This window comes from Thermobia domestica, chromosome 5, assembly GCF_964235325.1.
Source record: "Thermobia domestica chromosome 5, izTheDome1.hap1.1, whole genome shotgun sequence".
Lineage (NCBI taxonomy): Eukaryota > Metazoa > Arthropoda > Insecta > Zygentoma > Lepismatidae > Thermobia > Thermobia domestica.
In genome coordinates, this window is record NC_137458.1 from 257681344 (window position 1) to 257753432 (window position 72089).

The window sequence follows — 72089 nt, forward strand, 5'->3', positions numbered from 1 at the left end:
CTCGTGGGAAATACTAGTTCACTCAAGTTTTAGATCTCAACCTCTCTTTTAGTGTTGTATAATGGTTCTCTCCTAACCGAGTCGTATGACTTTCTAAAATCAATAAATAGTTGATGTACCGGGGTATTGTATTCCCACTTTTTTTCGAGTATTTGGCGAATTGTAAATATTTGGTCGATAGTTGGTCGATTTCGTCTAAATTTGCACTGATAATCTCCAATAATTTCATCTGCGTATGCGGCCAATCTTGCTAAGAGAATATTTGAAAGGATTTTATAGGATGTTGAGAGAAGAGAAATGCCTCGATAATTATTACAGTCAGTTTTTTCGCCTTTCTTGTGAATTGTAACAATGATTGATCCTTTCCACTCTCGTGGTAATTCTACATGTACGTCCGAAGAGGATCTTGGGTAGAAGATCGAAACGTCATGTGTAAATGAGGTTTTATATTAAATAAGTGCAATCTTGTTCAGCAGTGTTTTTATTTTTCCGATTTTATTTGCAAGACGTATGACTATGATTGTGTGTCGATGTTAAACAATGCCCACTGTTGTGATGGATTCAGGTCTACTTCTTTGAATATTCTCTGTAACTGTACAGGTGCAGAAAATTCTATTAAGCTTTCTTTGCATTATCTGAGTGCCGTTCGTTTTAGGTTTGTTACGGCATTGACTAGTGTAATCTGGCCAAGCCAAATCAATTTAACAAATACTAGTGTTACAATTTCGTCAATGTATCATTGCCTTCATCAGACCCATTCTGAAATAAAATCTAATTGCTACAGGTTGTTTACACTTCACAAAATATGAATAGGTCATTGGTAAGAACAAACGAGATTCTTCCTTTCATTTTTAAAAACTTTTAAAGGGCACACCTGTGTTAGTCGATAGATACTCTAGAATTTTATTCTATTTTTCTTTTTTTTTCTGATGTATTCAAAATTTTTATTCACAAATTAAGGATATTCATTCCACTCTTCAATTCATCCGTTTTTCTCTCAATTTCCTTCGTATCCATTCCTCTTCTTTCAATTTTCTAATAATCCTTCCTCTTTCATTTTACTGTTGTTCCAAATTTTCCCAATATATTGCATGTCATTTTCCTCACACATAAATCATTATTTTCTTTCTTCAACTATCATTGCCCTTGTAATGTTTAACGCTTTCTTCAAATATCTTCCCTATTTCTCCTGTATAATTCCCTTCGCATTGTTCCGCTTAATTATAAATACCGTCGCTTCGTCACTTTGTTGATACTCCTTTTCTAGTGATTTCTTGGTTTTTAATAAATCGAACATTCTCTTTTCTCTTTCCTGTATATTGTTTCTTCTCTTTTCTTCAGTATCTTCTTCAATACATTGAGTTTTTCTTCCAAACCATGCTTTCTACTCCAAAATATTTCTTCTCTTCTTCTTTTTCTTCTTCTCTCATTCACTTCCCCTTCCTTCTGCCTTTTCTACTGCTCTCATTCTTCAATTTCGTTCTGCTGTATTAACTCTGCACTAGCAAACTATGGCGTTTTTGCTTTGTCTTAGTCTCTATCCTTTTCTTCACTGTCTATTATTTCTATTATTTTTTTCGTGTTTTTAATAATATTCCTTCATCTATGCTACACCTTCTGTGACAATACACGCTTGCCTAAGATTCTTCACTGTGCCACGTTGATTGAAATATCCCTCCTACTTTTCTTATAGTCATATCCAAAAAGTTAGTTCCACTATCTTCTTTTAATTCTCCATCTAGGCTTATTCCTTTCTCTTTACCATCGAACCTTCTCACAAACTGTTCAAACCGTCTCTTTACTACTTTACAAATTCCTAAACAATTGTTCACAATTTTGCAAAACATTATCAACCATTTTTCATCTTCCACTATTTTTTCCTATGTGTTCATTGCAATTTCTAATAATACAGAACTTAATCTCGATCCTATGCTCAATCCGTCCTTTATCTTCATTAATTTTCCCTATTGTATACAAACCAGTTCCAACGCTTATATCACTTGCCCCTTCCTAGACTTCCTTATTACCTAAATCATTTCTTCTTCCACCACCTCCAAAATCTAACCCCTTTTAAGCTGGAAATGTAGTTTTGACATCAACACTAAACACCTTAATCTATTGGCATTTCTTATTCCTGCTTTGTCTATCGTCCTCTTGATTACTTATTGATTGATCGCTCTTACTTGCACTTATTTATTGTCCTGTAATCTTATTTATTTCTTCTTCCAGAAGTTTAAAAATATTTTTTTCTGTAATTTATAGCCAGTATCAACTTCACTTCTTTTCCGTGTATTTTGGAAATCCTTTAGTATCTGAGATAATTGGAACAGTGACTGAATATCCATGATTTGTAGTGAAATATTTTGAATATTGCAGAAAAGAAAAAAAACGATAACAATATGTTGATCTAACTATAGGGTAACAAAGCTGTGCCAAGTTACAAGTTTAGAAATGTGTAAAATGGTGAAAGTTATGTCACTAAAAATTCAGATCTCTATGCAACTAAAAGATGTTGAATTAAAATGACAAATCTCATTGACCATTACAAGTGACCTTATCTCATGGTTTGAGACACATGCATGAACCCCACCCACCAGAATAAAGGTCTCTGCCACTAAGCCATCATGCAGGAATAAATTCAAGATCTTAGTGGATGTCTTAATATGGATTAAATCGTGCATCACTTGAAAGCAAATTCAACAGACATGACACCAATGGAAGACCTACAGAAGAACAAATAATTGTAAGAAGTAAGCTAGGCAGAGGAAACTTTTAGACACTAGATGTTGTTCTACTATCAAAATTGATAAATTTGTAGCGAACATTTCATGACGCTTAGCTGAAGATTAAGGCTTTTTCTTAAAAAAAAAAAAAAAAAAAAAATTAACTGAACTTTTATATTTCTGAAAATGATTAAAATCTGTCAAAGATTTTGCAGAAAGTAACTACTCAAATATGTTAAGCAAAGTTCTTTATTATCTCACTTTAATCTCATATAGATAAACTGATATTATATCAAATTTCAACCAAGATATCCTCCGATAAGACCAGTGGTACCGTATCTCTGGTATCTGAAGCTTCCGTTGGGATCAGCGATGCTGTATTGTCCTGCAACAAGTGGACCGCTTCTGTACTCAATTTGTTGCTTATTATCTCCAGTTAAGTAATCACCTACAGTGTAGCCAAACTGGTATTGAGGGTAGGACTGAAAAAAATAGATAAACATTGTGTTTAGTAAGTATTTGAGAGGTTATATTAGAGTACTGATAATACGGAACCCATTCTATTCAAGTGTCCTCAACACAGTCTCCTCAAACTCCAAATACTGTCATTTCTCACAAGAATCAGTCTGAATTTTAATTTTTGTTAATGGTTGAGGTCTAAGACTACAATCGGTTTTCTTTTCTTAACATTCAGCATTAACTAAAGAGAATTCGTTTCTACTCGTATCTTACAAACTATATATATTTTAAGCAATTGATAGCTGTTGTTTGAATCTCATATTTTGCCTGAAGTTTTACTGTTTCAATAATTTTCGTTGCACTATAGTTTGTGGGTGCCTCTTATATTGCATTGAAGAAATCAGCTTGTAAATAAGGCTATTACTTTAATTATTACATGTTTTCAACAAATTTACTCTTGAGTACCTATGCCTTTCATAAAAAGAATCAAGCCCATTTATATGTTCTTTCAATTAAGAGATTTTACAAAAGTCTAGTTAACATTCCTTAGATCTTCAAAATTAATTTGGATTACAAAATAATTTAATATTACTTAAATTTAGTCTGGTTATTAAATATTTATTTTAAAAAATCATTATCACGGTGTAACCTACAGACTTACATATAAAATTATTGCATACAAACAATTAAAATTACCCTTTTTGTGTGTTGTATCCATTCTAGTAATTTCCAACGCACTTCTTTAAAAAATAAAGAGTAAAACCCACACTTAATGAAACCCAATCTAATAATCCATATTTATAAATAAAATTATTTTTTAACTCGAGTGTCTCATAATAATGGTAACAAGTATATGAAAATTGAAATTCTCTAACATTCATGAATAGTACAGAATTTTCATACATTTGAAAATAGATTAAATTATCTTATAAGAGATGTTGTGGCTTCGTGTTAGAACGTCTTGTTTTTAGTGTGAGTACTTAGTTCGTTCCGAGACCATGTGAGTTTGTGGTAGATACTACTGTATCATTAGGCTTTCTCCATATTCTCCAATTTTCTTCCACATTCTCATACTATCTACTCCATTCGTATTCATTGATTTTCATTAGTCATCTGTATTATCGAGCTAACAGAAGAAAAATATGATGTGTAAAGCTAAAAATGTTTTATTTCGTTTTTTATCTTAGAGGTAATAACTTTTTAGTATATTAAATTGAACTCAATACTAATTCTGAGTTTTCCTTATTAACCTTAAATTAATTTAGAGGATTCGCGTAGTAATAAAGAATGTTTTTCTCGAACTTATCCGAAATATATAAAGACCACGAAAATTTGGAGACACCACACGGTTTCCTGTTATAACTTAGATCAGTGCATCAAATAGTCGTTCGGAGACATTACTTGTTCTTGTATCTTCTGCGTTTGTGCCTAAAGAACCATTGCAACTTAGAGTTTTCAGGCCTTATGCAGAGTCCTTTTGACGTAAGATTAGCGTCATACTAAAAACCTGACTACTGCAGGAAACATATGTTAGTTAAACCCTTTGCTATGGCACTAATCACGCCTCAGAACGACTCTGCATAAGGCGCTCCATGTTTAAATCTGCTGAATCTTTTCTCTCTCTCCCTTTTTTTTTTTTTTTTTTTTTGTCATTGTACTGCTTCTGTTGAAGCAAATATTAACAACTAATCAATTTCGCCTGAACAATAATACGAATTCTCCTCTTCTGGTTAACACAAATAATTTCATAAGAGTTATATTATTATTATTATTATTATTATTAGTAGTAGTAGTAGTAGTAGTAGTAGTAGTAGTATTGTTCCTATTACTAATACTAATATAGTAGCAATAATTGTGTGGCGATGGTAATTTTTTCCTAAATATGAATAACATCTCGTTTAATCAGTGACGAGGCGAAGTGGTATAATCCGAAAAATCGTGATTAGAGTTAACATCCAGCCAGCCTTTTTTAACCTACTCTATAAATCATAAAACATTCATAGTTGAATTCCTTACATTAACGGGTACATTCACTTTCAAGAAATGGAGTATCTTAAAATAATGAGCACGCTATACAGTACAGTTAAACGTGAAAATTTAAACCAACCTTTGTGGTGGACAAACACCGTGTGCGTGGGTTTTCTCGGGGTTCTCCCGTTTCCTCCCACTTTCTTCATTCCACCATTTCATTCATCACTCATCATCACCGTCTCCTTTAGCTTAACCGGCATAACCGTGGGACGTAAAACTCAAAGATTTCATTTAATTTTTAAACCAACCTTCTCTAAAATTATAAAACTTAAGATACAACACTTAGCGCCTTCACCGACGAGTAACAATCTAGATGAGAATAGATACGCTGTTTATTGCGAGATACAAAATTTTAAGTTCTGGAAAAGATGTCGCAAATGTTACTATTCTCACATGATGTAAGTAAATTAAGTATTCATCTCTAAATTATCAAAATTTATAACATGAAGTTAAAATATTGTATAATACAAGCAATTTAAAGACGAATTACTTACGTAGTAGTTGTAAGCACCAAGTCCGTATCTACCTAGACCATATCCACCAAGACCGTATCCTCCCAAGAAACCAACGGCAGAAGTGGCAGCCACGAAAGCAGCGAGCAAAACGATAACCTGTTAATGTGGAGAAAATAAAATGATACACAATAAGCCCTTTGACGCTAAAAATCTACTTAACTTGCAACAAGCATGGTGGATATTATTCATATGAAATTAAATCTTCTAAATATGTGTAATAAAATCCTGCACTATCTTCAGTAAGTTGAATAACATATTATAATGCAAATAAAGAAATAGGAAAAAAGTTAAAATCCCACACATTCCAATATTAAATATAATTTTTGGAAATATATGACAACTGTCAAGAAGGGAAAAATAAATATGTGATGCAATTTATCATTTGAAGTGTTTGATTCTCTTTCCGAAAATGAAAGGTGTTTCTTTTCTGTAATCTTGACCGAATAAACTCGAATATTTCAACTGTTTGTTTTGAAAACTTCGTTGAAACTTTACGTTATAGATAATAATTTCCGACTATTTTCTTGAATGTCGTTAATACTTGCGACTAAGATTTACACATTCCAGTTAATCTTGGTACGTGCGTATTCTCTAGAAATCTTAAATATAATGTAATACACTTTGATTATAAATAAAACTATTTGACGAAAATGAGCATTGAAAAACATCTGGGGAAGTGATTTGCCCTTATAACTGACTAACTGTATGCCCTATGGAACAAGGAGACAAAATGTTGCGTTCATAAAAGATATGCACTGACTTCTATCCTTAGGGAACTGGATCCAGTTTCTAGTTTGTATTCGTATTTCTGTGGGATTTATCTTAATATTGTCCTCTCATATACGACTTGGTCTTCTTAATGGTCGTTTCCCGATTGGATTTCCAGTTAAAACCTTAAAAGCGTTTCTACTTTCTTCCTTTCTACATACATGACCTGCCCACCTGAATCTCATAGATTAGATGACCCTAATAATGTTTGGTAAATGATGTAAATTTTGCAGTTTCTCGTTATGAAGCTTCTGACATTCCCCATTCCCGTTGCTCTTGGATCTGAATATGCGTCTTCGGATCTTGTTCTTAAATGCGTGAAGTCTATGGTCTTTCCTACAGTAAGCGTCCACGTTTCGCAACCGTACAGAACAACAGGTATGATTATCATTTTACATATTTTTAACTTCAAATTTCTCTACAGAATAAGCGACGACAAAAGATTTTGATCTGAATAATAACACGAATTCCCTACTTTTAGTCGACAATTAATTTGTTCGTGAATATGGTTTGGTCTACTATAATTGATCCTAGATATTTAAAAGTATAAAGTTTATCGAAAATATTATTTGATATTTTAAACACATCCACAATTTGCAGTATTACGATCTCAACAAACATCCATGTATTAGGTTTTATCTGCATTTACTTCTAAACCCAAGTCTCGGCAAGTGCTTAATAAGACTTCTGCCCTTGCTCATATGGAAGGAACTATTTTATTAGCAATTGTCATATTTTTCACACCGGGCATACATCTTAGATACGATTTTGTGTTCAATTACGTTAAAAAATATTTTAAATTGTCCTTTTATATGTTTTTCTGGAAGTATTTCAGTACCAAATGAGTTATATTTTGATTATGCAATTCATCTTCTTTCGTTTATATATATCTAAATTTTCTTTTCAAACATCCAAGAGAATTAATAAATTGTTCCAAATTGAAGAACTAAAAAATTCCTGTTTACTTCTGCTATTTTATCATGCTATATTTCTAAAGCTTGGTGGTTTTTCTGCATTGGGTGTGATTCTCTCAATATGTGTACAGAACTCCTTCTTGGCTATATAGATACCGTACGGGCATTTGGCGTAGGAGATCCGGGCTCTATGTGTGGTGGGAACTCATGTGGATCATATTCAAATTTAAACTGCAGGTCCAGGTCTCATATAACCTTGATGCTGAAATGCTCGCTAAACTTAAATCCACTCCAATTCGTGCACACTCCATCTTGTTTCAGAAACCCTATGAAGAAATTCTCCATTAGTGTATTATTAAAATATTTGTAATAATCTCTGTGAGGTTGAAAATACCCGAATAACAATGCAAAAACACTAATATCTTGTATTATTAATTAACTAGATTTCATTCGTCACTAAAGATGTTAACGAGATTGCTAAATGTATAATGGAATATTAAAAGAAACAAATATCATGCTACACCCCTCCAGACGTTCCGTTCTATGACATTTATCGGAACTGCTACCACGATCTCTTCTATGTGGTAATAACGATATGTCTATATTCAACATTCGCAGCACGTTCAAATACATACAACATGGTCAGTAATTGTTCAGTGGTAGAGCGTTTACCTTTGGTCCGTGGGGTTCCTGCTTCGATCCCAACTCTCACTTAGTAAACCTTGTGGTGAACAAATACCGTGTACGTGGGGTTTCTCGGAGTTTTCCCATTTCCTCCCACGTTATTCATTTTCTGATTGCATTCATTCTCACAATAACTCGCTCCTTCAGCCTAGACAGCATATATGTGAGACGTAAAACTGAAAGCTTTTAATAATACCTACATATTGCACATCACATAAATTTTGAAACGCATTTAATTGCTCTCTAAGCACATACATGATTACCTCAAATGCAGGTATTAAACTTGAATAAATATAACTATCCCATTAAGAGTCGACAACGTAGTAATCCAATAATATACTTTGGATATAATGGATTGGATTTTTAAAATATAGTTGTCTCGCAACCATTAGCTTATGAGTCGATTTTCTGTAAATCTTCATAATTATGATGTAAGATAAATCAGCAAAAACATTATTGTGGCAAGCAACATCAAAATCATAATAAATTAAAGATAATCTACGTATATGTTAACCAAATTCTTTGTAAAAAAAAGTTGGTAATACAACAAAGAGGTTTCGTTTTAGAATTATTTTATAAAATTTCGTCTCTGTTTTTCGTTATTGTCGAAACTTCCAGCTTAAATTTCACGCACTTATATTCTAGTTACAGCTCTGCAATGCTTACAAGTACTTCAATAACAATAAAATGCCGGTTAAAAGAATACATATTAAATAAACGTAATTTATCACTTCCAATTTTAGCGCAAACCATTCATTTAGTTCTTAATTCTACTTACGGCAATAGTTTTCATTCTGATGTATTCTTTTGTAGTCTATTATACAACTATACTTAACCATGTTGTTTCTTCTCCTTATATACAAGTGTGTGATCTGGAAACATCCTCCATTTTTTAATTTTCTTCCGTTTAAATCCAATCTCATTTCCTCTTCTTCTACCAATACTAATGGTAATTTTTAAAAGAAAAATGTAGAAACCTATTTATGACAAGAAATTCAGGAAAGAAATCGTAATACGTAAGCGAAGTTTCTCAGAAATTATTTAATAAAGTATATCATTCATTTATCGATATTTTTCACGCTGAAAGTGGCGTTAATTATTTCAACTGCGACAAAATGTCACAGTTTTCGCTAAGGATTTACAACAACGGTATACGATACGAATTCCTGCTAAACACTTAGACTTTATTCGAATGAAATGATATATTATCATCAATACAAGTGTCATGCAATCATTGGTCACCTTCCAAGATTTGGAAGTGTTTTTGTATATTTTTCTCTGAGTTTTTTTTTTTTTTCATTTTTAACATACGTTTTCTTATAAGCCAAGAGAATGATTATCAGTCATTATTCTCCATTTATATCTGCTGTTCGATTCGCTTCCCGAGATAACCGCTGAGATACTAATCCAATAAGACACCCCTTTGAACAATATGGTTGATTTCATTTTCATATTAATCATTAGTACATTATTTATTTTGTAAATTATTTCAAAGAAAGCTGTATGTGTTTATTTTCACACCTATGATTGTTTACTATAAGTATGCTATGAGATTCAAGAGGGTCTATTCTCTTCGACAATATTATAATTGTAAGTTTATTTCATATTTCGTCTTTGTAATTTTTACTTCAAGATATTTTGTTTGTCTAACAGAATTGTATTGATCTATACTTTAAAACTTAATTTTATCCTCTGAGTACCATTTGTGTTGCATATCTCCTTTCTCAGTATAATACCTACGATTTCTCACTTATATTAGTATGTAATTCTTCATTTTATTTGAACCTCCTTAATGGTCTAGTAGATAACGGCGCGAGCCTATAGTTCAAGGGGTCCCATATTTAATTCCAGTTTGCAGGACATCGAACACATTCCAATTGTCTATACTACGCTTTCAGCTGTAGACCATGTCTTATACATAGTCGCTGATAACACTAGCTAAAAAAATAATCAATTTGTTATTGGATTTCACATGATTTACACTTTTTCACCTTCGAATATTTTGTTTTATCTGTTGATTATTGACTTATATGTGTTTTCTGATATTTTAAAAAAAAGTATTACAACGATATGTTGTATATTTTTACTTGTAACAATTATTAAATTGTAATTTTGGGCTATAATGTTTTCTTAAATGTTTTAAATATATACTTGGCAGGTTCTGCTAATAGAAGAAGAGAAAGAAAAAAGAAATAACATAGTTATGATGTTAATATATTAAAAGATTATTCAAATGTTTTATGTAATATAAATCTCAATGTCGTCGTCATGATAACAAAAATAAATAGAATTATTATGTGAGTTAAGCAGACATCTTAAAAATTTGTGTAGAAGTAAAATGTACACTTCTCTATCACATTTATTAAACAAAGTGTGCAAAAGGTAATTGATGTGTTTTAATGGCTCAACATTAAGGTGATTAAGAACCAATATCGTTATAAATTGGTGCCGAAACACCGAGAGAGAAAGTTGTATCGTTTAGAAGAATAGTAAAGAGATCATTGATCCCAACATCAATCTTACTATTTTGAGAAGTGGCAAGATAATAAATAGCAATCTAATGAGTGCTACGAATAGAGAAGTGGACGATAATCAAACTATACATACCGAAATGAATTCTCCAGAGAACATGATTGACATATTAAGGGACATATCACAACAAATTAAGGATCATGCCCAACGCAGTGATGAAATATCACAACAAATTAAGGATCAAGCTCAAGGAAGTGATGAAATATCCCAACAAATTAGGGATCAAACTCGGAATCAAGCACAATATCTTGACGAAAAATTAGAGCAATTGCAGCAACGTAACGATGATAAATGGGAGCAATTACAACAACAACTAAGTCAAATGAATCAGCAAATTGCAGTTAAGTTTGAGCATTATGATGAAGAAATGGGCAAGATAGCACAGATATTCACCGACGTTCAAGACTCTGTAGAGATTATAGAGACAGCTGTAAATGAACAAGCCAATCAAATTAAGCAGTTACAAGATGAAGTCAACTTCATTAAAGAAAAGTGTATTCACGAAAGTGCGGAGCAAGATGGTGGGCACATGAATGCTGTACACTCCACATCCATCGGTTGGGAATGTACACGTCATCCCAGAGCAACTCTTGAAGATAATCAATCCTCGAGCTGTAATGAAGACAGTACCGAAGGAGAAAGAAGAGTGAGGCGATCATCCCATCAGAAGCGTAACCACCACAGGTATTTGAAGGCTAGTACAGGTAAACTGTTACGGTTCAGTGATGTAAAGTCTCTTACTAAATTTAGTGGTGTAACGAGGGGATTCCTCGAAAAATTTGAGAACGAATGCGAACTAATGGGCGTAGATGAGTCTCAATTTTAAAGTTGCTACCACATATATTATTGCCACCTTATCTAACATGGTTCAAGGCCATTAGGAGTAGTCTCCGTACTTATTCCGACTTTAAGAACGCCTCACTTTCCAATTTTCTTAAATATTTTAAATATAAACTAGGCAGGTTCTGCTAATAGAAGAAAAAGAAAAAAGAAATAATATAGTTATGATGTTAACATACAAAAAGATTATTCAAATGTTTTTATGTAATCTAAATCTCGATGTCGTCGTCATGACAAGAAAAATAAATAGAATTATTGTGTGAGTTAAGCAGACATCTTAAAAGTTTGTGTAGAAGTAAAATGTACACTTCTCCATCACATTTATTAAACAAAGTGTGCAAAAGGTAATTGATGTGTTTTAATGGCTCAAAATTAAGGTGATTAAGAACCATTATCGTTATAGTATTATATTTCTTTGTTAGCCTTGTTGTACGGTATCTTAATTAGATGTATTTTATTTGGTTCTCTTATCTCTTTCTGCAAATTGCAGTGATGTGAGTTCAGTTGTTGATTATTGACTTGGATGTGCTTTAGTTTTTGTATACGTGTTACGCGTGTTTTGATTAATTTACTTTCCCCTTTCACTTCTTATGATGTGCTTTCAGTTTCTAGGTTGGATGAGGTTTGAATGAGATTTTTGATATTTTAGTTATATGTGATTTACTACTTTCTTTCATTCGGTTCCCAGTTTAACTTGTGGTGATTGATTTGTTGTGCTTTTTGTTATGTTGTTCATACTTGTTCTGTTGCTTTGTTTCAATTGGTTATCGTTCCTACTTTTTGTTTGTTTTCTCTTGCTTAATATTATTTTTAATGTGTTTCTGATATTTTAGTTAGGTGTGTAACATTTCTTTAATTCATCCATTAAGTTGTGATTCAGTTGTTCATTATTAGCCTGGATGTACTTTACTTTTGGAATATTCAGTATATGTATTTCCTTTATTTATATCATTTGGTTCGCCTCTGTCTGGTTTGGTGACCCATCATTTATTTATTGTTGACTTGAACGAGTTTTCTAATATTTAATTCAATGTGTTTTTTCTTTGTATTTAATGTTTCCCTTTTCTACTTACTTAATGCGGTGTCAGTTGATAATTATTGACTTGGATGTGCTTTCTAATATTTTGATTAGTTGTTTCCGTTTCTTTGTTTTATTCTGTTCTCCTTTTGTTCTTTTGACAGAAAAAAGACAGAAAAAGACTAAAGAATTGAATTCGAAATTTAAACGGTGTCCAAAAATCACAACAACTAAGTGCTGAAAATCGATTTTTGGATCCTTCTTAATCCTCTTATGTTTCGTCTATCCCCAGGCATGAAGACGCTTCTCTTGAGACTGAAAATTCAAACATACGATCTCCTCCAAAACTGATCTACAGAGAATTGATCCAGGTTGCTATGAATGAAACGTTTTCTATCACTAAATTTTGTGAAGTAAAAGTAATAGTTGAAACATGGAAACCTATTTTACGGCTTTCCTTCTGTATTTCAAACTTTTGAGCTAGAATTAACTTATTTCTAACTACTGCGAGCACCTCAAGCAACACAACATAGTTCCACTAAAGTCAAGCGTCTAACATCACAGACACACTCAGTAAACATAATATCTCCAGACAGTTGGAGGTAGTGTGAAATTCAACAAGGTTGTTTGAAAGAGCATCATGGAGAACGCACAATTGCAATGATTATTTTCTTTAGCATTTCAAACTTTTCTTTGGGACTTTCTGTGAAGAAACCCTCGAAAAACCTTAACAGTAATTTTTACATTTGAATGTACCAATTTTCGCCGTTGAATTCTCTAATTTTCTTCCTGTGATACATCGCGAAATGATCCTCGTGTGAACAGACAAACATCATATTTGCATGTGATGTTCAGGAACATCAAAGTGGATTCATGGAAAAGTATTATCCGTTAAAGCAATCAAAGACGAGCTAGATATATATATCATTCCACTTTGGTGGGACTGCTCCGTACAATCGGTAAGCTGAAAGAGTTAGACCCTTGGGTGCCACATGCGTTCACACCGTTGAACAAGAACTGCCTTTGGAAAGTGTGCAGTTCTTTTACTCTGAAGAATAACCGGAGAATTGTACTAAATATAGTGCTTCAAATAGAACTATCTAGGTCAAATCTATAGACAGAATAGATGATAAAATAGTCAATTGTTATTATGTAGTGTAAAAATCTCAACATGCCACTCAGGTTTAATCAGGACAAATTATTCTTCAAAATGGGATAATATTTATAATTGAACTAAGTAAGAAAGAAGCTTATTTCTGCAAATAAAGAGTGCGTTATGAAAGTGAATACACAATTTACTCATGGTATTTAAATATTGTTTTCGAAGTGTAATTGATTTATTATCACAATATGTAGTATAGTGCTTGCTCAATAGGTGTCAGTACGCTTGTGACTTAAATATTTGTGTGGCAAACTTCAGCGATATGTTTGGGGTGTTTGACATTTTAGGAATTGAAGTTTACATATAGTAGTATTTAAGTCTGAAAATATCGCTGAAGTTGAATGTCAGTCGAGGCATGCGTTTGATACAGAACACTGGCAAATACAATGATTCGTGGTAAGTATAGAAATTACAGTGTTATATAGAGCAAATTAAACGAAAATAGTGACTTATGTCTCTGGCCTCTAACGTCAACTTCTTTAAACACCCTTAAACTAGGCAGAGAAAACGCTTTATACTCTAGACATTGTTATCAAAAGAGTTAAAATAATTGAAATTTAGCATTTTAAGAAAGCAATAAAATTATCAAAGGTATTGTGAAAAGTAACTAATCAAATATGTTACTCAAATTTCTTTATTGTCTCACTTCAATGTCGTACAAACTGACATTGTATGAAATTTTAACCAAGATATCCTCCGATGAGACTAGTGGTTCCGTATCTCTGGTACCTGAAACTGCCATTGGGATCAGCGATGCTGTACTGTCCTGCAACAAGTGGACCACTTCGAACTTCAGTCTGTTGTTTACGATCTCCAGTCAAGTAATCAGCGACAGTGTAACCAAATTGGTAATGAGGATAGGACTGTAAAATAAATAAACATATTATGTAATAAGTATTTTAAAGAATATATTAGTGTACTGATAACATCTGACCCATTCTAATTAAGAGTCCTCGTCTTAGTTTCCTCAAAAACCAATTACAGTTATTTTTCAGAAGAATTAGTTTCAAATTTTATCTTTCTCCATGGTTGATATCTAAAAGTGCAGTCGATTTCCCTGTCGCAGTGTACAGCATTAGCTAACTGAGATGTTTTATTCCTGTCGTACTAATTATACATAATCTATGCAATTTTCAGCTGGTATTCTAAATATATTGTCTGCTCTCCTCGGACCTTTACAGTTTCAATGATGCATTTCGTTGCACTGTAGTTTGTGGGTACCTCCTATTAATGATTTCTTTCTTTGAATTATATTGAAGCAATGAGCTTATACAGGGTGGTGCAGTTAAAAGTAGTCCGCATCACCTTTGACTGCGAATGCAATATTTCGACTTCTGAAATTGAGTAAACAACTACAACAATGGACAGTTTATGCAATTATAGATTGTTATTTCTTCACCAATCGATAATACACAAAAATCAACATACAAGAGTTGTTGATTGTTAACATCCTTCGGTCAGCATTTCCGTTTTCTTCATCTGTGAAGTTAGACATTTCTCTTTGCGGTCTGCAAAATGTCTTTCTCAATAGAAGAAAGAATTGAAATTGTGGAAGCATAACCTATGAGAAAACCGGTTCGACTAAGAAAACTCGCGAACTTGTCATGGTCAAGTATCCGCATAGAGGACTACCAGCAAAGAGAACGATACAGAGGTTGTATAAAAATTGACGAAGTTATGGATCTGTGCAAATTGTAAAACGACAAAGAATTCCTTCTGTTCGCAAACCAGAAGTTATTGCAGGCATTCTCCGAACAATTATTCAGAGCCCAAAGAAGTCAGCACGTAAATTGGCCAAACAGGAGTATTAAGTACTAGGAGGTGCCAGACGGTATTGAAAAGTCTTAATTATAAGTTATATGATGTGATGATTTAGCAGCAATCACGGGAGAATAACAGTAGAAACATGTATGGTACTGCATGTGGCTTTAAAAAAACATCAAGGGTGGTTTGTCAAACCCTTTCCATTACATAATGAGTGATGAAGTATGATTTCATCTTTCCGGTCATGTGAATTCACAGAAGACGAGGTACTGGGCAACGGGAGCCCTGACATTGTTAGTCAGCTACCACACCCTGATGAAAAAATTGGCATTTGGTACGGTGTAACAGGAATGGTCATCATTGGACCGCTATTTTTGACACTTCCCTCAACTGCATATATACAATATATAGAAATTTTGCATATATAGACATTTTTAATGCATTTGGTATTCAACTCAATTATAATATATCAGAGACAATACTGCTTTCTTCAGCAAGATGGGGCAGCACGCCGCACTTCTAAGGTATACCTGGAACGAATTCCATGATGTCTTCTCTGAGGAACGAACTGTCAGCTAAGATTAGTGGCTACCACGTTCGTCGGATCTAACAACATGTGATTTCTTATTCTGGGGACACCTCAAGAGCAAAGTGTATGAAACTATGAAATATGCTTACACGTGCAAAGGTGTGTATTGGTGTCACAGGGAATAACTTTCAATATCTGTAAATGAACCTTTCACTGTATTTTTCTCTATATTTTTTATTGTAAATAAACGGAAAATCCATTTAAGCTCTTCGTTTGTGTAATTGCACTAAATTTCCTTTATTCTTGCATGGGCTACTTTTATCTTGCGCCACCCGGTATTTAAGGCCATGGTTCTAACCATTAGATATCTTCAGCAAATTTACCCTTACTGTTATTTGTATCTACTCTCTTTTTATTTTCAAGCCCATTTGTATGTTTTTTTTTAATGAAGTGATTTTACAGAAGTCTAGTTATACAACTCTTACTTGTTCAAAATAAATTTTGATTAGAAGTAAAGTTAACGTTAATCAAATTTAATTCGTTTATTATTAAATATTAAAATTATAAGCAAATAATTTTCATGGAGTAAGGGACAGATTTGCATAAGAAATTATTCAAGTCATAGATTTAAAACATCAAATTTTTGTGTGTACTTCATCATTGTAATTTTCAACGTATTTCTTTGAAATAAATAAAACGTAAAATTCCAAAAGCTTAAAAACACCACAAGCGACTTTTCCCCCTTGAAACTCAACAGGAAGGTGAGGACATCACCTGAGAACAGTCACTTTTTAATTTGAAATTATTTTATGTTTCTTGTGTGCTTGTGTGTAGAAAACCATAGTAACTTAATGTTCTCAAGTTTTAATTTATTTTTTTTCTTTCTTTTTGGGATTTACTTTATTTGCTCAAATTTTACTAACAACTAATAAATTTGGCCATAATTATAACATAGCTTTCCTGTTTCCAGTTTAACTTTAATTTTTAGACATTATTATTATTATTATTATTATTATTATTATTATTATTATTAGTACTAGTACTAGTAGTAGTAGTAGTAGTAGTAGTAGTAGTAATAGTAGTAATAGTAGTAGTAGTAATAGTACGATAATTTGTTTCAGTAGAATAGGAATGAAGTTTAATTTCAACAACAAACCAGATGAAAATTGTTCCGCTGTTTTTTATGAGATACATATTTTATGTTCTTGAAACAGATATCGCAAAAGTTAGTATTTTCACATGATGCAAGCAAACTAGCTTTTCAACTCTCCGTGAGAGTTATTAGACCAACACTAGTACTGCACTCGTTAAAATTTAAAATATCAAGTAAAAATGTTATTCAATGAAAATAATTTGAATACGAATTACTTACGTAGTAGTTGTAAGCACCTAGACCATATCCACCTAGACCATATCCACCAAGACCATATCCTCCCAACAAACCAACGGCAGAAGTGGCAGCCACGAAAGCAGCTAGCAAAGCGATAACCTGTTAATGTGGTAAACATACTATAGTATAGAATATACATTTTAAGGGTAAACATCTTTTTAAAGTGCAACCATAGAGTGGATATTCTTCATATGGAAACAAAATATAAAAATGTCTATTATAACCCTGCAACATCACTAGAAATTTGAGTAACATAATACGCATAAAGAAATATAAAACACTAAATTAAAACTCGTTGAACTTTTTATTTTGAAAATGTCACTAAAAATATACTTTGCAACTTATAATTTGCCACTATTTTATTGAACATCTTTAATATTTGCGGCTAATATTTACACATTCTAGTCACCTTTCATATGTGATTAGTCTTTAGAAGGCTTTAAATATAATATATAGCACATCGAACTTTAATAAAAGCTGTTTGACCGAAACTACTATTAAGAAAGAACTGGAGAAGTATCTTGTCCTTGTGTTAGAGATAAACTTGAACGATTTCACGAGGAAAATTGAATACTCTTAAAGTTCCCAAGAAACATTAATCCATAGTGAAGTGAAAGAAATAGTAGTTTGGTTGGATCAGTCAATAAATATTTTAACTAGTTTAGGGTGTCAAATTATAACAGAGTCGGAGTTAGATGGATAATTGTTCATATAGTGCTATTTTCCAGTGCGAATTATACAAATTAAATTTTTACTTTTCTTTATGAATACAGCCCATTATTACACAACAAAAACATAAAATTTAAAAGTAAGTTTAAAGGAAATATTTCCTAGTCCCGCAATCTTTCAAATTTAGATTGATATGAAGATGAATTCTTTTCCAATTCTAGTATTATGAATGAGTACTTTGTCAATGCTATTCAACAGGAGGTACTCGTACCCTTGAGGGTACGTGAAGATGCTTCTGGGGTTACGTCGTCCTAAAATATACATATTTCCCATATTTATTGAATGATCATAGTTGTAAAAACACATGTAATAAGTTCTAAAGTTACTTTTAGTTTTTGAATTTTTAACATTGTCCTCAGTGTTCTAATTATTAGGGAGGATAAGGAGAAAATCCTCCTCAGTAAAACTAGAAGTCTTCCATAGATTTTGAAATTTCTCATGTTAATTTTGTCGGATGTACATTCTATCTCCTGTAAATAGTCTTTTGATTGGTACCTACGCTGATTTTGTTGGGTCTCTGTTTGTTCCCCTTTTCAATCAACATAACATGTCTATTAAGTTTAATAAGTTCATTTCGATTTAATATTATTTCAAAAGATTCAGGGTACACAATAGGATGGCGACCTATGTCTAGGGGTAAGCGAGAAAGAAGGTTGAATAGCACTGCTTTAAGTGATACCTCAGTTTGATTTATTTATGTATTCAGATGTGTTCCAAGTCAAGTTGTGTAAATCTGTTCTTATTATAATCTATTATGTTGACCTGAGGTTTATGTGTGTAATTATAATGTTTAAGAACCTCTTAGTTTACACTACATTCACGTTGTTTCCATGTTTCTTCGCTTTTGTAGAATTAGGTAAAAGGATGCAAGACTATTACTAAACTAAGAGCCTAAGGTAATTTAAAATTTCTCAAAGGGCTTAAGCAAATCAGCTGGCGTATTTATGCATTATCAGCACATTAGTAGTAGCTTCCCTTTTGATGCTCTTCTTGATCGGAATTCACTGCTTTTTTAAATTTAACTATTTCCAAATTTTCCTCATAATATAATAAGAAAATGAAGTAGAAATAAAGGATTGCCTGGTTGGAGAAGTGAATTTACTCTAGTACTTATTTAGTAACATAATAAGATAAAAACGAGATGTAAAATCAAGAGTAGCTCACGCGAAGGTGACAGAAACTTTGAGACACAAGTGCATAAAATGCATCAGAAAGCATGTCTATGGAGTGTAGTATCATATAGATGACAGACATGGTAAATGTTATGTAAATCGGCAGGAACGATACCCTGGGAAAAAGCACCAAAATCGAGTCGTGGTAAACCGCAAGTAATATTCGGACCAAATTTTGAATGAAATGTAATCTATATGTTAAAGAAAATCTTTGTAAATTAGTTTGGAAGAATGACAAGGATGGTATCGCTTTGAAATGGTTTTATTAGATTCTGTCTGTTTGTTTTTATTTAGATTCGAAACTTACAGCTTAAATTGCATGCACTTAAATACTAACTACAGCACTCTAATGTGGTCCCAACACTTAAATAATCTTAGAATAAACCTAAAAAGAATAGATACTGTATAACATATCATGGCTTTTATCATTTTCAATATTACTGCAACCCACTCAATTAGTAGTTTATTCTACTTACGGCAATGGTTTTCATTCTGATGTATTCCTCTGCAGCCTAGGATACTACTATACTTTAGCACTACGTATGTTCTCCTTATATATGGTTGTATAATATGAAAGCATCCTTCATTCTATAATTATCTTCCGTTTAAATCCGATTTTCTTTCCTTCTCTCCCACCAATACTAATCTTTTCTTAAGTGTAGAAAGTTATTTATAACAAGATATTCAAGAAAGGAATCTTAATACGTCAACAAAGTATCTACTTGAAATAACTTAATAAAACTTCTTTATTCATTTGTGGCTATATTTCACACTGAAAGTAGAGTTAATTAACTCAATTGGAATCACGTGTCTTGATTTTTGACTACGCGATACAGTAAATAAATCGATTTGTGTTAAAAGGGCGTATGTGCAATAAACACAATTTCTGAGAAATGACTCAAAACTGTTTTCTGACGAGTCGGTTCGGTTGATGAAAAGAGAAAAATATGTGTAAATGTACATGGTTACTGATTGTTTATTAGGTATATAGGATGTAACAGTGATTTATGGTTTAATCTACAAAAAAATATTAAACTATGGACACATACGCTCTTTTAACAGAGAAGAGGGTGACATAAAATGTGAAACCAGGTTTTTTTCTGAAATATATTTAAAATTTTAAACTGTTACATTGGTAGTATATTGAAAGACAGAGATAATAATAATAGTAATTAATAATAATAATAATAATTTAAAAGCAAAGATTTTTCTCCCAAAAATTACTTTTTAATAAAATATTTAATTTCTGTCAGGATAAGTTCTGATTTAACACTTGTCGTCACTGTTTGCCTTACTCCAACTTGTAAACTACTTTGACCTCCATACCGGGAAATGCTGAGGTTAATGCTGGAATATACGTTGGCCACCTACATGCTAAATAAAAATCCTACAAATCTTAATATTGTTCTAGTATAAAAGGTGAAATTTTCTCACGGTATGTTTTTCGGGATCTAAAACTGTGGCTACAAAGTTGAGATTGCTCTTTACCTTGTCTAACGTCAAAGCAGGCATTTATAAGTTTAAGTTGATTTTATATATGTTGTACGACGAGACACAATTGGGAATGGAAAGAACTAGCATTGCATAACAAAATATTAATTTGATGGTAAGATTTTATATTCAACCCAAGCGAGTTTTCTTTAAGGTTTATACTCCAAATTCCTGAGCGTGTGCCTAGATTCAAGTACAGCCGATAGGCCGACAAACAGGGCACATTAATATACGTTTTATACTATTTAATTGTAATAATATATTATAATAATATAATTCAATGGCTTATATTATTTTCAACATTTCCAAGGAATACACTTCCTTCTAACGTTGCATCTACCTCTAAAACACTCAGTTTTTAAAAAAAAGTGAAAATGTTACATATACACTTTTAACAGAAATCGATTCAATTGTGTTCAATATCTAAGCCTTATGCAAATTAAATGCGATATCATTATCATCAATACAAGTGTTATGCTATCATTGGTCGCATTCTAAGATTTGGAAGTTGATTTTTTTATTTTACCCTTTATCGTGCATCTTATTACATTTTTGATAAGACAGTCTCTTCTTCAATGTATCTATAATCACTGTTTCCTCTCCACTTCACTATTTGCAGTACGATTCCTTTAGCGAGATACTCGCTGAGATATATTAAATCAATTAATCACCCCTATGAATTGTACGCTACTCCTGTGATTTCATTTTCATACTTATCATTATTAATGTATTCATTTTGTAAATTACTCTAAGAAAACTGGACATGTATCAATTTAGCTTGTTACTGTTAACAATGAGTATGTTGTGAGAGCCAAGTGGGTTTATTCTCCTCAAAAACACTAGAACCAGGAGTGTATTTCACATTCGTTATTAGTCTTTTTACATGACGTATTCTTGCTTCTGTAGTGGAATTATCTTGACCTCTATTTTAAAATATAGTTTCATTCTCTTGGTGTCTCTTGTGTTATATATCTTCTTTCTCGCTGTATTAATATAAGATTTATCACTTACTTTAATTGAATTCTTTTGTTTTTTAGTTTTTGGCCTTTCTTATTGGTCTAGTTGATAGTACGTACCCTTTGTTCAAGAGGTCCCAGGTTTAATTCCAGTTGGCAGGACACCGAACCCAGTCCAGTGGTCTATACATGATATCAACTGTAGATTTAGTCTTATGCATACCAGTTAATAACAGTAAACCTAACAAAAATAACTGAATTAGCAATCATTTTAATTTGTTCCCACTTTTTTATTTTCGGTTATTTAGTTTCCCTCAGTTGATTATTGATTTGGATACGTTAAGTATTTGTTAGTACCTAAACAAACACCTAATTAATATATATTAGTTAGATGTATTTTCTTCCTTGTTCATTTGGTTAGTTCTTTAAGTTATGATTACGAATTGAGATGTTAATTGTTTGTTTGGATGTACTTTATCTTATATTATTTACATGGGTTTTCTTTCTTCGTATCCTTTGGTTAGCTCTTTAGCCATTTTTTGATCTGCCAGTAATTTATTGAACATGGTTTCTGATATTTGATTTAATTTGTTTGTTACTTTATTTTCCTCTTTAACTCCATTTGTTTCTTGTCAATTGACAACTATTGACTTGGATGTGCTTTCTGATGTTTTGATTAGTTGTTTTCGTTTCTTTGCTTTATTTTATGCTTCCATTCCTTCTCTCAAGAGACAAAAGGACCAAAGAACATAATCGTGATCGAGAGAAAAGAATCGAATTCAAATTTCAATGGATTTACACGTGTCATATCCCAAATGTAGAAAAATCGATTTTGGGATATCCGTTAATTCTTTTATTCGTTTACTGAGAAATGACAAATCCGATCGTTCACTGAACAATGACATGAAAACCTATTTTACAGCTTTCCTTCTGTGTTCTAATCTTATGAGCTAGGATTAACTTATTTCTAACCACTCTGAGCACCTCAAGCAACACAAATAATTCTACTAAGGCCAAGTGTCTAACACCACAGATACGTCCAGTAAACATAATAACTCCAGACATGTCAAATTCAACAAGGTTGACTGAAAGAGCATCATGTACAATGCAAAATTACAATGATTATTTTCTTTAGCACTTCAAACTTTTCTTTGAGACTTTCTGTGAAGAAACCCTCGAAAAACCTTAACAGTAATTTTTATATTTGAATGCACCAATTGACGCCGATGGGTTGTCTAATTTTCTACCTGTGATACATTGCAAAGTGATCCTTGTTTGAACAGACAAACATCATATTTGCATGTGATGTTCAGGAACATCAAAGAAGTGGATCCCTGGTAAAGTATTAGCCGCTAAGGCAATAGAAGACGAGCTATATATATATATATATATATATATATATATTATCATACCATTTTCGTGTGACTGCTCCTTAGAATCGGTAAGTAGTACGTTATTCAACATGGTTGTCTGAAAGAACACCATGGATAACACACAATAGCAAGTGATTCTTTTCTTTAGGTCTCCAAACTGGTAGCTTCTCTAAAGCAATCCCCCCCCCAAAAAAAGCATTAACATTGTTTTTCGGTATTTGAGAGAGAAAATTGTCACCGTTGGATAGTGAGATTTCCTTCCAAAAATCGTCAACGTTGATCGGTTAAATTTCCTTCCTCTAATAAGACATTGTAAAATGAACGCCTTGTATACGAACAAATAGCATATTTGAATGTAATCATCAGGATGAGTAAAGAAGTGCATACTCGGAAAAGTTACCCGGAAAAGCCATAGCAGACGAGCTACACATTAGAGGTTAGTTGAACCGTAATCTGTCTTTCTCATATGAAACCACATACGCAGATTGTTATATCTAGGTAGTGCTGAATACCATGAAGTGTACTACAAGCTTCCAGCAATAGTCTGATTTTGCACAGTACACCTAACCTATCGTATTCCCCCATGTATTTTCCACTGATTGTCTTCTTTCGTCATCCCCATACTGGTTGAGATCGAAGACGTTCGCAGATGATCGAGCGCTGCAACATGCAGTTGAGGACTTTTTCGCATAGCGGAATTCAATCGTTTATGAGCAATGACAAAAACAATGTAGGTTGCAGATGGGAAATATTTCCATTAACAAAGTATTGTAGTCAGTATTATTCTTATTTGGAAATGACGCAACTGAAGCGTACACTTTTTCAAAGCAACCTAATACGTTTACATAAAGATATATTACTTTTTCGGATTACATACTACATCAAAACTACTACAAGATGGTGGCGAACATACGATATATGCATTACTTTTTCTTTTCTCATAGTATTTTTCTGAAATGTATTTTACAAAATACATTCCTATCGCATTTTCTTCAGTGCTACACTATTACCGCCAGAATAGTCTAACACTTATTTATCTTATTTCTTTATTTATTTCATATTCCTTACACCGTCTTCCATTGACATAATGGGATATTCTCAGAAAATAATGTAACAGATACATAAAATATTACAGCCTGAGCTCCATTTTAAGTTCTATTATTATTATTATTATTATTATTATTATTATTATTCGCTAAAGGACATTTTCACTAATACTTAAAAATTAAAGACTGAATTCTAGGGAAATCTTTTTCTCCCTCTCTTCACTTCATTTCAAGCCCTTTCCTCGCAGAAGGAGAGTACACAATCCCGGTCAAAAGAGGTTGCATTCAATTGTTATTATTTGCAGTAATGTCCTTTTCAAGGATTTATGTGAAGATTCTGTTATTAGCGTCTGATATTGATATGACATATAGTGTAGGACTGAAATGTCGGGAGCTAATATGTTGTTAACAAAATAAATACGAGAAATACGAGAAATTTCAGTCGATAAATTGGGTAAAAGAGACAAGAAAATTAATTACTGTAAATAGATATTCCTTCGTCTTGGCAACAAACACACTTGGATAAAATATAGAATTTTATGAGTTTGAACCAATCTTATAAGTTTCTAAGTCGCAGCTCACGAGGACAATAGCCTAATAAATAGTTCTTCAAACAGAACGATATCTAGTGTCTAATCTATGGACAGAATACATTGTAAAATAGGACACAATTTATTCTGTGATGCCAAGAATTGAACATGTTACATAAAAATAGATTGTACTAAGATTTAGTCAGGATAAATAACTAATCAAATAAAAAAAATATATAATTGCAACAAGTGAATTGCAAGAAGTAATTGCAACAGTGAATTTTTTACAGAAATGTAAATGGTCATTCTTTTATTGATTTTTGGTTTCTGAACACGAAACTGACAATAAAAATATGCTCCTGGTTAAGATCTATTTTGAAATTACACAATTTGCATGTTACATATTGTAATAATGAAATTGTAAGGGTAAAATGCATGAAACATTGAAATGATTACGTAAATAGAAATATCCGTCCCGTATAATTTGTTTGGGAGCTGTACACGAAAAGCACAATAAATGCGTGTTCCGAATTCAGATTTAGTACTAATTACACAATTTACATTTTGTATATAGCGCTACAGGACAAGAAGTGTATTGGGAAAAAATACCTAAAGGATCTGTTTTAAACACGCCGTCTCTTTGCTTGTTTCTTGTGAGGAACATCTGGAGCATATCTTGCAAACATCCAACAGAAATCTGCTAACATTGAAACTGACCGCTTTCATTTGTAATGTTGGTCCATCGCAGAAATGTCCTGGTGAAATCGCTCTCTTTACTCCTCACTAAAAATCCACAATTCACTGGAAAGACACCAAGGTGGAAATGGAGGAAGTGCAGCATCTTGAGTGACATATTGCACCCAAATTTCTTGTAGGCAGATAAAAATTCGTCTACTAATTCCTTGTAATTTATTGCTCGGTGGTTGCCCAAGAATCTGGTACAAACATTGAGAGAAACAGTGCCACCCATGAACCTCATCACCACTGAGAATAGATTCAAATACCTCGTCTTAAATTAGCTTGCGCATTTGTGGACCAATAATAACTCTCTGCTTAATATTTTCTGTACTTAGACTAAGAAACATTTGGCGCAAGAATGTCAATGCATGTTCATTCCTGTTCATGGCCTCCGCAAATGCCTTCATGAGTCCAAGTTTGATTCGCAATGGTGGCAGCACAATGTTTTGTGGGTTTACGAGAGTTACATTTGAAATGTTTTCTTTTCGTCTGGCAACAAAGTTGTATGTCGCGGCCATTCCATTTGAGTGTAATGGACATTCTTTGCACGACTATGTCACTCACATATATAACAACTATACTTTGTATAGCCAGCCTGTAGGCCAAGCAAAATTGCGATCACTTTAAAATCACCACAGACTAACCACTTGTGTTCACGATATTTTATAAGATCCAGAAAACGTTCCAACATGGGATAACTTTCTTTACCTAGGAGCGCATAAGTACGAGGGATTGAGTTGATATATCCGTACTGTTGCTTTGAAGGCGTCTGCAAACAGTCTCAAATATTCTACTTTGTACGGAATTTTCAGTTTCTGCATCAAACCTGAAACACTATTGCAAAATACTAACTTATCGGTGCAGAAATATTTTGTAAGATCTTTTTGACGATCGCGTAGATTTGATACTCTAACTGTATCCTTCAGAAGATTCCATTGCTGTAATCTAGATGCTTTATTCTTTGGCAGTTCTAAATATTTAATCAGGTAATAAAGCTCCGCTTGCGTGAGTGGGTGTGGTTCAGGATAGTGGTTTTCGGCTCAAATGAAGTATGAGTGTCACTGGCATGTAAAGCAGGTTCACCTTTACTTTCATTCTCTGTATCACTTTGCGTCGGAATGGTAGACGGGGGATCGGGAACAGGCAATACTTCTCCATGGGCCACTGGACGAATGACAGATTGTATCACTGGGTGTTCGATCTTTCTCTTCTTCGTATTTATATCTTTCTTCAAGCGGAGTAGCATGCAAAAGTAGCAGTCCGTACTATGGTTTGTTGGCTCACACCAAATGGCGGGCACAGCACAGCTCATTGAAACGTTCTTCCAATACATCCGGGCGTTGAGAGTAGATGAACAACTTATATAACAAGCGTGGGGAGCCCACGATTTATCCTGGCCTTTAACACGACACTCAAAGTATACAAAATATGTTATTCGCACTGCAGCAGTCAATGGCTGCTTCCTGGAACCACAAATAACGTCCGCACAAATGTAGGACACACTGTCTACCGAATTTTTACAAACGCGTAGCATTGCTCCACTTTCCTTGAATCACTGATACTTCGCACTGAAAACAATATATACAACAGCGATACTGTCCTCACCGACTACTTTCAAACTGCTGGTTCACCAGTAACACAAACGTTCTGCCTAACTACTGCTCGAAACACGCGCAAATACGATTAGAAATGTTAACTAGCTGTTGAAGTACAACGTTGTGAAGTCTAATATGCAGAAAATAATTGTCAGGAACGAAACTTTCTACCTTGTAAAACACTAATATCAAATCATGTACTTATAATATCCCGTATCGTTATACGCAAAATATAAAACGCCTATCCTATACTCAGAAACCTGAGCCAGGAGAGAATTTTATGCGAGAGTTTCGCTTTATGCGGGCAAAAATCAATAAAGAACGGCTACTTTCGTTTCTGTAAAAAGATAAAAAGTGAAAATATGTTGAACAATGTGACCTAAGTAATAGAAGAGATTATGTTTGTAAGTATAGATTTCATCTAGAAATTTTATACATACTTAATGATGGTATCTACGTATTGTTTCAAAAGTTGAATTATAATATGGTTTTTCGTGATCAAGTGTCAGTACTCTTGTGACTGCAAATATATTGTAGGTGAAATAAAAACTATTCGTGGTAAGTTTGACATTTCAGAAATTGAAATCTAAAATATTATTTATAGACTGAAATGTCACTTAAGTTATACGTCAGTGGAGGAATGGGATTTGAACAAAAAGTAGACAAACACACTGCTTTGTAACAAGTTTAAAAATTGCAGTGGTATGTTCAGCAAATTCTACGAAAATATTGACATGTGTTTGGCAGCCACCCTTTCACTAACTATACAAAATATAAGGTCCTTGAATTGCGCTTTACTGAAATATGTAATTAGAATTCTTGTGATAGATATATAACTACGTTTCGTTAAATAGTGTATATTTTTCTGATGGAATTTGTATATAATGGTGAAAACTGGCAGTAAAATTCATCCTTGTTCATACATTTTCTCTAATATATGAATTGTTCAATAAATATCGCTACATGTTTTTGCAGATGAAAATTAATGTTATTTTCTATGTGTTACCGAAATTCATTCAGATTGACCTATTAATTCTGACATTATTTTGAGAAATCGAAGGAAACTATAAGCTTTAAACACTTTACTTTGAAATAACATTAAAATAGACTAATTTGTGCTCAAATCCTTGATACTTTATCTGAATTATTACAATAATTATTATACTTGTAGTGTATAACTAAATTAAGGAGAAATAAATAACATAGAGTTTGAATTCCTTAAAGCTTGTACTCTTTTCACATGATGATTTATAACATGACTGCAAGAGATAACTTCACTTTTTATATGATGAGATAAGTTGTCATTGTTAGGCATACTTACCCTTATATATTTTTAATAGTAATGTATTGGTTGTTAAATAATGGTATATATTCCAGTAACAAGTTTTCCTTTTTTTAATGTTTTGGTTTTATTTCATTTCTGGTAACTTTGTTTAAATTGATGTTTCGTCGTTAAAGTACACATCTTAGTAGTGGCAATTCCTTCTGTCATATTTCGGATCTGCGGTTTCATGAAGTTTTATTTTAACACAATAGAAGATAGTGTGATGATGTTACTAAGGAAAACGTCTAATCGGAATCAATTCATGATTTTAGTACATGAGCTTCATGTGAAATAAATCGTGCAGGGATACGTCATTGCAAAAATAAGTTGAAACGATATGCCGCACCAAGAGAGAAACAATAAATTAAGGGAAGTAAACTAAGCAGAGGAAATGCTTTATACACTAGATATGTTAATACCATGAAAATGGTTTAATATGTACTCAACATTCCATAGCACTTACCTGAGAGTTATTTTTTTTTTTAACAAACTAGTTACATGAATTGAATTTATATTTTAAAAATCAGTAAAATCTGTCAAAGATATTGAAAAAAAGTAACTAATCAAATATGTTATGCAAATTTCTTTAATGCATCAATTTAATTCTATACAAATGAAACATAGATGAGTATATCAAATTTCAACCAAGGTATCCTCCGATGAGGCCAGTGGTTCCGTATCTCTGGTATCTGAAGCTGCCGTTGGGATCAGCGATGCTGTACTGTCCTGCAACCAATGGACCGCTTCGAACCTCCGTCTGTTGTTTACGATCTCCAGTCAAGATATCACTTACAGTGTAGCCAAACTGGTATTGAGGGTAGGACTGAAAGAACAGGTGAACATTGTGTTTAATTAACATTTAAAGCTTATATTATTGTACTGATAACATGGGACAAATTTTATTCAAGAGCCTTCGAAGTAATATCCTCAAAATCCTAGTATTATATTCTCTCATAAGAATCAGTGTCAACTTTAATTTTACTTAGTGGTTGATATCTAAGACTCCACGATTTTCCTGTCGTGGCTTGAAGCATTAGCTAAAGTACAAATTATAAATATTTTAAACAATTTCTAGGTGCTATTTTATACGTATCGACTATTTGTCCTGAACTTTATAATTTCAATGATGCTTTTCATGTCATTGTAATGTTTTGGTACCATTTATTAATGATCCATCTTTTCATGTTACATTGAGGCAACGAATTTATAATTAAGGCAATAATATTTATCATTACAGATTTTCAGCAAATTTACTCTTATTAGGTTAATGAGTACCAACCTCATTTTATTGTCAAGCCCACCTATATGACTTTTTAATTAAGTTATTCAAAAGAACTGTAGTTGTACATTCCTTACTTCCGTTCACTGATTTTGGATTACAAATAAATTTAATAATACTTCATTTTAGTCTCATTGTAAAATACGAAAATTATAAAAAAAAAATAATTTTTACGAAGTAAGGGACAGACTTTTAAAATGACTTATTGAAATCAAACAATTCATATTCCATTTTATCTTTTTTATAATTCTTGTAATTGTCTACACGTTTCTCTTACAAAATACATAAAGAGTCTGAAATAAGTAAACATAACAAGTACCTTCCTAGAAACTCAACAGGAAGGTCCATATTTATAAATAAGACCATTTTAACCCAAGTGTCTCATAAAAATCGATAACAAGACTATGGTAATTGAAATTCGGTGATATTTAAGAGTTGTAAAACTTTCAAAACATTATTTGAAAGTAGGTCAAATTACTTTATAGGTGTGCTGTGGATAGTGTTAATTTTAGTACGGCGTGTCCTTTGTTTGTTCCTTAGCCGCGTGAGTTTGTGGTGGACAATATCGTACCATTAGACTTCCTTCAAGTTCTCCCGTTTTCTTTTCCAGTCTCATCCTATCTACTCTAATCATATTAATTCACTTTCATTAATCATCTGTGTACTTTAGCTTACAGTAGATAGACATTGGGATTAAAGCTGAAAATGTTTATTTCATTCTTTATCTTAGAGTTAATAACTTCCTGGTACACAGAATTTAATTTTGCACTAATTATTCATTTCTTTATTCTTAATTAATTCAGAGAATTCACATAATCATGAAAAGAAAGTCAACATTGGAAAAGTAAAGTAAGAGTTAATGTTATTATTTTGCGCTACGTTTCTTGTCAATTTGGTTTCGGGCAATACCCGGAAACATGTTACGTCATTGGTATTTTAGTCATTTTAGATTTCGGACAATACCCGGGAGAATGTTGTGTTAAGTCTATTAGTCGGACAAGGTGTTGCTAGTGAATAACTAATAAATTGTTGGGGAATTGTACGAACAAATGGAAAGTGTAATTAACATAAATATTGTGAATAAGTATTGATGGTTGAAATGAGTTACATGTGTTTAAAGCTATTTGTAAATTGGTAAGATTAATTAAATTAATACCCTTGCTTAGTACAAAGTAAGAAATAAGTCGATTATCTTAACAGAATTGATCCGCTGTTAATTGTTATAACAGACAAATTTTATGTTCTGGAAACAGAAATCATAACACTTACTATTCTCACATCTTGTAAGTAATCATTTAACTCTCTGTAAGGATTACTAGCCCAACATCATTATTCTAATCGTCAAAGTTTAAAATATGTTCAAATGTTGTACAATGAAAATAATTTGAATGTGAATTACTTACGTAGTAGTTGTAAGCACTAAGTCCGTATCCACCAAGTCCATATCCTCCAAGACCATATCCACCATATCCTCCCAAGAAACCAACGGCAGAAGTGGCAGCCACGAAAGCAGTGAGCAAAACGAGGACCTGTTATGTGGAAAATATACAATAATACATAATATACACTTTAATTCTAAAAGGCTATTTAACTTGCAACAGTATGGTGGATACTGTTCGCGTGAAAACAAAATCTTCAGTATTAAAAAATAAAAACTGTAAACGTTTCTTACTCTTATGGTTGGGAAACTAAATCGATTCTATGAGGAAAATTGAAGATTTGTCAAGTTATTAGTAAATATTAATTCATAGAAAAATCAAAATTGGAGTTGATTAAACCACTAAGTATTTTATATTAGTTGAGCGAGTTAAATTATAATAAGATCAGAGTTAGAAGGTTAATTGCCTATATCGTGTTTTATTTCTTTAATGCGAATTATACAAGTTAAATTTGTACTGTTTTTTATGAATGTAATACATTTTTATGCAGGAATACATTACATGTAAAGATAACTTTAACCTAAAATATTTCCTCCCTTTCCGTTGCTTTCAAATGTAGATTCGTATGAGGCTGATTTTTTTAAAATTTCCAATTCTACGAGTGACAGCAATTTAAGTTTTTATCTCAGTTCTATTTAGTCTAATTATTTAGATGCGTTCCAATTCTAATTGTGTAAATGTCTTCATACTATAGCCTATTATAATAACACCTGAATTTTATGCGTGTAATTCTAATGTTGAGAAACCTATTAGTTTACACTACTTTCACATTATTTCCATGTTTCTTCGCTTTCGTAGAATTACAATTGTGCATGCAGGAGACGATTACTAAACTACGAGTCTAACTTAATTGGAAAAAGCTTCGAAGGGCTAAAGCTAATCAGACAGTGTATGTATGTTATGAAATGTGTTATAAGCACATTAGAAGTAATATTCAGCATGATGCTTTTCTAGGTCATAATCCACTGTTTTTTCCATTCATCTAGTTCTCAAGTGGAAGATCATTATAGTGGAAGAAGTAAAGAAATTCTGCTATTTAGCTAGTAACATAACAAATTATAAGAGCCGTAAAGAAAATTTGAAATCCAGTATAGCTAACGCGAAGGTGTCATTCGAAATTAGATATGAAGCTTGCAGACGGAAACATCGGCATACAACTGAAGAAAAGTCTTATCGAAACACGAAACGAAAGCCTTGAAGTGATATGCTATAAGGATATTGATAATTAGATATATCGTTAAACCATCAAACGACTGCCTATAGGAATTTGTATAAGAGAAAAGATAGTGTACTGAGAAATATTTCCAAAATAATAGATACGATTATCGTGTCTTAATCACGTTACAAGTTATTGAGAAAGTGACGAAAGTGAGATTGCAGCTAAAATATACAAATCATATAATACGTACAAAAAGTAGGAAAGGAAAAGTACATGAAACGAGAAGTCTATCTAAGAGTTAAAAGCTGCAACCAAACAATCAAAAGTTTCTTCACTGAAAACAAAAGGACTGAATGAGGCACGTACTGCTATAACACCCTGGTGAACCCAACTGCAATCGAAATAATCAATGTCTAATAATCACAGTGGAACCAACAAATCAATGTAGTAACAAAGAATGAAAAGTATACTACCAATTTATAATTTGAGAATACTTGAAGACATAATACTTGTCCCCTGGATACAACACCAAATGTTTATTTATATAAGTTAAATAAATTGACACTTCTGTGAAGTAATTAATATACACTATAATTACTATTACCAATACTTGGTTCTATCATGCGTGTGTTTCTCCGTTAAAAGCGGAACATTTTTTAAACTATTCAATTGGTCTAGGCAAAGAACAGAAAGAAAACACTATCATGCTTATTCTTTATTCCAATTTTATATCTCCAGCAGCCTATTTAAGCTCGGTTTACAGGTTGATCTTCAACTTTTCATTCTTTTAGGACGGTGGACAGTTTTCCAGTGGCAAAGCATTTACCTCTGGTGTGTGTGCTCCCGGTTCGATCTCATCCAAGTGAGTTTGTGGTGGACAACATCGTATCCGTGGGTTTCCTCGGTGAACTCCTGTTTCCTTCCAAATTCTCATTTCACCAATTCTTTCATCATTCACTTGCCTTAATCATCCGTCTCTCTTAGCAAGAAGGGTACAATCGAAATACCTTGCATTGAAAGATTTCATTTTATTTCGTTCCTTCGTTCTTTTAATATTGTTGCTATCTGTCATACATACTTTCAAAACATAAGGAGTAGTTCTCAAGAAAACTACATATAATAACAGTAAAATTAATGTTTTCATCTAAAACATTTTCTTCTTAAACTATCCATAAATATGGCACGTCCTTATATCACACAACTGATTCGGTTAAAATTTTGTGAGTAATTAAACTACTAAATATATCCTGATACTCCCACTCAGAGACATTTTAATACATTAATGTTAAGTACCGCACACGAGATACTATATTATTGCAGTAACAAACTTCACAATACAAGTTAGGAAACAAGTATTTCGGATTAATAGCATGTTCTTTGTCATTATATCGTTTGCCACAACTCGAAGTTCGTGTTGCTTCCCACTATCTTGCCACAGTATTTTCATTATAATTTTATAGATCTCATTGTTGTGAAGATTCGCTCATATTTGACGCAAAAGATGTGAATTGCCATGCATAATATCTGATCCCCTGTGAATAAGTGCTAATTTCTCTCGCCCTATGTATGAGAGAGGTCTAATTTGCCTTGAAGCTGAAAAGAACATTAAGCTCTAAACAAACGAAAACAAAACAACACTTATATTACAATGCAGTAGCTTCATAAATTGATATGACCGGATGTTCTCTTTAATCACAGTTCTTAATATTGCCTCCTGTTATATAATATTATATTTTTCGGTTGTGCTTTATACGACTAAAGAACTGGATTATATGGACTTAAATAACGTGAGATATTCGTTTTACGCCTCACGATTATCCTGTGTAGTCTAAAGCAGATGGTGATGATAAGAATGAGTGAAAATGTTGGAATGGAGAAAATGGGAGAAAACAACCAGATCTCTGTGAAAAGCACGTACACGTCTTTTGTCCACTACAAAGCACTTTACGAGAGCTGAAATCAAACCGGAGATCCCAAGCATCGGGATGAACGCTTTACTACTGAGTCACCGTGGTTAATATAAACTTAAGAAATATTTATATAATACAGGGTGTTTGAAAAGAACTTCCTAGTTTTAAGTATAAATTTAATTGGGAAATGAATGAAAACTTACAACAATGAGTACATATCATGAAAGAGAATTCCTTCAAGTTTTGTTTAATGTTGGTAGACTTCAACGTGGTATCCATTTGTGGACCTGCATACATCGAGACGATACTTCACTTCTCGCCATATATTCACCAAAATTTCAGGTATAATTGTCTTAACCGCCGCGACGATTCTTTCCCGTAAATAATTGATGTCTCTGATCTTTTCACTTTTTTCACACAACTTTTTTATGTGGCCCGAAAAGAAAAAGTTCAGTGGGGTTATGTCTGGGCTTCGTGGTGATCAAGGTAACCCTGCCTATCCACCTTCCTGAAAAGCAAGTGTCAAGAGCCGCACGCACATGGTTATTGTAATGAGATAGGCCGCCATCTTGTTGGAAAAACACAAGCCCCTTTTCCGCCTCAATATCGTCCATTTGAGGAAAGACGTGCTCTGTCAGCATATCATAGTAAACATCTACTTTATTGTTTTTTCTACAAAAATAAAAGGACCAATCACACGATCTTGCATCAACCGCACCAGACATTGAGTTTGGGAGAGTCACGTTGATACTGAATAACTTCATGTGAATGCTCTGCCCCAAAATCCGGCAGTTATGACTATTAACTGCTCCACTGACATGAAATGTAGTCTCATCAGAAAAGAGAATCTCATTTTTTTAATTGACATCATCATCAATTCTGTGTAGAAAGTCAGCAGCAAACTCATACCTTTCGTTTTTATTAGTAGGTTTAATTTCATGTAACAGTTGCAATTTGTAGGTGCGCAACTTAAGTCTTTTACGCATAACATCATACAGAGTACCTTTAGGCATTCCTAATTTTAGACTACGTCTGGCCAATGACTTCGTCGGGCTCCGAACACAAGAAACACGGATCTGTTCAACAATATTTCCAGAAGTTCTCGGTCTATTTGGTGATTTTGCTTTTAAACATTACCGGTTTCCTTGAAATACTTTAGTCAATGAGATAGATTTTGCTGTAGGTGGTTCACCAATATACTGACGTCTAAATGTAGGTTGCACTGTTATAACTGACTCAGCTTTCACAAGCCAAATAACACACTGCGCTTTCTGTTGCGGAGTACCCATGAAATAAAATAATAATTAGCCATCACATCTTATATGGTTCATATTCCTAGGCAGATTCCTATTAAAACCTTATCCTCTGATTCTGTACGAACATCTCTTCCATTAAGAATAATACAAAGCCGAGTAAAATACTGCTATTAACGTTCTATATTGGTATTGATATCATGTAAAAGGTATTGATATCATGCGTGTAGTAAAACAAAGTTTCTCTACTTACTAGTTGTGAACTCCATGTTACACAAACTTACATTTCCAAACTTAAAATACAAATATATCGCTCACGACACAATAATTCAAGTTTTAAATTTATGATTTCTTATACCGGCCAGTGCAAAGCGGAAGCAGGCTCTACGCGAGTTGAGTTGCATACAACTTGGTTGCGAAAGAAAACAAATCTCTTCACATCGGCGGAACAATTATGATGGATGGAAGTCATTAGCGGAACAATTGCTGACGGTTATAAAACTATTCTTATGATTTGAAGGGCCTGCCAAATGAACTGTAAACTGAACATTTTTATGCAACAGTAAATGAAACATTAAAGATTCTACTCATGAACTTAAAAATCTGATGAACTTAAAAATCTTCTGAAGAAATTTCATTATCTCAACAAGTTCATGGGATATTGACAACACTGATTGATGATTTAGTATCTCATGACCAAAAGCACTAAAGTTAATGCCACTAAAAACGTGCCTAGGCTTAGAAAAATGTCTAATTGAGATTTATTAACTAGAGGACGTTGAATCGAAAGAAAATCTTTTAAAGTATATTCGTGCACGGAGTCACGAGGAAAATAACTTCACGCTTGGGCTTGGGTTGTTTATCTCAATGGCAAGAGTGCCGACCTATGGAAACATTTTAATTATACATTTCACACTAATTTGAAGATTCTGAATCTAATAGAATTACTTTTTATACATATTGGTCCGTGTTAACCCCAGAAGAAAATTGACTTCTTTGATTTGAAATGGTTTCTGATTAATTGATAGTTTACTAAACTCTCTCTCACCTGAAACAACAGTCACTAGCAGCGTAAGAAAATTTTGAGTGCAGTGCAAATTTCAGAAAACAAAAATATTTTAACTTCTACTTAAAAATTTCATTGACAAAAAGAAAGGAAAGCTCTTTATTTTCTGTAACTGGGTAAGATTTGAGAACATAACTCCACATAAAAAACTTAAGAATGTTTTGACAATATTTCTATCACTCAAATCACCAGAGTAAGCTATAATTAATTTCTTTATTGAATTGCTGTCATACAAATTGTTTATTCTTGGAAATATTTCAAAAGTTGAGCATATATTTCTGATCTCTAAACACAGAGAATACAACTAAGATACTTATCTTGTGCATGATTAGATTAAAAAATACAATATTTTAAATTATTTTTCTTCGGTTACTTCTAAGAGAATTTCAGTATGAAATGAGTTATCTTTTGACAGCATAATGCAACTTCTCACATTTATATGGACTGTTGTTTTTTTTTCAAATCCAAGAGAATCAATAGTTCTATATTGGATATATATATATATATATATATATATATATATATATATATATATATATATATATATATATAGATAGATAGATAGATAGATAGATAGATAGATAGATAGATAGATAGTTAGATAGATAGATAGATTGCTCAACTCTTGAAATAATCTGCCTGTTAATCTCTGTTTTTAATCACGGTACATTTGTGAAGATTTATTTTCTTCTGGTAGTTTTTTCTCTGGGTTTCATTACCTCCACAAAGTCTCCCTTGGCTATACGGATAGCGCACGCGCTTCTGGCGAGGTAGACTCGGGCTCAGTTTCGTGCATGAAACTTATGTGGTTAGAATTGCACTTTTAATCGTAGGTTCAGGACTCATATAACCTTACTGCTGAACCGGACGCTGTATTTAAATACCCTGAAATTCGTGCACATTCCATCTAGTTTCAGAAAGGCTATGAAGAGATTATCCACTCGTGAATTGTAATAATGTTTCTTACTAATCTCTGTGAGCTTGAAAATAGCCGAGTAACAATATAAATGTCACTAAATTCTTGTTCTATCAATAAACTATCTTAATTCTTGCACAATAGATGTTCACGAGGCTGCAAATGAATATATTTAAGTCTAATTTTGATTAACTTCATTTCTAGGAATTTTAGGAAATTCTGAAAGAATAAATATGTTTATCACGCCCCCTGTCGAAGGTTCACACCCTGAGATATGCCAAAATTAACGTTGGTAACAATTTCAAACGCATGCAAATTGTACGTCATACCAATTTTGAAAACAATCGGCGTGTTAAAAATGCTGACCTCGAATACTTGTACTCAACTTGAATAAATTTAACTGTAGTGTTAACACCAGACATTACGATAATCCAATAACATGCTTTGGATCATTGTATGTATTTTGTACATAAGTGTAATGGATTTGATTTTTATAATATAGTTATCTGACAACCCTTAGGTTATTAATCAATTTTCTGTATATCTTCAGGATTATGATATTAGATAAATCAACCATAACAATACTGTCGCAAACACCACCATAATCGAGTCGTGGCAAACAGCACAAAATCTTCGGATTAAGACTTGAATTAAATGTAATCAAGTGTTAATCAAATTCTTTGTAAAAAAAAAAGTACTTGGTAGTTCGACAACGATTATATATTTTTGAAATAATTTATTTGGTTTTGTGTGTTCATTTTTCTTTAGATTCCAAATTTTAAGCTTAAATTTCATGGAGTTAGGTACTAACTACTGCTATACAATGTTGTCAAAAAACTTCAGTAATTCTAAAACGCCCGTCAAAAGAGTAGACACTCAGTAAAGAATTACGTAATTTATCATTTCCAATAATACTGCAAACCCTCCAATTAGTTCTTTATTCTACTTACGGTAATGGTTTTCATTCTGACGTTTTCCTTTGTAGACTAAAAAACAACTATACTTAAACATTATGATTGTTCTCCTTATATATGGTTGTATGATATGAAAGCTTCCTTCATACTTTAATTTTCTTTCTTTTAAATCCAAATTCCTTTCCTCTTCTGCCTTCATTAAAGAATATTTGTAGAAAGCCATTTATTACGAGAAATTTAGGAAAGAATTTATTATACTTCAGGGAAGTTTCTCTGAAATTATTGAATAAGTGTCCTTCATAAATGTATGGCTGTATTTCAAGTTAAAAGTACAGTTATTTAATTCAACTGCTACAAAAGGTCTCGGTTTTTGCTAACAAGATACAGTAATTGTTGTTCACCGTCTAAACGTTATGCAAATTAAAAGCGAAATTATTATCACCAATACAGGTGTTACGCGATCATTAGTCGCCTTCGAAAATTTGGATTTTTTTCTACTTTATTTTATCATACAGCACATCTTACTACATTTCTAATAAGAAATTCTCTTCTACAATACAATGATAATCAATCATCTTTCTTCACTTTACTATCTCCTGGATAATTCCTTTTTGGAAATAATCGCTGAGACATATAAAATTAATAAGATACTTCCATGAATAATACTCTACATTTCATTTTCATATTAATCATAATTTAGTTATTCATTTATTTTGTAACTTACTTGAAAGAAAGCTGCATCTGTTTTTGTCATTATCTGTGATTATTTACTTTCAGTATGTTATGAAGCCTGAACAGTATTATTCTCTTTAATGATACTAAAAATGAAATTTATTTCATATTCCCTCTTTGTCAATTTTACTTGACAATATCTTGTTTGTGTAACAGAATGGGCATTTTTTTTGACCTAATGTTGTAATTTAAAGACACCATCGTGTAGAACTAGTCTTCAATATACCACATACGAAAAATCTCAGAAAAATATTTCTTCGTTACGGAGATCTAACTCTTCAAACAATGAAAAAATGCGCTGCTTTCGTCATGGAAACACAGACAAGTGCTTTGGCGTGACGTCACAAATTGCTAAATCTTAAAATTTCGTATGGTAGCCTAGGACCAGGTTATGTACATCTATCAGTATTGGGGTCCTTATCGGACCCTTTCATGGGTAAAAAGTTGCCAAAATATAAACGTAAGTAATACGTTGTACCACGTGTTCGGTTTCTGGCCCAATTTATCCCCTTGGATGAGGTCAGATTACCTTATACGGTTATATGGGTGTGTATAGGGGTTCATTCTCTTACATAAGACATAGGTTCACTGATGCAACCCTTTAAAAGTTTAGGAAGGCTACCTTGGCTCCCCCTTAAGTTTTGGAAATTGTCCAATTTAAGTATTCGGTATAATAGTATGGGATCTCAATATGTATCACGAAAAATTTCAACGGTCCACCTCATTCCCTTTCATGGGTAACAAATTGCCTAAAATTCAAATTTCGGAGGTTACTAACCCCTTTTGATGACGTTTTATTACCTTATATTTAGCATATAGCCCAACTTAAACATTTAATATAGTACTATATTACCCGATCGTGTATGACCATAAATTTGGGTGGTCCATTGGTTACCTTTCGTTGATAAAAAAATTGCCAAATATTTAAATTTCGGAGGTTATTGACCCAATTTATTCTCTTTAATGAGGGCTTCATTATCTGAACATATGATTGTGTTTAGTGGACTATTTTCTTTTATAAGGCAAACATTGATGCTATCATCTTTAAATTTAGCGTAGCTACATTCACCCACTCCTTAAAGTTTAGAAATTGCCCAATTTAGTATACTAGTGCAGGGCCCTAACAAATACCATTATACACATCGTTCCCTTTCATGGGTAAAAATTGTCAATAAATATATATTTTGGAAGTAATTGAACCCATTTGATAAGGATGGATGTATACAGGGGTCCATTTCCCTTATACTTTGATGTTCACTTTTTAAAATTTGTTTGGTGTACATATGACCATTAGTTGTATTTGGGAATTATCAAATAACAAATTCGGTAAAAGTTTTCTAGAAACCTTTGAAAATGTTGGTGTTCCTCTTATGGCCAAATATTCAAAATTCGAAGATTATTGACCTATTTCACCTTTTTGATACGGCTTAATCATTGAATGAGTACAGTATTTCTTACGTTTTCATAAGACACAGGCGTATTTGTGCACCAATCTTAAATTTTTGGTCAGGTACATTTCTTATTGTCAAATCAATAATTGTTAATTGTTCTTAGAATTAGGTGGTATCTCATTCTTTGGGGAGATCATTGTCAAATATTAGTATGATCATGTGGTCGCTTATTGACTTATGATGGGATTATGGGTCCAGGGCATTGGTACATTGAAACTTTGTAGGACAATTTGAGAATTGTCAAAATGAAATTTCGACATTGGTCTTGAATATTTCCAAATATGTGCAAAAATATTAACGTAAGCAATACGTTGTACCGCGTGATTGACGTTGATGAGGTAGTGTACAGGGATTCAATTCCTTTTCAAAATTTGTTGTGGCACTTCTTTAGTTTAGGAGTTGTGAAACAACACACTTCTAGACAACAGTTGGTTCTGCTTATTTCATTCTACGTTATTGACCTCATCGAACATATAATTATATGGTTAATTCTAAGACTTAGGTATATCGAGAGAGGTACATATCACCATTCTTCAATTTTGGGAATTAAGTTTTAAAAAAATAGTATGAGCCGCGAATTTCAATGTTCAAAACCTGATTAATATGAAACAATACTTTAAACTTTAGCCACAGCTCATTGTCTAAGATCATTGGTGGTGGTTGATTTTTCACCTTGAGCTTTAGAAATCTGATAGGTAACCTTATTGAATCTTATGACTCATAGTCAAAGGCAATATGACATCTGATATGCTTCAACACCTTCAAATTTAGTCGCAAGGTGATGTAATCTGATCACTGGGAAAGTTATTGTTTTTGTAATTTGATTGGTTGATCACTGTCTTTCGTGCAATCTGATTGGTTGATGATTTTCAAGTCTTTGCTGCATTCAGTTTTGTTTTGTTTAACAATTATCGATTACTCTTAAAAAAATCTTGGTTTGAACATTTTGGTTCAACATTTTCCACTCATTGATAAATATCATAAAAGCTGTTTATTTGTTAATCGAATAGTTAAAAAACAGTTAAAAATAAAGATTTACGGTTAAACGTGAAACGTGAAATCATTTCAGTTGAAATTTTTTTTGAAAATTTTTTGTTTGTAATATTTGTTTGAATTCTGTTTCAAAATTTATTTTTATTTTTTTTTTAATTTTTGATTGACTTCTTTTCGTTTCATAATTTTTTTAGAATTTTGTTGGAAACTTTTTGTATTGTTTTCAAAATTTTTGTTTGAATTATTTTTCGTTTCAAAAGTTTGTTTGATTCTTTTAGTTTCAAAATTTTGTTTGGATTTTTTTGTTTGAAAGTCTGTTTGAAAATTTGGTCTGAAATTTTTATTTGGAATTCTTGAAAGTTTTTGTTTCAATTTTTTAAGTTTGTGCACTCATTATTAGTATTCGTGATAACGTCATCATTGCTACTTGTCAACAGTTTCTAAACACACGTGATGGGATGAAATCACTTACCAAGAATACTGATTTACAACAGAATATACCTTATAAAATTTTAGCTAGCCGAATGATCCCTAGAAAGTTTGGATTAGGAATCATAGTGAAGCTCGAAAATGATAAGAATATATTTTTACGATCAAGATATTTACAAATGGAAGCAACAAAACAACAAGATCTATTACGTTTCTTAAACACTGGATCTGTCTTTGTTACAAAGGATTCCTTGGTCGAATTCATCAATTTGAATTTAGTACGCAGCGTGGTCTTTAAATTTGGTTTGCTCAGCATGACGTCAGCAATTGTCATAAAATCATGAATTCAAACGTTTAAAAATACTTTTCAATGACGTCAGCGGTAGCTGTATGATGAAATCGTCATTCACACAATTTGTGAGTTTGGTTTGGTTAGCATATTCCTTTTAATGACGTCATTAATATCTCTATGACTTGTGGTGAAATCATCAATGCAAACGTCAGCAAATTCCGCGTCAGCCTGTAAACTATAACCCCTGAATAATTCGAGCAAGTTCGTTTTAAGAGGAAAGATGTGTACTGCTAACAATAAAGAATTCCTCTTCGTAAGCTATTGTCCAATAAATATATTTAAAACAAAACATGTGATGATTTGTATCTGTGTTACAACATTTGATTCTGTGATTCGACTGTAGAAAGCAGAATAATTTGGTGCACAACTGAAATTTAAAGAATGCCAGAAATTATTGTCACGAATCGACCAAATGAATGATTACTTTCATGATAACGTAAATGTGACCATAGTAAAATCATTAGGCTCAAATCATGAAGTGGTGCTACGTACTTTAGAAAAAGATGGTGATGCTACGTAGAAAATGTATACTACATGAACCCCGCGAAATGGTATATCTAACGCAAACGGAATGGACCAAATTCATCAATGTATTCCAGTGTGTAAAAAATGTAGTAGAAGTGTGCAACAAAACAAGTATATTTCTGAAAAAGTACTATTTTGAAAAATGTGTCATGCATATTGTAAAACATATGTATAAATGATGTGATGTTTGTCAACACCGTTTCTGGGTGCATACTTGTAATGATGAACAGTTTATTTGTGATAATATGGACATTGAGTATCCAGCAATTGACCATTGCAATAAACGGTAAAAGACTTCAATTGAAAATAATATTACACGCTAAAAACAAATTAGCGCAAGAAGTTCAAAATACATTGTATCGACAATATCCAAATCCTTTATCGGGTATCGATGTATGTGATTAACCAGCGCAATGTAATAAAATGATAAACTTCAATGATTTGTGTTTTTCATTTCAAGTACAACCCCTTGTTCTGACGTAAACTATTGTATCATGAATGTTTTTGTTCTGAACAGTTCCGGTTCTTTAATAGAGAGTGCACAAACGTAAAAAAAATCAAACAAAATTTTCAAACGATTAAAATTTCAAAAAAAATTGAAACAAAGATTACCTGAACAAAAATTTCAAACAGAATTATCAAACAAAGTTTAAAACAAAAAATTCAAACTTTAAAAAAAAATTGAAACGAAAAATGTTTGAAACAAAAGTTTTGAAACAAAATATTACAAATCAAATTTTCAAATAAAATTTTAAACAAAATTTGGAAACGAAAAAGTTTTTAAAAAATTTCAAAGAAAATTTTGAAGCAAAATATTCAAGCAAAATTTTTAAACAAATAATTTGCAACACAAATAATTTCACGTTTCAGGGCAACTGCTGAAACGTTCAAACTTTACCCTGCTTTTAACTATTTGATTAACAAATAAACGGTTTTGATCAAATTTATCAATGAGTGCAAAACGTTGAACCAAAACGCTCAAACCAAGATTTTTAAGAGTAATTCATAATTGTTAAACAAAACTTAAAACTGGGTGCAGCAGAGATTTGCAAATCATCAACCAATCAGATTGCACGAAAGACAGTGATCAACCAATCAAATTGCATGAACAATAACTTTGCCAGTGATCAGATTACATCAACTTGTGACTAAAGTTGAAAGTGTTGAAGCATATCAGATATCATATTGCCTTTAGACTATGAGTCATAAGATTCAATAAGGTTACCTATCAGATCTGTAAAGCTGAAGGTAAAAAATCAACCACCACCAATGATCTTAGGCGATGAGCTGTGACTAAAATTCTAAGTATTGTTTCATATTAATCTGGTATTCAACATCCAAACTTCGCGTCTCATACTAAAATTTTCTTTACCTCAATTCCCAAATTTAAAAAATGGTCCTACGTACCTCTCGATATACCTAAGTCTTAGCATTAACTATATAATTATATCTTCAATGAGGTGTATAACGTAGAATGAAATAAGCAGAACCAACTGTTGTGTAGGACTGTGTTGTTTCACAACTCCCAAACTTAAGAAATACCGCAACAAATTTTGAAATGGAAATGAATCCCTGTACACTACCTCATCAAGGTCAATCACGCGGTAAAACGCATTGCTTATGTTTATATTTTTGCCCTAGATGGGAATACTCAAGACCATTGACGAAATTTCATTTTGACAATTCTCAAATTATCCTACAAAGTTTCAATGTACCAATGCCCTGGACCCATAATCCCATCATAAGTCAATAAGTGACCACATGATCATACTAATATTTGACAATGATCTACCCAAAGAATGGGATACCACCTAATTCTAAGAACAATTACCAATTATTGATTTGACAATAAGAAATGTACCCGACCAAAAATTTAAGATTGGTGCACAAATACGCCTGTGTCTTATGAAAACGTAAGAAATCCTGTACTTTTTCAATGATAAAGTCGTATCGAAGAAGATAAAATAAATCAATAACCTTCGAATTTTGAATATTTGGCCATAAGAGGGACACCAACATTTTCAAAGGGTCCTAGAAAACGTTTACTGAATTTTATTATTTGATAATTCGCAAATATAACTAATTGTTATATGTACACTAAACAAATTTTAAAAAGTGAACATCAAAGTATAAGGGAATTGGACCCCTGTACACATCCATCCTTACCGCAGGGTTCAATTACTTCCAAAATATATATTTATTGACAATTTTTACCCATGAAAAGGAACGAAATTTATAATGGTATTTGTTAGGACCCTGTACTAGTATACTAAATGGGGCAATTTCTAAACTTTAAGGGGTGGATCTATGTACCTTTGCCAAATTTAGAGATGAAAGCATCAATGTACTTATGCCTTATAAAAGAAAATTGACCCTTGCGCACAATCATATGTTTATATAAGATAATAAAGCCCTCATTAAAGAGAATAAATTTGGTCAATAACCTCCGAAATTTAAAAATTTAGCAATTATTTTTATCCATGAAAAGAAACCAATGAACCACCTAAATTTATGGTAATACACGATCGGGTAATATAGTACTATATTAAATGTTTAAGTTGGGCTATATGCTAAATATAAGGCAATAAAACGTCATCAAAGGGGTTAATAACCTATGTAATTTGAATTTTTCGCAGTTTTCAACCATAAAAAGAACGAGTTGGACCATTGAAATTTTTCGTGTTACATAGTGAGGTCCTATACTATTATACCGAATACTTAAATTGGACAATTTGCAAAATTCAAGGGGTTGGCCAAGGTACCTATCCTAAACTTTAAAAGAGTTGCATCAATGAACCTATGTTTTATGTAAGAAAATAAACCCCTGTACACACCCATATAATCATATAAGGTAATCGGACCTTATCCAAGGGGATAAATTAGGCCAAAACCGAACAAGTGGTACAACGTATTACTTACGTTTGTATTTTGGCAATTTTTTCCCATGAAAGGGAACGAGGTGAACCACCCAAACTTATAGTGATATATATTAGGGTTCTCTGCTTTTGTACCAAATGTTTAAATTTGACAATCTCCAAAATTGAAAGGGTGGGTCAAAATACCCCTCCCAAAATTTAAAGTTGTGCATTAATGTACCCAAGTCTTATGAAAGGGAATGGACCCCTGTACACTCGCATATAACAATATAAGGTAACAAGACCTCATCAAAGGGGATAAATTAGGTGAAAACTTCCGAAATTTGAACTTTTGGCGATTTTTTACCCACAAAAGGAACGAGATAGACCACCCAAATTTATAGTGATACATATTAGCGTCCTATACTATTATACCGAATGTTTAAATTTGGCAATTTCCAAAATAGAAGAGGTGGGCCAAGGTAACCTTCCTAAAATGATAAACGGGTGCATTGATATTTCCATGCTTTATGAAAGGGAATTGACTCCTGTATACGCCCACATAACTATATAAGATAATTAGACCTCATCAGAGGGGATAAATTAAGTCAAAATCCTCCGAAATTTGGTTTGGCAATTTTTTACCCATGAAAGGGAACAAGAGGGACCCCCAATACTGATAATAGTACATACCCTGGTCCTAGGCTACGAAATTTTCAGATTTGGCAATTTCCAAAATTTAAGGGGGTTGGTCCTATGTACCCCTGCAGAAATTTAGAGGTTTGGCCATATTACCCCTGCCTAAATCTAAGGGAGTGTTCCTAAGTACTTCTAGGTCATTGGCCTCGGGCCAGGGACCATGGATTCTGGAGCACGGGCCATTCAGCCGTACGATTGCCACTACTACTCTGAACCAAAAAACTCTTAATCTCTTTAAAAATATTCATATCCTATTACATCCTTTCATTTTTTCCACTATTTACTAGGCACCATAATAATACAATTTCATACATGGTCCTTCATAATTTTATTTTTGATTTAACTTATTTATGAGCCAGACTCATATTTCCAATCGCCTTGACTACCTGGCGTCCAGGATTTTTCGATCCTGAACAAGAGGAATATAGACAGAAATTCATTATGTGTAACTTATGTTGTTACTTCAAAACTTCATTTTTTTTTCTTTTCAATAACCTCACACGAAATAGTGTTCTAAGTATACAAACATAACTTTATTTATATTCTTCTCCCCTTCAGATAGGCCAGTATCCCCTGGAGACTGCTCCCCTAAATTTTTACTTCACCCTAAACTTTTCAAGGTAGGCTTGGAAATAAACCATAATATGGTGGAGAACTATAATATGTTTTGATAGCCCCCCTAGCTTCTACAGGGCCCCCTATATTTCTGGGGTGGCTACAAGCCTGCTCTCCGCTCTGAAGTGATTAATGTTGTGTATATGGGAGTACATTTGCAGATCATATCGTGAAACTATTGTGTTTTGTGTTCTGAGGTCCACAAGTAAAAAAAAAAAAAAGCATACATAAAAACAAACGTTAAAAGTTCAGTCCTTGTTAGGTTTCGTCCAGTAGATTGATTTCTCTTATATTGTTTCTCTCACTGGAACAGAATGTTGTGTTCATTACTCGTCATGTCATATCACAGACATTTATTACCAAAGGACAGAGTGGATCAATAGTGGAGTGCTCACCTCTAGTGTGAGTGGTACCAGGTTCGAATTCAAGCCATATGAATTTGTGATGGACAACATCGTGTCCGTGGGTTTTCTCGCGATTGAGATGTTTCCTCCCACATGACCATTCCACGGATTATTTTATAATCATTCACTCTCATTAATCATCCGTCTCCATTTGCCTACAGGACATATTCATGGAACATAAAAGTAGAAATTACATTTTATTTTATTCAGTAATAATCCCACTATAACTAGTTTTTCATCATCACTGTGAGACCATACCTGTGTGTTTGTTGGTTTAAATGTAAACTCACGTGCTCAAAACACTTCAGCCAATTTGTAAATGTTCACATAGACTAATATAAACAATTTACGAATATGTTCCATTTCTAAAGAAAACGACAATAAGGGCGAATATATTATGATGAAATGAAATTGCTAATGTGTAAAGTAGTTCGATAATAGCTTTGGTAAATTATCAGAATGCTCATGAACATAATTATCATCGTCCTTATGTTGAAATCAATAAAGAATTTAGATTACTTTTACTTAGAGAAATGTTTTTTCATTTATTAATTTCCTTCGGCTTTCCCCTAGCGCGTAACTATCGAATTCAGGATGAACTTACATATAAGAAATTACCACTCTACTATCAAATAACTATGGCTTTACATTGTTTATTCTTTTCTTAAGAATGAATAAAATTCGCTTTGTAAGGTCGGTCGGTAACCGAAACATGAGAATATTGATTAGTTTCTTACTTCAGGCTGCAAACAAGATCAATAATATAGGAAATTAGTACACTTCAACTTTGTCGTAACATATTCAAGTATATTCAAATAATTGACAATAAATATATAAATAAATAAATAATAATTAAATACAAGTTAAATTTTCTTACTTTTCTTATTCTTTGTGTTATTAGCAACGCTGTACACATTTGAAAAACATGCATGGTATCTTTCGCTAAACCGTTTCCCTAGTGATTGGCGGAGACCTTTTCCCCTGTACCGACCTGTGACGTACAAACATGGTGGTCCTTGTTTTAATCGCATTAGTAGCAGACCAAAGTTCAATCGCAAATTTTGACTACTTAGAACTGAGCATGAGCGAAAGGAAGTGTTCTCCGTAATCATCTTAAGTTATTTTCAAAGCAATAAAAAAGATTATTGGAAATGTCCATTGTATTCTGTATTTTAACATTTAATTTCATTCTCTAGCTGGTTTTTATGTTAAATAAAGCTTTTGTCGGTACGCTTATCTACGATTTCTCACTTTTCTTAGTTTGGATTTCTACATATTGTTTGGACCTATGTACCTATATGGACCTATATGTTGTACTAGCATATAGCCAGCGACTTTGTTTCAATGTGTCCCAGGTTTAAATCTAATTGAAAGGAAACGGAATTAATTCCGGTGGTCTACATCACGTTATTTCAACTGTAGACCTCGTCTCATACATTCTCCTGATAACAGTAAACTAAATACAAATCCATGAATTTGTCATCGCAATTCACTTCGTTTCCACTTTTTAATTTTCTAATATTTGGTTTCATTTCTTGATTACTGACTTACATGTGTTTTCTCATACTTTAGTTAGGTGTATTATATTACAAATAACACCACAAACTCTCAGTAAAATGTACTATAAAACCGTTCCTATCCCACCGCACTCCCCCGAAATATCTCTCCTTTAAATATCCCTTCCTCCGGCATCTCGAACACTTGTTGGAAGTTAAGATCTTTGCTGATGATTGGGTGATGCAACGTGAAGTTGAGGACTTCTTTCAATCTTGGCTGAGCAATGGCTAAAGTATAGGTTACAAATAGCGATTAATTTCATTAACCAAGTATTGTAGTTTTCATTTTTGTACTTTGCAAATAATACAACTGCGACAGACATTTAATTTGTTGTAACGTGATTTTTTAAGAAAAATATGTAAGACTTATTCAAGGTAATTACTACATCAACGATACTAACTGGCAGTGACAGACGCATGACGTATACGTTGCTTTTTATTTTTTGATATATAGTACTTTTTAGAAGTACAAAACACATTCCTATCGCATTCTCCTCAATGCCTTCACTGTGATAACCCCTATAGTCCAAAATTACCTTTTATACATATATTTCTTACACCGCCTTCTATAATTGACGTCAATGCGACATTCTCAGACATTAATGTCACAGATTCATAAAAATTAAGGCTATATTATTAATATAAGTTTGTAGATACTTTAATTAATATTTCAAAATTAAAGAGTGAATCCAAGGAAAGATTGTTTTTCCTCCTCACTTTAATCACTTTCCCCACACCAGGAGCGTACATAGTCCCGCTCAAGAGCCACTTTTAAACAATTTGAGATGTGTAGGCGATTATTTTACTTGCAACATAGTAAGTCTATTATAGAAATACGAACAAAGTGAACAGGTAAGTTCTTTACTAAAGCAAGAAAAATATCTGTTTAGATGTTCCCTCGTCTTCGAAGCAAACGGCAGGGAATAAAAGGTAGACTTTTTTAAAGTTTGAAACAATGTTATTTGTTTCTAAGAGGAAGCTCAAGAATACCATACCCCAACAACTAGTGCGTCAAATACAGCGGTATCTAGTGTCGAGATGGACAAAATTTATTATAAAATAGGATATATTTTAATCACTAATGTAAAGACACCAGATATACCAAAAATATTGACGCCACCTACACTTAGTCAGGACAAATAACTCATCAAAATGAAAACAAATATATTTATAAGTATCCTAAGATTTTTTTTAAAAAAAAGATTATATCTGTAAGTATAGGGTTCGTCTAAAAAAATGCATATTCATTTAATTACGGTGTTTTGGTTTGCTTCCGATGTTTAATTCTAGTCGGGTTCTTGTAACATATTATGTGAGACATATGATAACGATGAAAAAAATATTCGTTTCACGTTTCAAGTTTCAGGAATGGAAGTCTAAGTTAAAGTGTTATTGCAAACCTTAAAATGACGCTGAAGTCCAATGTCAGTGTAAAGATGCGTTTAGAATAGAACAAAACATTGCTTTGTGACAAGTTTAGAAATTACAGTAGTATGTGGGTGGAATTTCATGAAAAAATGGTATGTGTCTGGCTACTAACGTCAACTTTCTTGAACAATTTCACAAACTGTACAGATACAGAGTCATTCAATTGTGCTTTATTGCAGTATATAATTATAATGTTATAATGTCATATACATAAGTATATGACGTATAACCATGTTTTGTTAAAGATTATAAGGTTCTGATATGCTTTCTAAAAATTGAGTAACTTGCCAGTAAAAAGCATATTTATTCATATATTTTCTCAATAATAATGCATTTATGATTTGATACATATTTTGGAGATGAAAAATAATGTTATTTTCTATGCGGTATCGAAATCCGTTGAAACTATCCAACGAAGTTCGACGCAATTAGGAGAAATAAACCTGAGAACGAAAAGATTCATCCACAGTCCATTGTACTAGCATTACAATATATTAATTTGTGGTCAACATTTTTTAACACTAACCTTAGTATATTAGTTTCTTGGTATTTACTTGTACCGTATCATTAAGTATAGCCATAACAAACAATAGAATTTCAAATTCTTAAAGAGTGTATCCTTTTCTAAGAGCCTTTCTGTATAATAAGTTACCTCTGAAGGGCAATCTTACCCCTATATATTTTCTCAATAGTATAGCATGGGTATTAGATAAAAGTATATCTTCAAGTGGCGAGGACGTTTTTTTGTTTTATGATTTGGTTATCTTTCTATTCTTATAATTATACTTCAATTCATATTTTGTTGATAGAGTACACATGTTAGTAATAACAACTCCTTATGGCATATCCCGGATCTGCGGTTCGATGAAGTTTGATTTTCAACACAAGGAGTAAGGAGGTGCGATGATGTTGTCAAAAGTATGGTTTCAGTGCTTCCAATTCAAAATCGTAGTTGGCGACTATCGTGTGGATTAAATCGTACAGGGATAAGTCATTTCAAAAATAACTTGAACCAGCCTCTTACAACAATGGTAGAGCAAATGTGGAACAAGTAACTGGGAGAAGAAAACTATACATAGCAAACTCTTAATGTTCTGGACATTGTAATATCTTCAAAATGTATTAAACATTCTATTCTCTTACCTGAATTTTAAGAGTCTTATGAAGAGAGTTACATCAATTGAATTGTAATATTTCCAAAAATCAATAAATGCTATAAAAGATACTGTAAAATATAACTAATCTAATAAGTTATGCAAATTCTTTATTTTCTCACTTCAATTTCATAGAAATAATACACTGATATCATATCAAATTTCAACTAAGGTACCCTCCGATGAAACCAGTGGTTCCGTATCTCTGGTATCTGAAGCTGCCGTTGGGATCAGCGATGCTGTACTGTCCTGCAACAAGTGGACCGCTTCGAATCTCAGTCTGTTGCTTACGATCTCCAGTCAAGATATCACCTACAGTGTAGCCAAACTGGTATTGAGGGTAGGACTGAAAAGATAATAAACATTGCATATAATAACTATTTTCAAGTTTATATTAGTGTACTGATAGCATGGAACCCATTCTAGTCAAGGTTCCTTTATGCAGTCCCTTAAAATCCAACTACTATCAGTTAACGGAAGAATCTGTTTAAATTTTAATCTTACTCAATGGTTGATAAGTAAGTCTATTGTCAATTTCCTATTGGAGCATGCAGAATTAGCTAAAGTGAGTTTTGTACACTATCGTACAAATTTAACATATTTGTAAGGAATTTCAAGTTGCTGTGCATCTGTGTTGCTGTGTATTTGTTAATTTATTTTGTATTGTATTTGCTGTGTATTTCTTTTGAACCTTTGTGATTTAAGTGATACTCTTCGTACACTGTATTATTTGGTATTTCTTATTAATGATCCCCCTTTGTATATTATATTGAAGTAATGAGCTTATAATTAAAGCCATAATTTTAATTGTAACGTAACGTAACAATATACAAATTTACTGTTGCTAACGTGTTAAGCACCTAAGTCTTTTCCTCTTATTATCAAATCCATTTTTATGATTTTTTTAATGACTAAATTTATATATGTCTAATTACGTATACATCTCTCAGTATTTCAAAATTAGTTTGTATTACAAATAAATGTAATATTACTTAAATATAATCTCATTATAAAATATTAAAATTATTTTTAAAACTTCAGGAAGTATGAGACAGATATGTATAAGACGTTATTGAAGTAAACTTATTAAAATCCTTGTTTTAGTGTGCATGTTATCATTATTGTAATTTTTGTAGTTGTGAATATATTTCTTAAAAAAAAACATAAGGAGTAAAACTCGAAATAAATAAACACAGCGCAAGTAATTTGAACTCCTTGAAGTTTGACAGGAAGTCACATATTTATAAAAAATGAACCTTAACTTGTTTGTCTTCTAAAATTGATAATACGTCTATGGGAATGTTAATTCGGTACTATTAAAGTGTGGAATAAAACTTCCATACGTCATTGAAAGTAGGTTAAATTACGTTATAGGTGATACGGAGGTTCAGTTAGAGCGTTATTTTTAGTGCATGTTGTTTTTGGTTGTTCCTAAACCATGTGAGTTTTTGGTGAACAATATTGTATCCTTAATTTTTCTCCAAGTTCTTCCGTTTTTGTCTATATTTTGAATCACTTTCATTAATAATCTGTTTTCTTTAGCTAACAGGACAGAAACTTGGATTATAAACATGAAAATTTTTATTTCATTTTTATCTTACATATAATAACTTCCTAGTACAGAAAATTGAATTCAAAAAACTAATTATTCGTTTCTTTATTTTTAATTGCATCAGATATTCGCTGGGTGAAATTACTTTTTTCCGTACTATTTTCATTTGTCTGAAAAGCAGGAGTAAAAATGGATCTGAGAAGGTAGGAAGATTCATGACGTCCCCAGTGTCTATCATTTCCCGTTCTAATTTTCTAGGAAGTGAATGGACGTCTTTGATATTGTTTTGGAAGCGGAGAGCCAAGTTCTCCCATGTTCCACTCACTTTTATTTCTGGTGAAAAGTGCCATTGTATCTTAATATTTTCAAGTTTGAATCTGCTGAATATTTTTTCTTTCCTTTTCTTTCTTTTTGATATTGTACCGTTTCTGCTGAAACTAGTATTAACACTAATCAATTTGGCCTGAACAATAACGCGAATTTTTGTTCCCCGTAGACATTTATTATGTAATACTTATATTATTATTAATATTATTACTAGTATTTGTATTATTTTTTGGTGACGTTAATTTATTTTTGTTATATATGAATAACTTCAAATTTCAGCAACAATCCAGATGAGAATTGAGCCTTGTTTAGTATGAGTTACAGATTGTATGTTTCGGGACAAAAATTGTAACTCTTTCTATTCTCACATGATATAATTAAACAAGCCATTTAACTTTCCATGAGGATCCATCATCAAAATTTAAAAGATGAATTTCAAGTGTTGTATAATGAAAACAAGTTACATAGGAAGTACTTACATAGTAATTGTAAACACCAAGTCCGTATCCACCTAAACCATAGCCAGCAAGACCATAGCCACCATATCCTCCCAACAAACCAACGGCAGAAGTGGCAGCCACAAAAGCGACGATCAGAATGATGACCTGTTAATATGGGAAATGTAAAATAATACAGAATAGTAGAGAATATACACTTTAATGCTAAAAGCTTATTTAACTTGTAATTAGTAAGCTTAATATTGCTCATATGAGAACTTATTTTTCAAAACATTTGTAATAAACTTTGCACTACCTTTAAAAAGTTGAAAAACACATTATAATTGATACATAAATATAGAAAATACTAAATTCAAACTCAATAGATACCAAAATTAAGAAAAAAAAAATCAGCGTGGGATGCTGAATTGAATGAAGATATTTCTATGTATATTCGTGCATGTAGTCACGAGAAAAATACCCTCAAGCTTAGGCAATTTCAAGCAATGCTTATCCCAATAGTGAGACTGACGACGTTTGGATACATTTTTAATTGTGTTTTCCATACTAATTTGAAGTTTCTGATCCTGTTGGAATATTTTGCAACGTATTTGTTCACGTCAACATGAGGAAAGTAATCTTAAAGTTGATCTCTTTGATCTCAAATGGTTTCTATTTTAACGATCATTAACTAAGATCTCTCTCACCTGAAAAAACAGTCACTAGCAGAATGAAAATTCGGAGTCTTTCCAAACTTCAGGTAAAAGAAATATTTTATCTTCCATTTATCAATTTCGTTGAGAGCAAGAAACTATAGCAATTTACTTTCGGTGACTTCATTAGATCTGAGAAAGTAACTGCACATACACTGGGTAAGATATTTGTTCATCTTTGATAAAATTATCGCTGAAACCATCAGAATAGGTTGTAATTAATTTCTTATTTGGGCACACCGAGATTATATCTCAGACATTATCTTCTGTACGATTACATTTACGGTCACGGTTATTTTTCAGGTTTTGATTCGAAAAATGAAATGAAATCTTTGAGTTTTACGTCCAACGGTTATGCCGGTTAGGCTAAAGGAGACGGTGATGATGAGTAATGAAGGAAATGGTGAAATGAAGAAAGTGGGAGAAAACGGGAGAACCCCGAGAAAACCCACGCACACGGTGTTTGTCCACCACAAAGTTCACTTGGCGGGGGCTGGGATCGAACCCGAGACCCCAAGCACCAGAGGTGAACGCTCTACCACTGAGCCACCGCGGCCCCAGGTTTTGATTCGAGTATCGGGCCGTGGACCAAATAACAAATTATTTAAAATTGTTTCTTTCTCGTTTTTTTCTGAGAGTGTTTCATTATTAAATAACTGTTCAACTTCTAACTTGGCTCAATAATTCAACTTTTCACACATATGGTCTGTATAGGAGATAAGTGTATGTATTTTCTTAATATACACAATGAATTTGGCTGTTACAAACTAGTTATCTGACAACTCAGTTTATGAGTCGATTTTCTGTTAATCATCACGATTGTACTATATGACACTTACTGTGGCAAACTACACCGAAATCGAGACGTGGCAAACCGCATATGATCTTCGGATTAAATTTTGAATTAAATGCAATCTGTATATTAGTCCAATTATTAGTAAAAATAGTTGGTAGTATAACAAAGATGGTATCATTTTAAATGATATTATTAGATTGCGTCTGTTTGTTTTTTCGTTACAATCAAAACCTACAACTTTACTTTCACTCATTTCCATGCTAACCATAGCTGTACAATTTTCTCAAAACAATTCAATAACACTAAAATGTATATTAAAATAATATACTAAATTAAATATTATTGGATTTGTCTTTCCCAATGTTACCACAAACTTTTCAATTAATTGTACATTTTACTTACGACACTAGTTTTCATTCTGATATATTCCCTGGAAATTTAGGATACTACTATACTTAAGCATTACGTTTGTTCTCCTTATATATGATGGTATGATTTGAAAGCAACCTTCATCTCTTAATTTTCTTCCGTTTAAATCCAATTTCTTTTCCTCCTCTGCTGCCAATATTAATCTTAATAAGATATAGAAATTGTAGAAAGCTATTTATGACAAGAAATTCAGGAAATAAACTTTAATACGTCACCGACGATTCTCTGAAATTATTTAATGAAAGAACTTCATTCGTATATGGCTATATTTCAGGCTGAAAGTAGAGTTAATTAATTAAACTGCAATAAAAAGTCCTGGATTTGGTAATTAGCTACAGGAATTGTTGTTCAACCTCTGAACCTTATGAAAATTAAATACGATATCATTATCATCAATGCAAGTGTTATGTCAGTGACTCCCTATATTTGAAGTTTCGTTTTTTTCAGGTTTACCCTTTACTACTCATTTTAATGCATTTCGAATAGTACAGTCTGTACTTCAATACGACTACAATTATTCATGTCTCTCCTTTTTACTAAATGCAGTAAGATTCCGCTTTGGAGGTAACCGGTTACATATACTATACCAATGAGATACACCGTGAATAATACGCTATATTTAATTTTCATGTAAGTCATTATTAATTTATTTTTATTTATTTATTTATTCATTATAAATTTCTCCAAAGAAAGCAAAACGTGTTTTTATCACACTTGTGGTTGTTTAATATGAGTATATTATGAGACCTGGGCGGGATTATTCTCTCCAATGATACTAAAACCGTCAGTTTATTATATTTTCCTTCTTTGTCATTTTATTTGGCGGTATCTTGGTTGTGTAGCATAATCATCCTGACCTCCATTTTAAAATTTAATTTCATGAATATGATTAGCTTCTGCGTCTCATATCGCCAATCTCGGTGTATTAATCTACGATTACTCACTTATTTTGGGATACATTTCTTTAGTATATTTGAACCTCATGTCTGATCTTGCAGATAGCCCATGCTTTTAGTTTAAGAGGTCCCACTTTAATTTTAGTTGAAAGGACAGAGAATATATTCAATTGTTCAATATTACACTTTGAATAGAACAGTCTCGCTGATAACAGTGAACTGAATACAGTTCAATTAATCAACATTTCTCTTACTTCCAGCATTTTTATTTTCGGATATTTCGTTTTACCTGTTGACTTTTTATTTGTATTCATTTCCTGATATTTTTATTATATGTGCTTTATTTTCGTTAGACTGGTTTTCAGTACCTTAATTAAGTGTGTATTATTTCTTTGTTTATGTGTTCTTCGTAATTCTTTTCTTAACTTGCTTTGACGTGGTTTCAGTTGTTCATTATTAACTTGAAAGTGCTTTCTGCCTTTGTGTTTTTGATTCTTGACTTGAATGAGTTATCGGCAACCGGGCAACGCGGAACAAAAGCATCAGTCCAATCTAGCCGCAGAATGAGCTTACGAGGACAGGGCCAACGGGGGAAGAGGTTCCGACTAAGTGATTGATAATCCAGTAGATAACACAAACTCAAAGTATAATAATAATAACGCACAAATTCAATAAATATCTTTATTGCAAAATTTACAAAAAATATTTTTTTCTGTTGACGAAAGTCCCGTAGCTCAAAAAATGATGAAATATTGTTGAATTTAGTAGCGACGTAAATTGTTTTAGTAGTTCTATGGCCAATAAATATCTTTCAAATTTACGATCAATTTTTCCAAATATAAGCAAGTCTGAATCTGACAAAACTGATCCTACTGGGGATCTCTGTAATTTAAGTAAGACTCAAATTCTATAAACTTCTGTAACAATATTAAATTTCAAAGATTAAATCCTTCGTAACAAGAATTCGGGTTATCACAATTTATTCGAAGGTTCATAAATTGCAAAGTCAAACCAAGACTCGTAATCTTGAAATAAATAACCACAAATTCTTATTTTGATATTTCATATAGACACATTAGATCTCATTCAAGATGTCTGCAAAAGAACGTGTTTATATGGCTAATAGAGCTGTAGTTTTTACAAATTTAAGTACAATGTTTGTTATCCTACTATGACAATATACTCATTTGAATAATATGCCAAAGATTTCGGAAGGGAAGATCAAGATATAAGAAAACAACATATATATATGTTCAAGTTGTTCACACTTTAAAATTAAAAATACGCATTTCTGAAACTTAATTAATAAATATACAATAGTTACTAGATTTTCCATTTCTCCCAAATACTAAGAAAGTAAAAGCTAGTATATAAAAAGCATGAATAAAAATTATAGGTGAGGTTGAAATAAAGACGAAGAACACAAGTCATTTGAAATCTACATTAAATGTAAGTGTAAGATTAAAAGCTTTTTTAAAGTTAATGGATTTCTGCGTATTTATGGGTAACACTAATCAGATATTCTGTGAATACGCATGATTTATGTTCTCTCTTATTTCTTTATGGTTCTATTTTAAGGTTCGCAGAAACGATGGTCTTATTCGGCTGATGCGAATGAAAGGTCTACTTTGAAATCTACTGGAAAAGTTATCTCAGCAATACAACACATTCCTCTACGGTCACATGTTTAACGTCACAGACACCTCCAGTGAAAATTCTGGTATGCCCAGAAAGTCAGAAGGTAGTGTGATATTCAACAGGGCTGTTAGAACGAGCAAAATGAAGAACTTAAAATTGAGGCGTTCAGAAGCCAAACCGATTAACTCCATTTGTTTTAGTTGTAGAATTTTTTTTACCGCACAAACGTTCTGATCACTCTCATTTAAACACATTGTATCTAAGGTACTAAAATGCAAAGTACTGAAAAATCTCGTTTGATGGAGTTAATCGGTTTGACATCTGAACGGCTCAGTTGTAAGTAATTAATTTCTTTAGAACTTCAAAATGGGAATTTCAATGAAACACTCTTCAAGAAAAAAATAACAGTGAGTTTGCATATATGAAAGCACCAATCGCCGGCGTTGATTTGCAAAATTTACTTCCTGTGATACAATATTGCAAAATAATCCCCGTGTGCTTGGATGAAGATCATATTTCGATGCGACCCTCAGAAATCAAGGGACCCGAAGATCAAAGAATCGAATGCTTGGAAAAGTGCTAGTGAGAAAAAGCCATAGAAGATGAGTTAGGCATACATCATACGACTTTCGTTCAGGTGGTAATTGCAATCGCTAAGGTGGAAACGTTAGACTCGTGGATCTTAAGTGAGTTGACACCTGCCCACAGAATCGCATTCTGAAATTGTGCAGATTTTCGACTGCAAGGAATATGTTATGACGAGCGCCAACCGAAAACAGTCAGAAGCTGGTTGAATAGTAATCAATTTCCAAGACGTTCTCCATAACCACTTCTTTACCCACAGAAGTTGTTCTTGCTAGTGAGGTGATGTATGGTGAGAGAGACTCATCCCATCTTTTTCAAGTGAAGCAAAACCATACCTCCTCGCCTCGAAGAATCGCTTTGTGTTAAAACCACAAATTTTCAGGAGAGGCAAAAAGCATTTCGAGCTATTAAAATTTTGCTAAATACACATGAACATTTGAAAAATATAATTAAATTGGTTCTGCGTATATTATGCACTGGACATTGTTGTAGCTTGCTTCAACAGCATTATATTACTATTTTTATGTTTACGCAGTACCTTTTGCGCCTTTATAAGCACATAGGGGATCTGCATACATTAATCAATGCGTATGTGATGAGAACCACAAGGGTTTAATTTTAATCTATAATGTTTCACTGTTGTGGCGAAATAATTTAATATTAACATGTGACATTATAAGGGAGCCTGCCTGACAGCTTTCTGGTTTGTTTGCAAGACATAACTCATTTTCCACAAAATTTCACATAGCGGTTCTTCGAGGCGGAGCGACGATATAAAGATTGTTATGGTGCTCTACTAGGGTGCAGCGTTTTACCACTTTTACTAACGATGAACCGTTACCTGCATGCCGCGCTTGCAAAAATCGGCATTCCATGGACTGTCTTTTGGATTCCGGCTCGTAGTGATAACACCACGTATCATCTCCAGTGACGATGCTATCCAAAAAATTGTCACGTTCAACTTCATATTGGTCCAGCAGGTCCCGAAGGAAAAGGCAAGGACGAAAAAAGTTGTAGAAACGCTTAATTGTACTGAATTTACCCTATTTTCCGGCCCCAGAGGAGACACCCCTATACCCCTTAAGCGCACATAACTGGCATTTTGAGACTGGAATGTCAGTTTTCATAGCATCTGGCATGTGTAAACCCAAAAATATGTTTACTTTAACATAAGAAAAAAAAACAATTTTGGTATTTTCTGCAATTTTCAGTGAAATTTTGAAACTTTGATGCAATAGTTCTCACAGAAGATGTTATCTGATTTAAAAAAAAATCTATACCTGAAATGTCCATGTGGATTGGCCACTTTTGCCAGGTATTACATTTCGTTCCGAAGAAAAAGTGGCAAAACGACCCACCCTAGTGCTGTACTCCATGAAATGTATCTGCAAACTTTCACCCATTCTCTCATGTTCTACCAAACAGCCCGCCCACATATAGCGCACAAAATGGATCATGCTCTTTCTAAAAAGTAGTAAGAACATTTTCCGAACCCACCGTATTTCCCCATATATCTCCCTCTGGTTAACATTCCTTTCAGCATTTTGATCATTTGGTCAAAGGGAAGACCACTGATGATCAGGCAATGCAACATCCACTTTAGGACTCTTTAGCACTGCGTAAACCAATCTTTGACTGAGCAACAGCTAAAATATAAGTAGGAAATGGTGACTATTTTGATTAACAAAGCATTGTTATTTTCCTTTTTGGTTCGTTGATAATGACACAACTGAGACGGATATTTCATTCCACTAACCTAATTTATTTCATAAAGATATGTCAGATATGTTCAGATTACTTAATACATCAAAGATTTATTTATTTATTTATTTATTTATTTAATATACAACACAACAGGCTTAATACCCAATTACAGTGTTGTGTACATACAGCAAACGTTACATACATAAATTTCTTAACTATTACTACAGAAAATTTCTTGTTTCACATATGATTTGAACCTGTTTTGTGAAAGACTAAATACATCCACTTTATCAAGCTTATTTACAATATCATTGTATAATTTACACAGCCTCCACATAGGGGATTTATATAATATATTGCTCCTGGCTTTTGCACAATAAAATGTCCCTGTATTTTCTACTCTGGTTTTGCAAGTGGGAATCCGTAATGATATTTTCGAGACCAACTCCATACAGTCAATCTTATTGTTTAATAACTTGTATAAGAATAACAAGTCCAACATCCATCTTCTTTTTTCTAGAGTTTCAAAATTAAAGTTGTTTACTAGATCATTGTAGGAAATATATTTGGGATAATAATTAGTTTTTTTGTATGTAAGCATTTTCAAGAATTTTGTTTGGATGTTTTCTATTTCTTGAGAGTATTTTTTATTATTGGGGGTCCATATTGTAGAACAATATTCTAATTTTGATCTAACATATGTAAAATAAAGTGTTTTAAACGTTGTCTCACTGGAGAAATCTTGCCCTATTCTGTAAATTAAACCTAAGTTTCTATATGCGCTGTTTGTTATCATATCTATGTGTTGATTAAAATTTAGTTCAGGATCAAAAATAACGCCTAAATCTTTGACAGTACTTGGTTTAGGCAATTTAGTTTTTTTTCAGTGTATAGTCAAAAGTGATAGGATTTCTTTTTCTCGTAAAAGACAGAGATTTACACTTGGATACATTTATTACTAATTTGTTGTCATCGCACCATGTTTGGACTCGCTGTAGGTCTTGTTGTAGTTGTGTGCAGTCTTCAGTTGAATTAATTCTAGAATATAATTTGAGATCATCAGCGAATAGGAGAATCTCAGAGTTTTCAATAAAAAGTGGAATTTCATTAATAAGTAGGAGAAATAGCAGAGGACCCAGATGAGATCCTTGAGGAACCCCAGACAGAGTAACAAACTTTTCGGTGACATGCCCCTTGTATAGAATAGATTGTTTCCGGTTACATAAATACGATACAATATATTCTATTGCCGACTTTGAAAAGTTTAGGCTTGTTAATTTCGCCATTAGAACATCATGATCCACGACATCGAATGCCTTACTGAAATCGGTATAAATAACGTCTACCTGGCCGCCTTTGTCTAACTCCGTTGCTATAAAATTTGTTACAACTGCTAGGTTTGTTGCAGTAGACCTATTGTGTAAGAAACCATGTTGATGTATGGATATAATTGGCTTAACGTGATTCAGAATTCGTGTATATAAAATACTCTCAAGAATTTTGGCAAAAGGAGATAATATAGCTATAGGTCTAAAGTTTTGTATTTCGCTTTTATTTCCAGACTTTGGCACTGGACACACTAAACTTTCTTTCCATAAGTCTGGAAAAGTGCCTGTTCTTATGGACATATTGAATATAGTATGGAGCGGATGCTTGAATATATCAATACAGCCTTTGACAACATACGGAGGAATACCATCCGGTTCACATGACGCTTTTGGTTTGAGTGCCTTTATAGCCACTTCAATTTCTCGCAGTTGAATTTCACCAAGTTGAAAGTTGTCCAATAGGCTAATGCATTCCGTCTTGTTAGATATAAAACTGTCTACGTCATATTTTGCTGATACATTGTTATAAACAGATTGAAAGTAATGCGCGAAGGCCTGAGCAATCTCACTGTCCTTATTTAGTTCTTTCCCATTGTAAGTAAAGGAGGCTGATGACATATGCTTGGTTTTGCTTTTGACAAAACTCCAAAGTTGGCCCGGATCATTATGAATAGAAAGTTCAGATTCTAGAATGAATGTTTTATACGCAATTGATATGTCGGTCTTTATCTGTTTACGTAACTCATGAAATTTTTCACGATGATATAGGCTTGCAGTTATTCCACTTTTCCATTTTTTATGATGATATGATTTGGATTTTATTTTTCTAACTATACTATAAGTGAACCAGCTCGGATAATTTCCATTAACATGTTTCTTACGGGGAATACACATACTAAATACATTATTAATCATGTTGTAAAAGTTGGATAGCACATTATTGATATCATTCATTTGCGAAAGACAGCCCCAGTTTATTTTGTGCAGTTCCACGTATAATTTTTTGAAATCAGCCTTCTTAAAGTTGAAACCAGATACTTTAGTTTCTCTGTTTTCTTTCTTTGTAACGTTTAATGGGATAGACACACTTATTGCGGGATGGTGTCTGTCTTCCTTAGTAACAAGAGGACAGTCTCTTTCAACGAGAACCTTATCAATATTTGATAATACCAAATCTAAAGTTCGGCCTTTACTGTTACGAATATTATTAAATGACGCTAAATCATATAAGGACATAAAGTTATATAATTTTTTTACAATTTGTTGTTGATGATAAGAAATCGAAAGCACAACCTGTTATTTCAGGAATATTGAAATCCCCTATGCAGAGAATGTTGCTACCTATTGGGCAATTAGTCTCAATAAATTGATAGAATTGTTCATATATTACTAAACTTGATTCAGGAGGAATGTATACTGCACATATGAATAATTTAAAACCGTGAATTACAAGTTTGACAAGAACACATTCAAAATACAAGTCATACGAATTAACAAGATATATATTATGATTATAGTGTGTTGCTATTATTACACCCCCTCCCTTACATTGATTAAACAGTTCGAGATTTCTATCCTGGCGGAAGACTTTGTATCTATTGTCAAAGAACTCTGTATCGAAATGATTTTCGGTTAAGAAACTTTCAGTGATTATAATAACATCATAATTATTTGAGAGTACATTTGTATAAAATTCTTGAGCTTTAGAACGCAAACCAAAAGTATTTTCATAAAACACCGCAAACATACATATTTGCTTCAGAGACTTAACTTTCTGAGAGGAGGGTTCATGCATGTTATGTTTACAGAATCCGAATCTCGAATTACACTCAGTATTTCCTGGAATTTCTTTTGGTGGAGGAATGCTACTTTGGTTGCTACAGGTGATCAATTGTTTTGTTCTACTTACATGTTGCAGTTCCTGAAAACACAATTCTCACTGGTTTCTGGTCGGTTTACGCTTCACTGACGCAGAGGAGGAGGAGGGTTGGGTTCTGGAATTCTGTTGTTTTCCATGTTGAATGACAGGTGCCTCGGGGGAATTACCAGTACGATTGGGTGTTTCTTGCAGAGCAGTAGGGGGTGCGGTCACATCTGGTATTTCACTTTCAACACGTTGCCTTCCTTCTTTTTCTAACATTTCTGAAAGTGTGTATTTTCTCCCGTCAATGTATAAATAGCGATAACTAATATAGGAAAGTTTACCTTGATTGCGAGCTTGTGACATAAAATATCGAAGACTTTTCCTCTCATCTCGCACTGCATACGAATAATCTTGTTCTACATAGATATTTGATCCACGCAACTTTTTCTTATTTTGTAGAACTGATTCCTTTTTTTTATCACTTAAGAACTTGCACACTATTGGACGACACCTGCCTGGAAGTTTTCTGCCTGCACGGTGACATCTCTGAATGTCCTCGTCTGATAAGTCCAGCTGGAAACGATCCCGTAATAAATTACGCACTTTATTTTCAGTGTTGTTCCAATTTTCATTTTCTTCCTCTTCAACGCCATAGAACACTAAATTCTGCCTTCGACTACGATTCTCCAGATCATCCAGTTTACTCTGTAGTAATGAATTGTGCTGTTGAAGATTATTTAGTTCACTTTTCACTAGTACGAGTTCATTTTCCAGTACACATACACGATTCACTAACGTCGTCATGGTTTCCCGTAATTGTCGCACTTCAGACACTAAGAGTTCATTAGAGCCCCGTAGAGAGGTAATCATTTCTTTGATTTCTGTTACATCATTCTTTTGAGAATTAGTTGGTCCCGGATTTTGTTCTACTCCAGAAATGATTAGCAATGTCGCGATTACCAAACCGTAGGCATACAGCACGCTTGAATTTGTGGCGGCATGTAGCACTTTTATTTTTGTCCTTTTTATTGCTGTACTGGCGAACAAACCTATTCTGCATCTCCAGAGGGTTATTGAGATACCCATTCCACGCTTGAATGCACCACGGAGCTAAAGAAAAACACGTCCGACTGCTTCGACGACTCACGCCACTACCATATTGGCTGATAGTTGCAAACGTACGACATATATGTCGCTTTTCGATTTCTTATAGTATTTTTCTGAAGGACAAATATATATTTCTATCGCATTCTCCTCAATTAGTACACCATAATCACCGGAATGGTCCTTCACTATGTTTTATTAACTTCTTACTTTGTATTCCATTGACTTTAATGCAACATTCTCACTAATTGATGTCACAGATACATAAATTATGCCAGCTTTATTGTTATTATTATTATTATTATTATTATTATTATTATTATTATTATTATTAGTTTATGCATATTTTTAGTAGTACTTCAAAATAAAAGACAGAATCCAAGGTAAACAATCTATCTTTTTTCCTCTTCACTTTACTTTATGCACTTTCTCGCAGCAGGAAGGTGCACAATCCGGCTCAATGCCACTGAAGTCTAACTAGTTGGAGTAATACGCTTTTAAACGGTTAGTGTTTATAATTATGTTATTTGCATATAGAGTTGATGTAAGTGATACTGTAGCATTGGTATGTCGAGAGTCAATATGTTTCATCAGTAATTAAATTATAGAGATGCAGACAGTTTCAACTTGTAAGTTATTTACAAGCGACAGGGAAAAAATATCTGGTTAGATGCTCCCTCGTCTTAGCAGCAAACTCACTGAAACAAAACCTACAATTTTATGAGTTTGAAGCAATTCTTTTGTTTCTAAGATGCAGCTCAGGAATACTATACTCTCACAAGTAGTGCATCAAATAGAACGGTATGTAGCGTCGAATCTATGGGCAGAATACATTGTGAAATAAAATATAAATTAGTTTGTAATGTCGAGATCTCAACATGTCAGCAAATATCAATGCCACTCAGATTTAATTAGGACAAATAACTCATCAACATAAAAAAATATTTATAAAAGATGTAAGCAAAGACAGTAACAGCGAGTACAGAGTTCATCTGGAAATTGAGTACATAATTTAATTATGACACCTACGTATTGTTTCCGAAATTGAATTCTAGTTTAATGTTTACGTAGTAATTCATTGGTATGCACATCAATACCTGATCAACTGAAATGAAATGAAATTTTAAAGTTTTACTGCAAACGGTTATGCCGACTAGGCTAAAGGAGACTGTGATGATGAGAAATGAGTGAAACGGTGGAATGAAGAACGTGGAAGGAAAAGCCACTCGGAAAATGTTTGTTCAGCGCAAAACTCACTTGGCACGCGCTGGGATTTAACCAAAGACCCCATGTACCAGACGTGAGCACTCTACCACTGAGTCACCGCCGTTACATCTGAACAAGTGTCGGTACTCTTGTAACTGTCACACATTATGTGTGGCATTTGATAATGAAATAAAAAGTGTTCGGAGCAAGTTCGATATTTCAGGAATTGTATAATATGTATAATATGTATTATATGCATAATATGTATAGTGTATAATATTATCTCATTCTGAAAATGTGGTTGTTGTTCTATATCGGTAGAGGCATGGGTTTGGGATAGAACATACACACAAGTAGACTGCTTTGTAACAAGTTCAAAAGTACAGCGGTATGTACATTCGTCTCCAAAATGATTGTCGCATATCTATAATTGTCTTCTTGTAAGAATATAATTTGATAATGATTTCTTAGAGTATATTAAATACTAATACTATGTGTATAATCGGAAAATGTATATTTGTGGTAAATTTTATAGGAAAATTTTTATAAATACAGAAAATTAAAATGAGTGAAACAAAATGTTGCTAAATTGACAAGAAAGTTTTATTTTCGGTTTTTTTTTTTTTGTTCTTATTTACTCCTTTTTAATATGAAATTTGCAACAAACATGTCTTTGCCGATTATACAGATACGAACATTATAAGAAATACCAGGTGAATTCGATATAAAATTACATTCTTACAACAACATATTTATAGACATGTACGTGTGTACTGTAAATACTACGAAAATAGCGACATATGTCTGGCGGCTAACGTCAATTTCCTTTTACATTTTTACTAACTGTACGAACAGAAGGGTCTTGAATTCTAATATATAATTACAATGTTTTATTGTAATATATAATTAAAATGCTTGTCATGTATAACTAAGTTACATTAAAGAGTGTATGTTTTCCTAAAGACCTTGTATAGGAAAAGTAAGTTGCCAGGAAAATGCATCGCTTTCCTTATATTTTCTGAAAATAATACATGGATTCTTGAATAAATGTAGATATATATGTATGTAGATGAAAAATAATATTATTTTCAATGCATTACTGAAATACATTCAAATTGGCCTATTAATTCCGACGTCATTTGGAGAAGTGAGATAAAGAAACGAAAAGCTTTATGCAGTGGAAATTGTTTATTCCGTAATATTTACCTTACTTTACAGCAATATGTATTAGTCTTGTAGTGTATAACTAAGTTTAGACATAGAATTTCAATTCTTTAAAGCATGCATCATTATCTAACAGATTGCATACGATGAGATAAGTTGTCTCTAGAAACGCATACTTACCCTTTTATATCTTCTTAATAGTGTTATGTAGGTTGTTAAATCGTAGTACATGTTCAAGTGACGAAGATATTTATTTTATGTTTAGTTTTATTTCTTTTCTGGTATTTACAATTTTGTTTGAATTCATCTTTTGTCGATAAAATACATATCCTAGTAGTCCGGATCTGTAGTTTTATTGAGTCTCCTTTTCAATACAAGATGTAATAATGTGCGAGGAGATAGTCAACGATCCGGTTTTACCCGTATCAATTCAAAATCTTAGTAGACACTTTCACGTGGTTTAAATTGGGCATGGAAATAATTGAGAAGTAAGTTCAACCAACATGCCAAGAAAGGAACAAGTAATTGCAAGAAGTAAATTAAGCAGAGGAAACGCTTTATACACTAGATATTGTAATACCAACGAAATGGATCAATTTATACCCAACATTCCACTGCCTGAAGATTAAGTCTCGTATGTAATGTTACATTAATTGAATTTTAATATTTTCAAAAATCAATACAAGCTATAAGCTATAAAAAAAGTAACTAATCAAATATATTATGCTAAATTTCTTTATTATCTCAAGTCAACGTAATACAAATAACACACTGATATTATATCAATTTTCAACCAAGATATTCTCCGATGAGACCAGTGGTTCCGTATCTCTGGTATCTGAAGCTTCCGTTGGGATCAGCGATGCTGTATTGTCCTGCAACAAGTGGACCGCTTCGAACCTCAGTCTGTTGCTTACGATCTCCAGTCAAGTAATCACCTACAGTGTAGCCAAACTGGTATTGAGGGTAAGACTGAAAAAATAGATAAGCATTGTATTTATTAAGTATTTTAAAGATTATATTAGTGTCTTATAACATCGGGCCCATTCTATTTTAGGATTCACGAATCTGTATTCTTGAAATCCAAATAATCTCGTTTGTCAGAAGAATTAGTTTGAATTTATATCATGTTCAATGATGAATATCTAAGCCTTTAGTCCATGTTCCTGTCGCAGCATGAAGCATAATCTAAAAGCACTTCTTTTTTTACTCCAATTATACAAATTGTACAAATTTTAAGCAATTTCTAGTTTTGCACCTTTATAATTTCAATGACACTTTCCGTCTCACTTTAGTTTGTGAATACTCCTTATTATTGATATGTCTTTTATATTATATTGAAACAGTATCTTTGTAATTAACCCCTTTCTGCATGATTGGTTTCTTTTAGGAAAAAATAATAATCAGTATTTGAAATCCTTATATGGAACTTGAAAAATTAATTAAAACTTGAAATGAAAATTCCGACGAGAAATAAGTAAGTACCATATACTATGACACACAACTCACAAAGATCATGCCAGATGACACCAAAATCTCTTATTCATACACGCAAATATCTCACACAGCAGACAAAACAGTCATTTGATGCCTTTGATAAATCACAGGTAAGCTAATGTGAAAAAGGGTATGTGCCATGTATAACACGGCATGCGGTAGTTGGCTAATTCTATAATTTTAATAATTACATATTGTCAGCAAATTAAGTATGTTATTAACATGTTAAGAAGTGACTCTTATTTTTATTTTCAAATCTATTTATAAGATTTTCTTTATGAGTCAAATTTTACAGAAAAGTAAATATGCATATCTTATTTCTTGAAACTGAATTCAGTTTTACTTAAAATAAACTCTTTATAGAATATTAAAATTATAAAAAAAAATAATAATAATTTTCACGAGGTAAAAGACAAATTTCCATAAGAAATTATTGAAATTAGGCACTTAAATTCCAGATTTTTCTGTGTATTATATCATTATGATAATTTTTCAAAGTTTCAAAGTTTTTTAAAAATTATTAATAGTAAAACGTGAAATAAGTAAGCACAGTACAGGTGTCTTGCTCTCTTTGAAACTAGAACGGAAGGTCCATATTTATAAATAAGACAATACTTAATTCGGGTGTCTCAAAAATGGCATTCATTCCGAAGTTGGGCGTCCGCTTTCGCCACGTTTTTTTTTCGCTGTTATCTCCTTTCCACACTTTCTGCTATTTGTTATTAGCTTCATTAATCGGTGCTCTTCACAAACTTTTAAAAGATTTTGCTCGTTATCAACGTATTGTTTCACAAATGTTAAAACTGTTAATTCATGGCCCTTGTACATTCGCCATGTTGATAACATAAATGCTCGTTTCTTTCCCACAATGCAACTGTTCGGTTACCTTGCGCCAAGTAGTTCCCTCCGCTCGCCGTATAGTCCCATGTTTATAACCGTTTATTATAACAAATAAACAGATTTTTCGAGACTCTTATATATTATCAAGCACACGAACGATCAAATTATCCATATCTTACCTGTAAATTTTAAAAATTTTGCTGGAAACGGACTCCCAACTTTGGAATTTAACCCCAAAAAATCAATAACAAGATAGTAGTTGAAATTAGTTGACATTCAAGAGGAGACAAACTTTTGAAACATTATCTGAGAGTAAGTCAAATGATCTTATAGGGAATGCGTCTTGATGTTAGAGTGTTCATTTCTAGTATGAGATGTATTTCGTTCGTTCCTAAGCGACATGAGTTTGTGGTGGATAATATTGTATTATTAGGTTTTCTCCAAATTTTCCTTTTTTCTATTGCATTCTCATTCCGTTTACTGCAATCATATTCATTAAATTTTATTAATCACCCGTCTTCCTTAGCTAACAGGAGATAAACTTGTGATGCAAAGCTGAAAATTTTAGTTTCATTTTCTATTGTAGAGACAATATCTTCTTAGTATAATTAAATTGCAAACTTATTCATCGTTTCTTTATTGTTAATTAAATTAGAGGATTCACATAATTATAGATAATGTTTTTGTCGAACAAATAATATCTAATGGGAATGAAAAGTAGAGGATACCACACCATTTCCCACCTTTTCCTTTACATTTTAGACCAGTACGTCAAGTATTCGTTCATTCAAAAGTGTCTTTCTTTATTTTTTGTATTTCTGCAGAGAGTACTATTGTACAGTATCTTTACAAGTTTAAATCTTGTGGATCTTTTTTATTTCTTGTTTGATATTGTACTTTTCCTGTTGAATCAGCTACTAAAAACTAATCAATTTGGCCTCAACAATAACATGGATCCCATGTTTCCAGTTGGCATTTACTTTCTTAATACTTATATTAATGTTATTAATATTATTGCTAATAGTAGTAATTGTGTGGCGATGTTCAATTGTTTTTGGTGAATATAAATAACGTATAATTTCAGTAGATAAGGATTTGCTGAGTTATGTCTATCCGTCTGGAAAGGGGTTACTAGTGGATAATAGGAAAAAGTATTTGGTAATTTTACGAACAAAACAATAGCAGAATTATGTAGCATAGATAGTGTGTATCGTATTGGTGGTTAAAGTTGAGCCATAAGTTGCTGATATTACTATAAAATAGATATGAGTTATAAGTGGCTAAAGCTGTTTATATGCTTTCATCGAGACATAAGTGGCTGAAGATATTGGCATTTAGATTGATGTACCAAGAGTGACTGAGTGTATTGTACAGTTGTCAATATTACTTGTTGAATCATAGTTATTGCAGAACCTTAGTATGTCAACGTACCCGGAGACATAGATACATCAAAAGAGTTGAAGCAGTCCGCAAGTTGTTTAGATATTCATTAGTAATTACTAGTAAGATTTTGAAGATTAATTAAAGTTATAACTTAGCTGAGTATAAAGAAAGAAAGAAATGTACTAACAGAATTCATTCGCTGTTAATTCTGAGACACATTTTATTTTATGGAAACAGTAATTATAACTCCTGCTATTCTCACAGGATGTAACACAATTATTCTACTCGTCAAAGTTTAAAATATTATGTTCAAATGTTATATAATGAAAACAATTTGAATATGTATTACTTACGTAGTAGTTGTAAGCACCAAGTCCGTATCCACCTAGACCATATGCACCAAGACCATATCCACCATATTCTCCCAACAAACCAACGGCAGAAGTGGCAGCCACGAAAGCAGCGAGCAAAAGAAGGACCTGTTATGTGGGAATTAAACAATAATACTGAATATTCATTTTAACGCTAAATGGCTATTTAACTTGCAAACGTAGGATGGATATTGTTCATGTAAAAACAAAATCTCAAGATTTGTAATAAATTCGTTCACTATTTTTATAAACTTGAGTAACACATTATAATGGAAGTAAAAGTATAGAAAATACTAGATTAAAATGGAATATATTTCAAACTTAAATAAAGTTTTGGAACACTCTGACATCAAAGAAGAAGGAAAACATGTGTTATGTGATTAATCATAGGAGCGAAGGATTTTGATACTCCTTTTGAAATAAAAGGTATTTGGTTTCTGTAATCTTGATCGAATAAGCTCAAATACTCGAACTATTTATTTTGAAAATTGAAATAAAATTATACTTCTTAACTAATAATTCCCAATGGTTGATAGTATTTCGTTAATATTAGGGGCTAAGATTTATATATTCCAGTCAACCTTGATATGTAAATAGTCCTTAGAATTCTTTAAATATAATGTATTGCACTTCGAACTTTAAAAAAAATAATTTGACCAAAAATATTTTTAAACAAGGGCTGGGAAACTTTCTTGCTATTATGGTTGGGAAACCTTCAACGATTCCATGGACAAAATTGAAGACTTTTAGAGTTTTTTATAAGTATTAAGTCATCGCTACATATAAGTTGTAGTTATATAAATTAGTTAATATTTAAATTAGTTCAGCATTTTGACTTAGAAT

General features: G+C 32.6%; 1 protein-coding gene across 1 annotated transcript; it reads right to left on the minus strand.

Moving 5' to 3' along the window:
• Nucleotides 1-28923: 28923 nt before the first annotated feature.
• On the minus strand, nucleotides 28924-55654 carry LOC145685494 (uncharacterized). Its single transcript, XM_081757892.1, has 7 exons — nucleotides 55640-55654; nucleotides 53771-53896; nucleotides 51589-51758; nucleotides 49367-49458; nucleotides 46642-46664; nucleotides 30966-31091; nucleotides 28924-29106 (listed from the first exon to the last, which is right to left on the minus strand). Exons 1-7 carry the CDS (start codon nucleotides 55652-55654, stop codon nucleotides 28924-28926), a joined length of 735 nt encoding a protein of 244 aa, XP_081614018.1.
• Between the last annotated feature and the right edge of the window lie 16435 nt (nucleotides 55655-72089).

Bases quoted from the DNA above. Each gene is read 5' to 3' on its own strand.
- LOC145685494 (XM_081757892.1), bottom strand. The intron at 51,759-53,770 runs GTAAGTACTTCC...TTATCTTTTCAG, and splicing joins TTGGTGTTTACAATTACTAT to TCCTACCCTCAATACCAGTT. The intron at 29,107-30,965 runs GTAAGTAATTCA...CTGTTCTTTCAG, and splicing joins TTAGTGCTTACAACTACTAC to TCCTACCCTCAATACCAGTT.